The following is a 72,089-nucleotide window of genomic DNA, read 5'->3' as shown; positions in this document are numbered from 1 at the left end:
TTTATAACAAAATGACAAAATCAGGCGAAAAGACTCTAAATCGTAATGAAGAAAATAATTTACGGGCATTAGAACAAACAATACCTCAGAAGTTAGTGCATTGATATTCTGTATCATTGTCATCTGATCAGATGGAATATTCACAGCTAAAACTTCAAGTTCTAATTGCCCATTTTCAGGTAGCAACAATGAACTGGACATATCAGTTCCAGCATGAGAAACAGTATCATGCATCTCCCGGTTGGAGTTGTCTACAGTAGTATCTGCATTTTTCACATAAATGAGAGAAATTAGTTTAGCACCCAGCAGATAACCAAAAATTAAATAAAAATAAAATAAGAAAACACCTTAGAATTAAACCAACTCTTAAAGAAAAGATCATAAACAATATCCACTATTCACTCATTGAACTGCTTATTTCTACATTTCATCATCTCCAAACTTGAAGGAGCTGAAATATGTTCACTCACTATTCATAAACATTATAACTCAGATCAATCTCATATCCACACACTCAAACACCAAATCAGAAGGGGAAACAAGATACTTGGAGAAATAAAAATTGGACCATTCCTGGATTATAATGTTGACTAAAATTCACAGATAGACATTCTACCCATTGAAGGTCATGAGAGATTAAACTACACGTATATACCAATCCTAACATTCTCAGAATTTAAAGTAACACAATCATTCAGGATGAAGAAGAAAGAGGAGGTCAAAGTGGGCCAGGGTCCAACCAATGTTTAAAAATGCAGCTTCAGATAACTGCACAATAAACTTCAATTTCAGCCCTCTCAATGTATTAGATTAGGCCCTAAATTTTCATAAATCATTTGCAGGCTACTACGATGCCTGCCTCTTCCCAAACCCCAGATATTTGCTTATTCAGTAGCACCATCAGCTCATGAGTGAACTTAACTGATGTCTATGCTATGCTTCTTGACCAATATTTCATCAGTTACTAAACTACCTAAAGCTTCTATTATTACATCAAATATAGTCTAACCCCTCTGCAAATAGTAAGGGCATTATTGTTTTCCTTAAAACAGAGAATCAAACCCCACAGAAGAAAAACTTTTGTAATTCCAAAATATATTTTTGTTCTTTGAGAGTCCTCTACACATGATAATGAATTCATTTATTTGTTGAATGAAGAAAACCTAGCCAATCATTCTGACAGATTTGTGATCATAAGTAAATACCAGTAAACTAAAAAAGGAATTCTATATTGTCAAATACAGATAATAAAATCAATTCATTTCTGTCTGATGATCATATTAAAGTTACCCTGGGCACCAAGGGAAATTTTAATATCCACAGTTGTAGAATATGCACAAGCCTGGTCTCAAACATAAAGAATTAAATGCATTAACACAATAATAGAGGATCCATACTTCAAACATCTTTGCTATATGTCAAACTAATCCTAGCTTTTAAGAAGTCAAATCACTTAAAACTGAACATCCCAATCCAATTCCATGGAACCAAACTTAAAGTTTTCTAAATCTGCAACAGAGGTTATGGTTCTAAATTTCATTAGAGTAAATCCATTCTACTTTTGTGGTGCAACAAAAATGAAAAGAAGATTTAGCTAGCACATCAAATGTTAAAGTCTAGAGGACTGGATGCAAAGTATATCATGCAGGGCACTAACTCCTTAGCAACCAAAATGATCTTGTTAACTTGATTTTTCCTATACAAGCAGACTTGTTGATTAAATCCAACGTCAATATTTACAGAATAGAAATAAGAAAACTAAGCAATGATTACCTAGATCTTCAGTGGAAGTTGACATATCTTTCCTACTGGTAGAATTCTTATTAAGATCAATAGATTTCCCACTACCAGAAGCTTTCCGAAGCTTAGATTGCAACAGCTTCTTCTCTGTGTAATACAAATTAAAATGAGAAGATAAGCATATAATTCAATGTAGACATTAAGTATCATATTGACTCAATATTAGCATCCTCACCTTCTTGAAGAGCATCAATAGTTGACTGCAAATCCTGACGCTCTTTCTCCAGGCTAGACATTTTCCTTCTGCAAGATTCAATTGAAATAAAATGACCTGTTGTTATAAGATAACTTACTCTATATTCTGGAAATATAGTATTCTCAAGGATGACATCAGATATATTGCAAATTAAAGAAAGATGACAACAAAAGCACCCCAAATAATTAATGCAAAACAAGGAGAAAAAAACAGAGTTATACTCCAGTGTAGAACTTCAGGATGACCAATCCTAAAAATTTCCACTAGGCAAGTTTAAATGACCTATCAATTACATATATCTTCTATATGTAATGTTATTCATGTTTTCCCTCTCATTTTTTTTTTTTTTTTTTTTTTTAAATTTGTTACAGGAAGCATGAAAGTGTCAATAAGAATGCACAATCAGCAAAGCAGGTCTCTAAACATATCAGTACCAAACAGCTCCTCAAAATGCTAGGCATCTTGGTAACTTAAAACCTTTACTTTTCATTTACAACATCTTAAGCAGCTCTTTAAAATGCAACTAGTTTAAGAAAGAATAAGATAAGTCATAAAAAAGAACACCAAAAACATATTAATATTAAAAACAAAGAAAAAATCAACTTTTTTCATCACAATAGGTTCCATTGTTAAGGCAAATGAAAAAGTCTAAGTCTCCAAATACCAGGTGCAAGAACATGAGCTGCCATTTAAAGCAAACATGTAGAAGCTCTGGACAGGATCCAGATTACCTATCTCAAACCTTATCATGGAATACCAACACCAATAATGGACCAACTCAAAATACTGTGATAAAATTCCCAAAATTTCAAATAAATTAGAGTTAATAGCATTAACCCCCTTAGGTTTGTTTAATAACAAAAATCTCATGGGGTTTATGAAATAACAGATATCCCACTACTGTTAAATTTTAGGTGTTAAAATAAACAACAGGAGTTATTCAGTAAATATTAGTTAACTTTTATAATGGTATAGGTTCTAACATACCACTAATTGTTCACTAACATTATAGGGATTTTTGTTATTCCAGAAGCCTCAGGGGCAATTTGTTATTTCAGAAACCTCGGGAGAATTTTTATTATTACATCATACCTCAGGGGTCAATGTCTTTAACTCAATAAATTATCATAACCTAATTCATACACATATTAGTTATAGTACAGAATTATGCATTAGAGTAATGTTACAGCCACCGACGGTAGTGCACCGAATTATGTGGTAAAATCTTGACCGTTGATTAATATTAAGTTAAAATTAATCAACGGTCAGGATTTTGCCACGTCATTCGGTGCACTATTGTCGGTGGCTGTATTATTTTCCTTATGCGTTATGACCATCAAAGTTGAAGAACCATTCTATAATTTTCATGCTACTCATAGTATAACAATAATTAGAATTACTAACAAATCCAGACACAGCATCAGAACAAACTGCATGCACAAGGCACAGCTTCTGAACACAAATACAATGTAGGACCAATAATAAGTCCATAGATGCATGAGCTGTACATTACCACATCTTCATATTCGATCACATAAAAATTAAAGCATACTTGTATGAAGAGATTTCAGATTGAGAGTTCTCCAATTGCCTCTCCAGCTTTAGCTCACTCGACCGAAGTCTGAGTGCCTGAAAAGATTATACAAAGAACTGATATTTTAAGGGAAAACAAAATATATCCAATGCCAAAGACCACACAGGTCAACTGTGGATATAATTAAGAACATTAAAAAAAAATATATATATATATATATCTTATTGTTAGTAAAGCTTCAAGTATCAACAAAATTTATGACCTTTTCTTCCAAACCAATTACTTCAGAAGCCAATATCTTGGCACGTTCTTCAGATGCATTACATTCTAGTCGAGCAATTGCATATTCATTTTTGACAGACTCAAGTTCTACCTGCAAAGATGAGATAAAATTTGGTAAGAGAAAAAAAAAATCAAAGAGATGAAATATAGTAACAACATTGAGAAATTCCACCACCAGAAAGCATAGGGAACTAATTAGAACTACCACAACTATCACATATGACACACTTTGTAGAAAATCCATAACATAGCAACATACCCATATATCATTTTTTAGTAGAAAATATCAAACATGGCCCCAGCCAAAATGATATTCCTTCAATTCCTCCAAAGCTTCAAAACAGCACATAGGAGATCATGAAAGGCAAACCATTGTTTAAGCTAATACTTTCACCAGTGTACCAAAATTGGTCCAAGAAAACCTAACTTTCCTATCGTTTATAATACCAAAAATCTTCAGTCTGCACACACATTAATCCATCCTCAACTCTCCAAAAACACCAAAGTGATAGAATAGCAGGACTGCTATACGAAATAGTCATATAATTTCCAGATCTTGATTTTCATTGAATGATTAACCAGAAAAGTAGGGACGAACCAATTAACATAACCATAAGCCTATCCATATCTAATGAAAAATTTGGTACGAGATTAATTAAATGACTATATAATTACTAATCCAGATCCAAGCCCCAATTACTAAATATATTGCTGCATATTGATTTCTTTCATTTAGTATGATCAACACCACCATGAGTGAAAAATTTGATAAAATTTAATTCAAAGCTCAAGAAAAGAATGTCAATCTCAGAAATTTTAAACATTGGAGAAAGCATCTTTTGTTCCTTATGTAGCAAGGGTAAGTACCCATTTAAAAGATATCCCACATACTAAAGACCTTTTGCTTGTGATTTGCAAGACACTTCACATTAATGATTAGTATATATGTTAAACTTTATATACGCACAAATATACACAACTACTCATATAAGTTTAAATTTTTCAGAGTTACATGCATGGCCTCTCGTGTCAGTGCCAGAACACAACTACCATGTCCCTGATGATAAATCATAGCTTCTCATAAATTTCAACTAGCCCCTATCGGACAAACAACTACCTGAAAGCCCAGTCAAATCCCCTACTGACCCAACACATTATGTGTGTTTAGAACTGTTCTACCTGAAATACTTGCTGGAATAAATTCTTTGAACCAAAGAAAAATCACGGAGGAATGAAATTAAACAGGGATGGGACAGAGATGGGAATGAAATTGATACACCTCCTATTCACAAAGTTTATAAGTATAAAAGGGGGAAATAAACTGAAGGGCAGCGGGGTGTAAAAGACGTTATGGGCAGGGGTGTAAAGAGTGTGAAAGGGAATTGGTTAAGGGAGATAGTTAGAGGAATATACACGTGTCTAGCTGAGATGAAATGTATATAACTAAAGAATGTGAGAGAGTGTGGGTATTGAGTGAATTCTGGAAATTGGTTGGGACGTCCCTAGCTCCTCAAAGTGCTAGGATCCATATTCTATCACTTTATTGCATCTCTGTTTACTGCTATTCCATTGTTATTCTGAATTCATATATGAAATATACCATTTTGGTTCCATTAAATTCTGTCTTATCTCTATATTGTGCACTGTTCCCGTGTGTGGTTGTGTGGAGTCTGATTCAATAGGAAGGGTTTCCATCAGAATTAAATAAGGAATCCCATCCCCACAGCCAATTATATTTCAGCATAATTTTTTATGATTTCAATGAAAATTTATAATTTTCGGTAGTCACCTAATATAATTCTCATATATAGGAAAATAAAATTGTTATTTGCACCATATCAAAACATGAAACTATAAATCTTAGCACGGAATGATTAAATTATATATGATCCATCATATTCAACAATATTATTACTAAGTACTGTGTATTTTTTATTAATATATTAAAAATGGGGCAAGGTTGGGGGTCGAGGATTGAAATACCAACCTTGTCTGTTTATAACCAGGTACAAAATAATCCTGGTCCCCCTTCTTCCCCTCTTGATTAATGATTATTACCTCCCAACCCCACTATATTTGGGGCAGCTCCCTGCAGGTACCAGGGTCCCCAAAAAATTTTGGCATCCCTGATGTTGCTGTCAAACATTGGGGTGAGTTCTATACAATTTGCGTGCTTTTGTATATGCTAGAGCTTAAATGATATTGTTAGGCCTTTATCTATCAATTTAAGCTTTAGACAAAATGATAACTTAACAGGGAAGATGAAGATGCAAAGTTAGAAGACATAAATATCAATACTTTTAGAATATATTTGCAATCCCATCATAAAATGAATTTTCAGCCCATGGAATTCATATAGTAACCAGTAACACAGCAATCAATATACAGACTGGTTTGCACACTCAGTATTCATTATAATTATACGGCACATAGTACACACAGAAAATGTACAAATATATAAGTACATAATATAATGGGAAATTAAGCCTATGGATAAAGCTGCACAAAAACCATGCCTCATAGACATCAAGTTAATAACAATAAATACTAACCAGTTGGGCCTTGATCTCTTCCTGCAACTTCTCCATGTCTGATTTAAGTTGGTTGACAACGCTTCTCTGGTTATAAAACATGCAAGTAATCAAATAAATAGATAATATCAATAGACTAAGAATACAGATGAGATACCATCAAGTAAGATCACCGGGCTATCAGAAATTTCATAAAGCTGTAATGAACAAACACCAGTGCTGTGAACCCTAGGGTACAAACAGGAAATTTAATCCATAGACATTTTAATTTGATAATTAAAAGTAAATTCTCCTTCCCTTGAACTTGGACACCTATTTTATCCTCTGTTCATGAGACAACACACTATAACCCTATTGCCGATTAAATAATCCAATACTAATTATGCATAATAATGTAAAAGAACATTTAAGAAACAAACACCATCAAATAACATTAGTATTAAGAGTAACATTAAAAACTGCTATAAGTCCAGTTGAGTCTAAATGGTCTGGAATCATTTTCCAGCAACATGAACGAAACTGGCAAAGTATTATAGAAATGCATAATAAAATAACCCACAGTAATCGCACCGCCTTAAAAACACACTGGAAGACAAACTGTGAACAACATAGCCATTAGTATCATAGTTTAAAAGCCAACCTGTTGATTATAAGTATCAGTCAGCGATGAATTTTCAGCAGCCAAGGATTCTGCTAAAGCTCGTGAAGCCTCAAGAGATCGTTGCAATGAAAACTTTTCTTGTGTCAAATCTTCTATATGCTGCAGGCAAGAAAGATAATAAATATTTCTGAGACAACAAACTCATGGAACAAATTTATCAAAGCATTTGTGTGCCAATAAAGGAAAAGTCCAAGGACCGATGCTACCCTTTGCCTAAAATACAAGAGTTGTTTCAGAATTCATCAAAAACCTCCCTTAAATATTTAAATTCATATCAAACCTCTCCTGCAAATTTGTCAAAATTCAACAAAGAAATAATCCACAACAAGCTGCCTGTATTTAAGCCTCATGGGAGTTAGCAAAATTTTTCACTAAACAAAGGATTCCTGACAGATACAATAGGAAAACTGTTCCACCACGCATAAATAAATGAAAATCAAGGAGGAAATATAAGTAACCACTCTTTGATCATCAATGTATCTAAAGCAGGAAGGCAGACTTTGAGACTATTAGGCTTAAGGAAGCACATTAACCAGCTGACAAAGATTACCTTCTATTTTTGCCGTCTTTTTAAAGAAACTAATTTCTTCAAGTCCATGAATACTGACAAGTATGAATTGCTATATACTTCCAATTTAAAAAACTGTTGAATTTCAAAATAACAGTAGAAGAATTAATTTTCATGGTTCCGTGGTTAACACCAAAAACATTAACTGGTACAAAACAAAGGTTGTCAAACACACATTAATAGAGTAACACCCAACTATTTTCCCTTTACGAAAAATAACACATTCTTTTTTTTTTTGTAAAAAACATAGACAAAGTGCCACCTTATGCAAGCCAGACATTTTCTATAAATCTATTAACTGACAAAATTCAAAAAATATATAGGCTTAGTTTGGTTCACATTTGGGAATACTACTATTAGTATTCCCAATAAAGTTAAACAGTAAAATTGCAAAAACTTACAATATTATTCAACTTTTTTTAAACCCCTTAAATTTGTTAATTTAATTAAATGTCCCTAAATATTTTTTTAGAAATTGCGAAAAAACCCCAACAACCTATATTTACCAGATTCCGGCCACCCCCGCCGGAAAATAGCCGGAATTTGGTATAATGGCGCAATACCGGCTGAATCTGGCTGGTAGTGCGCCGATCTAGCCTTTTCCGGCCAGATCTTTGGCCGTAGTCAGTCGTCAATGACGGCCAACACATGGTCGTCGTTGACCATCAACGACGGCCGTATCTTTGGCCATCGTTGACGAGCAAATACGGCTAGATCTGGCCGTCAATGGCCAGATCTAGCCGTAGATTTGGCCTTTGCCGATCAAATCCACCGTGGATCTGGCCGGAAAAGGCCATATCGGCGCACGACCGGCAAGATCCAGCCGGTCATGCGCCGATACGACAACTCTGGTCACCCTCCGACGGTGGTGGCCGGCTGTCCATATTTAATGGGTGGGTTGGGGGTGTTTTTGTTAACTTTTAATGTTTTATTATAGGGGTGTTTAGTAAATAAACAAACATAGGGGGGTGTTTAGTAAATAAACAAATATAGGGGGTATTTTTATTTATTTTCAAATCCTACATCGTAATACCTGCCCAATTCAACTTTTTTTAACTTTTTTCCAAAAACTTTTCTAAAACGTGTTAAAAAAGTGAACCAAACGGAGCCCTCTTCAATGTTCCCACACTTTTTTTTTTTTTTTTTTTTTTTTTTTTGGATAAGTTCAATGTTCCACACATTTAATGCACAGGATATTTTATAGGATATTACAAACATTCAAGCTACTTGAAAACATGTCACTCCAGGAAGCATAAATAACAATAGAAATTTGAATTTTTCTTTCAGAGGCTAAATAAGATAATATAAGAATAAAGAACAACAACAAACCAGTGAAAGCACTACATGCACCAGGTGTGGGTACCTGCTCCAGTGCAGCAAAATCTTCATTCTGTTTGGATGAATAGAATACATCTCTCATTGCCATGTTGCTTTCATTATTATGCAGCCTCAACATGTCTGCTCCATTACTAGCAGAAACTGAAGAATTGCTTAGATAATCAAATTCACCTGACACATTAGGGACAATTGATTTTGAAAAAGGTCCAATAGTTTCAGTCTCCATTGAGAGCTTCTGGACAACAGATGATCCCAGAACATCTGAGTTGTTTAATGGTGAACTATTAGACATAAATGACTGCTTTTCTGGTTCAGATCGTTGAAAAGGTGCCCCTGATGAAAATCTTGAAACATTAAGAGAATCAAGGAAAGATGGACGAGATCTTGTAGAAGTAAATTCATTTGCGCCTGAATACATGGGTACATGATTGGAGAAACTTCTGATATCAGAACTGAAACTTGAAGATTCAGATGTTCTAAATGGCACACCGTGCCCAATAGGCAAACCACTGGTAGAGGTACTGAGCTTTCCTTCTTCCATATCAAAGATCGAAGGATTATTTAACTGTGAACCGCCATGCAACTTTTTACCAACTTCAAGGGCAGACCCTCTCAGGCTGTTGGAAGGTTGAGTAGAGTCTACCATTAACCCAAATGTATGCAAAAGAAGTCAGTTGCTTCCCCAAAGAAAGTACTAAAGAATGTTTTACAGAATTAAAAAGAAACATGTGAAATTTGCTAGTTTTAATCACTAAAGACATGTTCAAAAATTACAACATACCTTCAAAAGAAGAGTGGAATGTGCGGCCATTACCAAGTGTGGTGACATTATTCTGAGGGATCATGTTAGTGGCAAAATCATGAGAAAAACCAGGATTGATAGCTGAAGAGATCTTCAAAGGACTGTAATTTTCTTTTAATTGCATTTCTTCCATTCCTAGAAAACTAGATCTAATAGAACCGCTACCATGATCTAGACTTGCTTGAGAGCGCAGGTCAAAAATTTGGTTATTATTAACACCTATTGATTCTGCAGAATCTGAAGAAGCATCTATCTTAATTTTTTGATTGTTTGAATACATCTGTGCTAGATCTCCAGAAGAAGATTTAAAATCATTGGCTGAAAAAGGAAAATGGGCATGTGTATCATTCAAAGATCCCCGTTGACTTTGCAAGGCTACTTCAATTGCTTTTTTGTCGTTGTTATTCATTATAGAAGTAGGTTCAGTAATAGCTTTATCAGGTCCATCAGATGTACCAGCTCCATTGGAATCTGTGACTCGCACACTATCAGCTTCTAAGTGATGTCCGTCTTGTAGGCTAATATCAGAAGCAAGAGGTTGGCCAACAGACAGAGTCTTCTTGGCTCGTTCCGCTGCCTTTTTCTTACGGAACTCCTCTAGCTGCAGGAGGAAAGAAAAGAATATGTCAACTTCAAAAGATAATTAAATACAGAAAATTGCAATAGAAGAAACACCTCTTGACGGCATGCAAAGATGGAGAAACATAAGTAATAAAGTACTTCAACATAAGCTTCTGAAAGGAAATGAAAATTCTCTTTGACTAGAGAACTAGGAAAAGCTCATATAGAGAATAATCAGCACCAAAATGACGAAAAATGAACCTACTACTACATACTTAATTGGTAAGACATTGGAGTATCAGACGAAGTTCGTTTATAATTACTTTGCACCTTTAGCTTTTCCAGTGATTGTTTCTCATAACAGTATCTAGCAATCAAAGCCTAGTCTGACTAAAAAACCTTTTGATTGGATACACGATAGTATGATCACAACAGTAACAATTACTCAAAATTATACCAATAACAATAAAATTCCATAAACCATATTAAATCTTACAAAACTATCTTAATTATAAGGCTAATAATGCTCGACGAAACAATACAAAACCTAATTACGATGATTTTATCATATGCAGCATAAAGAATCAAAGCTGCACCAATACCACATACTACATGATAATCCCAAAAACGCACGATTCAAGACAATGTGAAGCCAAAATCTAGTAGATTTCCATATTTCGTGCAAAAGTGATGGTACAACAACTAACAAAATCAATAGCCTCCTCGTTTAACATCATCACAACTTCAAAACAACAAAAACAAAATAAAAAATAAAACGTACCTTCCGCTTTCCGGCTTCCAAATGCTCTTGTTTACGCGATGTCGGCAACACCTGAGCCGACGCCATTTGATCCGAAAGAACGATTTAACGGCTCAAAAATATCATAAGAAGGAATCGAACAAAATTTTAAAAAATATAATGAAATAAAACCCTAGAAATTACAACAGAATTCAGATCAAGATGAGATTTGAAATTAAAAGAAATGGAAGAAAAAAAAAACGGCTCGGGGAGAAAAAAAAAACGGCTCGGGGAGAAAAAAAAAATTTAGACAAAGGTGGTAAGGGCCCCCGATCTAATCGGGGAGAGAAAAGAGAGATTTTGTGCGTGAGAATAAATAAATATTTAAAAAATATATAACTATTTATTTGGATTTGTAATTGCTGTTGTTGTGTCAGATCTCCGTTCTTGTCCGTCCCTTTTGTTTCTCCCCCAATTTGAAATTTCAATTTTTACGTATTTATTAGTTGGTTTAATTTTATTTTTTTTGGTTTGATATAAATTGGTGGTAGGAATTGTTGCCTGTTGCTGTTGGTGTTACAATTTGACGCATGTGGGAACACAACAGAAGCCCACGTTTGCTGAATCCAAAAGCAACCCAACATCTTTCCTTTTCTCAATTGGATCATCAACACTCTATTTCATGCATTTAATTATACAAAGTTATAATAAATAAATAAATAAACTTTAACGTTAATTAATTAGAATTTTTAAATTAAATTACTATCGCCAAAAAAAATAAAAAATAAAAAATAAACAGAAAATGTTACTATCGCCAAAAAAAGGTGACTGTTGTATATTTCCTTAAAACTGATTGTGTAATCACTAATCAGTAAAGATGTGAATACAATAATTGTAAATATTTAAGGTAAGTTTCATTAATTTGATTTTTTTTTTTTTTCTTATTATAGTATGAACATCTCACCAACTTTTCTTTTTGAGTCGAATTCAATCTAATGTACATTACATTAACGGTGTAAAAGAATTTAAAATATGAGACACGTAATTGTAAAAGTAATATAAATTTATTATATAGGTTGTTGTGTCTCAATCATTCTTTTTAATTTATTTGTAGATTAATTCTTAAGTTAATAACAAAAAAAGAAGTTTATAAATTTATTTGAAAAGTAAATATAAAAAAATCATTTTCTAGTGTTCAAGAGTAGGTTAGGCTGACTTTAAAAGTCAAAAGTTTCAATATAAGTATAAAAAATAATACTACACGTACAAAAAAATCTTATAAAGATTTTTATATAAAGCGATGTGGTAGAAATTAAATAGAAAAGTTAATATGATAAGTTTGATTTTTTATATTTACTGTTCCATTCATTTTTTATATCATTATTTTGTATTTAACATTATCAAATTCTAATTTTTTTTTTTTTATAATAATACTCTAATAATTAACCTTAATTCTAAATTTAATTTTCATAATAATTATTTAATTTAAAAAAAAACTAGAAAATTTGATAAATTAGCTAGCACAGCATCATTGATGTTGTATTCAACAACATTATTGGGTAGATTTTACGGTGATGAGAAATATGAGAAATATTGCAATTACAGATAAATCTTATAAATATTTCTGTATAAAGTAATGTGACAAAAAATGAATAAAAGAGTATATTTGTGCAGTAATAAGTAATTAAAATGAAAGCTAAAACAATCTCAAATTAGAACTTAGCGTAATTACATGAAGAAAAAAAAAAAGGTTCTATCCTCTACAATTATTACCCTAAAACTCTAAGGTCTCATATCTTACAAAGCAACCGGAAAGATAGAACTAGAATCTTTGACAATTATTTTCAAAGTTTATCAATATGTTATTTTTGGAGAAATTAGTAGTGTCTAAAATTTATATTTACCTGAGTTTATATATATATAGATTGTGTGTAGTTTTAGTTTTCCTATTATTAGGTTTAGGGTGGGTTTGGGGTTGCTTAACTTCTCCCATAATAAATTACTTGTTTCTTAAGCAATTGTAAAAACTGTGTTTGGCAAACAATTTCAAAAGTGATTATAGAACAATATACTTCTTCCATAATCTATTTTATTGAAGGATCTCAAAGTAGGGATTTCTAGCTTTTAGAATTCAAAATCAGCTTTTAAAAAGAGTCAATTACCAAAGCTTCAAGATTAAACATAGATTCTAATTTTACTAAATATAAATTCTAATTTTATATGAAAAAATTTTAAAATTAGATTATTAAAAATAAAAAATATTTAAAACGCAAAATACTAAACTGGCCACGGAGTAGTCGACCAGATTCTGGCCAGAAATTTTGTTTCACAAGTGCAGTTACACCATTAGCATATTGCGATTGTCGATTTGTGATCTACGCAATGGAGCTGGAGGGTTGTTTGACAAATGCGTCCGTTTGAGACAACAATCTGGGAAAGTTTCGTCAAAACTTTTCGGCTTGCTTGTGATGAACACTGCCTAATTTTGGAAGACCGCCACTTGGAAGAAAACATTTTCCAGTGATGGTGACCGGCCACTTGCCGATAGCTGTTTTAATTTTTTGTTTAAAAAAATTAAACTTTATATATTTAATTACATGATAGAAACTTACTTAAAACTGTCCATTTTTTGTCTTTTTGTTTTAGTCAATTTCATTTCTCAAAATCAAAAGTGATTAAAATTATGAAAAACAAACACCTAGTAGATTATATTATTTTTAAAAGTAGATCTATAAGTGATTACGAGACAAGTTACAACAATCTAAAAATATAAGGACAAATATTCAGAAAGGGGTGAATAGAAATTATAAAAATAATTTGCGGAATAAAAACTATCGACAACACCAATGAATAACAATGAGTTTAAATAATAATGACAATAAATAACTCAACCAACAATGAATGAATGTAATGAATAAACAATGTTAGAGCATAAATGCGAGAGAGAGCAAATATGGTGATAATGATGTTCGAGTAAATATGCAAGAAATAATAATAAGTTGAAAGAGAAGAAATGCTCATAGATTTATAGTGGTTTGGAGCTCTATCACACGCCTCCGATATTCACTTCTTCAAGATAACCTGTTGAAGATCTACTAGAATCGGATTACGCCAAGCAAATCCACTAGAATTGGATTGCACCAAATACATTAGTTTGACATGATTTCACATTTTTTACAATAGTTTAACAAAAATTTCGCATCTACATACAGGATTTTGGCCACAAGATGTTTGAATAAAAACACGTGAAAGACTGCTTCTTAAATTAGGGTTAAACACACAATCAATTATACATGGTAACCTAATACAACCAACGTGGTAAGATAACACAATCTTTGTGATATGGTAACAAAATATACAAGTATACAACCAAATCTCAATAGTAAGTATGGTTATTACTGATTGCGAATCATTTAATCATATGGACAAAACAAGTATCAAAGTTTGATCAATAACAGATTGTATTACTCCATAAAGTCCAAACTACAGGGGATGTTTCAAAATCATACTAAATGTCAAAGGAGGTTTGTCAGCAAATTAAACCAAAAAAGTCAATAAAGATACCTAATGAATTTCAATACAATTTTACTTTGCCTTTATGAATTTAAAAAATGAAAAAGATCGATTTTTTTAACTGCAATAAAACTCAGGAATTAAACTCGTGAGAGTGGATAGAGCAAACTAGCCAGCCAGCTAATATGAACAGCTTGTATGCAATAAAGAAATAAACAATGGCTATTCGAGTCACCAGACTCCAAGAAAAAGAAATGACTAGAATTTCCCCTCCTACTTTATTGACTTGAAGCTTTAAATACAAGTAGAAGTAAAACAAAATCCTACTAACCAGCCACGTGCTCCTAATAGTTGTTAAAAAAGAGAGGAAATAATAGCTAAAGAAGGGAATAGAAGCTACTCTAACTAGTCCGTAAAGAACAGTTCATACTAAAGAAAAAATCCTTATTGACTTCCAGATAATCTCCAGCTCACCAATATTGGCTTAGAAAACCTATTTGCTAATTGCCATTTAATTGGTTTGCATCAAGTTTCTCTCTTGAATTTAATATAAACCAACAGTTTCTGAGGGTCAGGAACATTTTCTTTGATGACAGTAACTTCCTTGAAGTTGTTAAACACTGCATATACGAGGGAGAGTGGGTGGTTCCAGCAATTTTATACCAATAACTTCTTGAATGGTCTCAAACCATGAGGCAGCCAGCCATGCGCAATGTCTACAAGATTGATAGCATCCCCACCAAAGAACATCTTATCTCCAAGGCCTTGTTCTTCCAAGACTTTTAGCACTTCCAAGAACTCTTTTCTGCCTTGTCTTGCTCTTCTCCAGTAGTTTGGAAAAGTGAGTGGAAAGTAGAAGCCTAAATCCATGTCCCCAAAATTTATTAAAGAAGTTTTCAAGCACAACTGGATGTAAGCATTCAAAAGAAGAAAGATTCGTGGGTTAATTTAATTACCTTTTCGACACCATATTTAATCCAAAAGCGAGTTATGGCTTTCTCATAAGCATCAGTTGGCAGCAATGGATTCTGAGGCCATATTTCTTCAATATATTCAAGGATGACAAGTGACTCGGCGATTGGTTTTCCACCATGAACAAAGACTGGGATTTTCTTGTAAACAAAGAGCAATTCACTCTTGTTTGGAAAGTTTTTTCTATGTACTCGTATCAACACCTTTCAGTTTCAGTGCCCATATCACTCTGTGGCTAATGGGCTTCCCCAAAATCCATGTAGCTTCGCTTCTTTCATTGTGAAATGAAGATTTCAGGTCTGTACGGTCAATATATATTTGGTTAACAACAAAGCTACGGACGCCGAAAAATTTACACTGAAAATTTGTACCGGTCTATGTGTACCAGGCACCTAATTTTTTTATCAATTTTTTTCTAGTGAACGGCCGTCCATTAATTTGGACGGGGTCCATATATCAGGACGAGCGTCTCCATTTAAAGGCGCCCGTCCATAAGTAAATAATAATAATTTTTTTTATAAAAATTAGGGACGACCGTTCATCGTTATGGATAGCCGTCCTTCATTTTGGACGGCACCGCAAATAAGGGACGCCTGTCCTTAACCAAAATATGAAAATAAAAAAAAAAATTTGGGGACGGCCGTCCATAATTACGTTGGAGGGCGTTCATTCCCATACTTTTAAAAAAAAAAACACCTTCTTCACTCTTCTTCTTTCTTCGCCAAGCCAAAAACCACAGTAACATCTCTCACAATATAGCTATTGATCTCCATGGATTCTAACCCAACAATGCTTAGGATAGCAACTCTAATATCAGAAATTTAAAAGGAGGAGGCGCAGCAGGGTCAAACTCACCACCATCTTCTTCTTCTCTAACTCCATTGATTTTCTCCTCCCTTAAGATCATTCTGAACCCAACCTGCTTGCATTGAACACAGTATGCTGAATTCTTTGACTGCAAGGTGGAGTTTGAGGACTTTACCAGAGTCGGGGAGACTGCACATCTTAGAGAGAGGTAAAATCAGAAAGCATTATAGCCCATCTTCCCTCACCAAGACATTCTTGGCTTAAGGTCTCTATCAATAATCCCAAGCATGTGCAAAAACCCAAAGCAAGAAGAACTTCTGCCATATAAAACCTGAGGAGTGAAAGAGCATATAAGTAAAAATAATTAATATTTAGCCTGGTATTCTCTGCATCAATTTTATGAAACTACAGTCTCATCTTAAAAAAGACATTTTTGCATTGTTCATGCATATTAATCTTCTACAAGCACGGCCCAAAATTTTAAGAGATTTAATATCCTACCAAAATCAGTGATATTTTTACCAGAGTCGGGGAGACTGCATATTTAGAGGAGGACGCATATCGGGTGGAAGATCTATATGATAGTAATGATGGGAGAACAATGTGATTGATAAGCAGGTGCATGGGTCTGTTCGGTTGCATGGTGAGAATTTCGTTCGGAAGGGAGAAAACGGAATATGTTGTTGCTCAACTCATCCAGGGATGGTAATATTCCAAAGCTACAGAAGGTAGCAGGGTGGTAGCAGGTGGTCGGCCTGGTTGGCCACAGTGGCTGGAGAGGCGATCAGGGGATGGGTTCCACGACGTGCAGATTCTTTTGAGAAGCCGGACAAAGTAAGCTTCTTCTTCTTTGATCCATTAATAGCTTCTTCTTCTTGTTTTTTTTTTTTTTTTTTTTTAAAAGTATGGACGGGAATGGACGCCCGTCCAAACGTTCTTTTTTTTTTTTTTTTAAAAAAAGTATGGACGGGCGTCCATTCCGAAAGGACGCTCGTCCAAACGTAAGGGACGGCCGTCCAAAATTTATGGATGGCCGTCCCCAAATTTTTTTATTTTCATATTTGGTTAAGGGCGGGAGTCCCTTATTGCGGGGCTCGACCAAAATAAGGATGGCCGTCCATAACGGATGAAAGGCCCTCCCTAATTTTTTTTTAAAAATTTATTCCATTATTATGGACGGGCGTCCTTTAAATGGGGACACCATCCCTGGTATATGGACCCTCGTCCATATAATATGGACGGGAGTCCATGTGAGTGAACGACCGTGCAAATTTGATAGACGACGTTCACTAGAAAAAAATTGATAAAAAAATCAAGCGCCTAGTACACAGTAGGCGGTACACATTTTCGGTGTAAATTTTCTGTGGTCAGTGCTTGTGTTGTTGGTTAATGGGGCCATTGTGCTTGGGCAATAAGTTAAAGAGTTTGAAAAGATAATTGTAAAGACCATTTTAATATGTTTCTTTTAAGCTAATTAGCTTTGTTAGCCCTATATTTCCAGTTTTTCATTTTATCGATCGCACACGCTTTATCAATTTTTGATCTAGCTCTAGTCATACACACAACTGCCTCAAGCATGACAGTCAAATGGTCAAGAAGAGTGCTCATTTTAAGAGAACTATAGTGGCCATGGGTGTAACTGCAAGAACATATATATATATCTATGTTTTGGGAAATAATTTTTAAACGTTTAGAAGCATGTGACATTGGATGAGAATATAAAAAACTATGGGCCGTACTTTTTAACTAATTTTGCATGAATTTGTTTCTTTTGGGCCAAGCAAATTTGCAATTATTCAACTTGTTCATATCATTAGATCCCAGACCTTTAATTGATTAATCTAAGGCTAAAAATTGATTAAGAATATGTGTAAAGTTGAAGGGCTACAAATCCTCCTCCATATCATAATCTATATGTTTGTCTTTATGTGTTGTCACCATGTGACTCAACACTACGTTATTCAAGTTCTAATATCCCCTAATCCCATCAGAAAAGTCAATTACGCAACAATATTTCATTTTGCTTTTTTTTTTTTTTTTTTCCTTATGACTATGAGTGTCCAGCAAGCTTATGTGTATCTCAATTAATCTTCCAGAACTCTGGAACTACCGGTCGGGTAAGAACTCTAATGATTATCTCTATTAGCAACTTAGAAATAAGTCAAACTTAAAACCTTTTGAGTAATATACCCAAGAGTCCCTATCGAATCACTCGACCATCCTATTAGCAACAATATTCATTATGCTTTTAAGTTCATTGCATTTAGACAACAATGTAGGACAGCAGACCAATGCAATATTTAAATTAGGTTACATAGCAGCTTTATCAAAAGAGGAAAATAAATTATCCATTACAACATCAAATGTTTTTAGAGGAAAAAAAGAAGTCAAAAGCACCCTTCAAATACCTTCAGGGTGCGTTTGTTTCGGGGGCATAAAAGATAACACCAATAATCTATCTTATTTTCTGAAAATTACTACGTTTGGATGTCGGGTAATGAAAAATTACGATAAACTTTCAATACCAATAGTGGTTACTGTAGGTAAGAAAAAGGGTAATTCAATTACCATATGGGGTGTGTTATTTTTCCATTACCATGGTAATCAACTGTTCATACCAATTTTACCCTTAATTAATAAACAATTTGGACACAAATGCGCTCATATGTCTACTAAATAACAATTAGCTCAAATGTGCGAAGTGACTTTTTTAATCTCATATATTATTTTTTAGACATAAATACCCTCACTATTTACATGGATAATACCCAAAATACCCCTAGCCACCTAAGATAATTGCTGGCAGTCGGCCACCACTGGCAATCGTCGGAATAGCACACGATCAGTCGGATCACGCCAATTGTGCCCTTATCTAGCTGTTTCCAACTAGATCAAAGGCCAGAAATGACCAGATGGATTTGACCTGAAAAGACTAGATCCATGGCTATAAATGACCACAGATCTAGCCGTTTTTGGCCAAACCCATAACCATTAATGGCCATAGATATGGCTGTTAATGGCCAGAATGGATCTGGCTTTTCGGCCAGGTCCATGGCCATCTAGCCGTTTTTGGCCTTTGATCCGGTCGTTTTCAACCTTTGATCTGGTTGGAAACGGCTAGATCGGTGAACAATCAACTAGATTCGATCGATCATGTGTTGTTCTAACAATTGTCGATGGCGGCCGGCGGAGGTGGCTGGCAACCGGCAGTCATCTTGGGTGGTTGAGTGTATTTTGTTAAATTTTAAACTTTTGTTGTTGGGGTGTTTTAGCTAAATTCTCAAATATAGGGAGTTAAAAAATGTTCTAAGATAGCGTTTGGTTCAGGGTGATATAAGATTAATCCTAAAATCTTTGTTTAATTTTCAAGATTCCCTCATTTGGTTTTCAAATAATAAAATATTACGTAATCTTTTATTGCAAATAGTGTTTACTGTTGGTAATATTGGGGGTAATCAGATTACCTTCCCAAGGGGTGTTATTATAAGATTACCGAGGTAATCTTAATTTTGACCCTGTTTTGCCCTTAATAATTTATCATTTTGGACATATTTGCCCTCATATGTCTACCAAATAACAATTACCCAGACCCCCTACATTTGAGAATTTAGCTAAAACACCCCTGCCACAAAAAAGTTTAAAAGTTAACAAAATACCCCCAACAATCAAAGACCACCGCTGACTGCTAGCCACCACCGCTGGTCGCCGACGAAATTCGTCATATCGACACAAAACCGGTAGGATCTTGTCGGTCGTGTGCCAATAAGGACGTTTCCGACCATGGATTTGTGATCCATGGCCGGAAATGACCAGATGTGCCCGTTTCACGGCCACATCTTTGGCCATGAAATGACCATATTAACGACCAGATCTAGTAGTGAAACGACCATATTCACAGCCAGATCTAGCCGGATTAGGCCTTATCGGCGTACGACAAGCCAGATCTAGCCAGATTAGGCCTTCTCGGCGTACGACCAGCCAGATCCGACTGGTTGTACGCCATTACAGCGGCTTCCGGTGGTGGTGGTGCCTGCCGGCGGTGGCTTGGGGTAAGTGGGGGGTGATTTTGTTATAAATTAAAGTTGTATATGGTTGGGGTGTTTTAGTAAAATTTCAAATATAGGGGGGTTAAAAGAAATTTAAAAAATAATAGAATAAAATAATAATAAAAATAATATTATATTATTATTTAAAAATGAGGGCAATTTAGTAATCTATATAACATACCCACTCATTTATCCTCCTAACCAAACATATTATTATAACATACCCCTCAAGTTATTCCAACCCACCAAACATATTTCTCTAAAGATTCCCTAGTAATTTATCTTTCCAGTAATACAACATTTCTCAATAATATAACATTCCCTGAACCAAACGCATCCTAAATAATAACAGGTCAATATAATTTGGTTAACAACAAAGCTACGGACGCCGAAAATTTTACACTGAAAATTTGTACCGGTCTATGTGTACCAGGCACCTAATTTTTTTATCAATTTTTTTCTAGTCGCCGTCCATTAAATTTGGACGGGGTCCATATATCAGGGACAGCGTCTCCATTTAAGGACGCCCGTCCATAAGTAAAATATAAATATTTTTTTATAAAAATTAGGGACGACCGTTCATCCGTTATGGATAGCCTTCCCTTCATTTTGGACGGCACCCGCAAATAAGGGACGCCTGTCCTTAACCAATATGAAATAAAAAAAAAAATTTGGGGACGGCCGTCCATAATTACGTTTGGACGCGTTCATTCCCATACTTTTAAAAAAAAAAACACCTTCTTCACTCTTCTTCTTCTTCTTCGCCAAGCCAAAAACCACAGTAACATCTCTCACAATATAGCTCATTGATCTCCATGGATCTTAACCCAACAATGCTTAGGAATAGCAACTCTAATATCAGATAATTTAAAAGAGAGGCGCAGCAGGGTCAAACTCACCACCATCTTCTTCTTCTCTAACTCCATTGATTTTCTCCTCCCTTAAGATCATTTCTGACCCAACCTGCTTGCATTGAACACCGTATGCTGAATTCTTTGACGGCAAGGGGGAGTTTGGAGGACTTTACCAGAGTCGGGAGACTGCACATCTTAGAGAGAGGTCAAAATCAGAAAGCATTATATGCCCATCTTCCCTCACCAAGACTTCTCTGCTTAAGGTCTCTATCAATATCCAAGCATGTGCAAATACTCCAAAGCAAGAAACTTCTGCCATATAAACCTGAGGATGAAAGAGCTATAGTAAAAAATTAATATTTAGCCTGGTTATTCTCTGCACAATTTTTATGAACTACAGTCTCATCTTAAAAAAGACATTTTTTGCATTGTTCATGCATATAATCTTCTACAAGCCACGGCCCAAAATTTTTAAGAGATTTAATATCCTACCAAATCAGTGATATTTTTACCAGAGTCGGGAGACTGCATATTCTAGAGAGAGGACGCATATCGGGTGAAAGATCTAATGATAGTAATGATGGGAGAACAATGTTGATTGATAAGAGGTGCATGGTTCTGTTCGGTTGCATGGTGAGAATTTCGTTCGAAGAGGGAGAAGCGAATATGTTTGTTGCTCAACATCATCCAGGGATGGGTAATATTCCCAAGCTACAGAAGGTGAGCAGGTGGTAGCAGGTGGTCGGCCTGTTGGCCACAGTGGCTGGAGAGGCGATCAGGGGATGGGTTCCACGACGTGCAGATCTTTTTGAGAAGCCGACAAAGTAAGCTTCTTCTTCTTTGATCCATTAATAGCTTCTTCTTCTTGTTTTTTTTTTTTTTTTTTTTAAAGTATGGACGGGAATGGACGCCCGTCCAAACGTTCTTTTTTTTTTTTTAAAAAAAAAGTATGGACGGCGCGTCCATTCCGAAGGACGCTCGTCCAAACGTAAGGGACGGCCGTCCAAAATTTATGGATGGCCGTCCCCAAATTTTTTTTATTTCATATTTTGGTTAAGGGCGGGAGTCCCTTATTTGCGGCGCTCGACCAAATAAAGGATGGCCGTCCATAACGGATGAAAGGCCCTCCCTAATTTTTTTTTTAAAAAATTTATTCCATTTTACTTATGGACGGGCCTTTAAATGGGGACACCATCCCTGGTATATGGACCCTCTCCATATAATATGGACGGGAGTCCATGTGAGTGAACGACCGTGCAAATTTGATAGACACCGTTCACTAGAAAAAAATTGATAAAAAATCAAGCGCCTATTACACGTAGGCCGTACACATTTTGTGTAAATTTTCTGTGTCCGTAGCTTTGTTGTTTGGTTAATGGGGCCATTGTGCTTGGGCAATAAGTTAAAGAGTTTGAAAAGATAATTGTAAAACCATTTTAATATGTTTTCTTTTAAGCTAATTAGCTTTGTAGCCCTATATTTCCAGTTTTTCATTTTATCGATCGCACACGCTTTAGCAATTTTTGATCTAGCTCTAGTCATACACACAACTGCCTCAAGCATGACAGTCAAATGGTCAAGAAGAGTGCTCATTTTAAGAAACTATAGTGGCCATGGGTGTAACTGCAAGAACATATATATATCTATGTTTTGGGAATAATTTTTAACGTTTAGACATGACTTGGATGAGAATATAAAAATTATAGGCCCTACTTTTTAACTATTTCCATGAATTTGTTTCTTTTGCCCAAGCAATTTGCAATTATTCAACTTGTTCTTCATTAGATCCCAGACCTTTAATTGATTAATCTAAGGCTAAAAATTGATTAAGAATATGTGTAAAGTTGAAGGGCTACTAATCCTCGTCTCATAAATCTATATCTTTCATGATAGAAACTTACTTAAAAACTGTCCATTTTTTGTCTTTTTGTTTTAGTCATATTTCATTTCTCAAAATCAAAAGTGATTTAAAATTATGAAAAACAAACACCTAGTAGATTATATTATTTTTAAAAGTAGATCTATAAGTGATTACGAGACAAGTTACAACAATCTAAAATCATATAGGACAAATATTCCCAGAAAGGGGTGAATAGAAATTTATAAAAATAATTTGCGGAATAAAAACTATCGACAACACCAATGAATAACAATGAGTTTAAATAATAAATGACAATAAATAAACTCAACCAACAATGAATGACAATGTTAATGAATAAACAATGTTAGAGCAATAAATGCGAGAGAGAGCAAATATGGTGATAATGATGTTCGAGTAAATATGCAAGAAATAATAAATAAGTTGAAAGAGAAGAAATGCTCATAGATTTATAGTGGTTTGGAGCTCTATCCACAAGCCTCCGATATTCACTTCTTCAAGATAACCTGCTTGAAGATCTACTAGAATCGGATTACGCCAAGCAAATCCACTAGAATTGGATTGCACCAAATACATTAGTTTGACATGATTTCACATTTTTTACAATAGTTTAACAAAAATTTCGCATCTACATTTACAGGATTTTGGCCACAAGATGTTTGAATAAAAACACGTGAAAGACTGCTTCTTAAATTAGGGTTAAACACACAATATCAATTATACATGGTAACCTAATATACTAACCAACGTGGTAAGATAACACAATCTTTGTGATATGGTAACAAAATATACAAGTATACAACCAACATCTCAATAGTAACTGTATGGTTATTACTGATTGCGAATCATTTAATCATATGGACAAAACAAGTATCAAAGTTTGAATCAATAACAGATTGTATTACTCCATAAAGTCCAAACTACAGGGGATGTTTCAAAAATCATACTAAATGTCAAAGGAGTTTTGTCAGCAAATTAAACCAAAAAAGTCAATAAAGATACCTAATGAATTTCAATACAATTTTACTTTGCCTTTATTGAATTTAAAAAATGAAAAAGATCGATTTTTTTAACTGCAATAAAACTCAGGAATTAAACTCGTGAGAGTGGATAGAGCAAACTAGCCAGCCAGCTAATATGAACAGCTTGTATGCAATAAAAGAAATAAAACAATGGCTAATTCGAGTCACCCAGACTCCAAGAAAAAGAAATGACTAGAATTTTCCCCTCCTACTTTATTGACTTGATAAGCTTTAAATACAAGTAGAAGTAAAACAAAATCCTACTAACCAGCCACGTGCTCCTAATAGTTGTTAAAAAAGAGAGGAAATAATAGCTAAAAGAAGGGAAATAGAAGCTACTCTAACTAGTCCCGTAAAGAACAGTTCATACTAAAGAAACAATCCTTATTGACTTCCAGCTAATCTCTAGCTCATCCATATATTGCCTTAGAACACCTATTTGCTAATTGTTATTTAATTGGTTTGCATCAAGTTTCTCTCTTGAATTTTTAATATAAACCAACAGTTTCTGAGGGTCAGGAACATTTTCTTTGATGACAGTAACTTCCTTGAAGTTGTTAAACCATGCATATAACCGAGGGAGAGTGGTTGGTTCCAGCAATTTTATACCAATAACTTCTTGAATGGTCTCAAACCAATGAGGCAGCCAGCCATGCGCAATGTCTACAAGATTGATAGCATCCCCACCAAAGAACATCTTATCTCCAAGGCCTTGTTCTTCCAAGACTTTTAGCACTTCCAAGAACTCTTTTCCTGCCTTGTCTTGCTCTTCTCCAGTAGTTTGGAAAAGTGAGTGGAAAGTAGAAGCCTAAATCCATGTCCCCAAAATTCATTAAAGAAGTTTTCAAGCACAACTTGGATGTAAGCAATCAAAAGAAGAAAGATTCGTGGGTTAATTTAATTACCTTTTCGACACCATATTTAACCCAAAAGCGAGCTATGGCTTTCTCATAAGCATCAGTTGGCAGCAATGGATTCTGAGGCCATATTTCTTCAATATATTCAAGGATGACAAGTGACTCGGCGATTGGTTTTCCACCATGAACAAAGACTGGGATTTTCTTGTAAACAAAGAGCAATTCACTCTTGTTTGGAAAGTTTTCTTCTATGTACTCGTATTCAACACCTTTCAGTTTCAGTGCCCATATCACTCTGTGGCTAAATGGGCTTCCCCAAAATCCATGTAGCTTCGCTTCTTTCATTGTGAAATGAAGATTCAGTCTTACGGTCAATATATATTTGGTTAACAACAAAGCTACGGACGCCGAAAAATTTACACTGAAAATTTGTACCGGTCTATGTGTACCAGGCACCTAATTTTTTTATCAATTTTTTTCTAGTGAACGGCCGTCCATTAAATTTGGACGGGGTCCATATATCAGGACGAGCGTCTCCATTTAAAGGCGCCCGTCCATAAGTAAATAATAATAATTTTTTTTATAAAAATTAGGGACGACCGTTCATCGTTATGGATAGCCGTCCTTCATTTTGGACGGCACCGCAAATAAGGGACGCCTGTCCTTAACCAAAATATGAAAATAAAAAAAAAAATTTGGGGACGGCCGTCCATAATTACGTTTGGAGGGCGTTCATTCCCATACTTTTAAAAAAAAAAACACCTTCTTCACTCTTCTTCTCTTCTTCGCCAAGCCAAAAACCACAGTAACATCTCTCACAATATAGCTATTGATCTCCATGGATTCTAACCCAACAATGCTTAGGATAGCAACTCTAATATCAGATAATTTAAAAGGAGGAGGCGCAGCAGGGTCAAACTCACCACCATCTTCTTCTTCTCTAACTCCATTGATTTTCTCCTCCCTTAAGATCATTCTGAACCCAACCTGCTTGCATTGAACACAGTATGCTGAATTCTTTGACTGCAAGGTGGAGTTTGAGGACTTTACCAGAGTCGGGGAGACTGCACATCTTAGAGAGAGGTAAAATCAGAAAGCATTATAGCCCATCTTCCCTCACCAAGACATTCTCTGGCTTAAGGTCTCTATCAATAATCCCAAGCATGTGCAAAACTCCAAAGCAAGAAGAACTTCTGCCATATAAAACCTGAGGAGTGAAAGAGCATATAAGTAAAAATAATTAATATTTAGCCTGGTATTCTCTGCATCAATTTTATGAAACTACAGTCTTCATCTTAAAAAAGACATTTTTGCATTGTTCATGCATATTAATCTTCTACAAGCACGGCCCAAAATTTTAAGAGATTTAATATCCTACCAAAATCAGTGATATTTTTACCAGAGTCGGGGAGACTGCATATTTAGAGGAGGACGCATATCGGGTGGAAAGATCTATATGATAGTAATGAGGGAGAACAATGTTGATTGATAAGCAGGTGCATGGGTCTGTTCGGTTGCATGGTGAGAATTTCGTTCGAAGGGAGAAAACGGAATATGTTGTTGCTCAAACTCATCCAGGGATGGGTAATATTCCAAAGCTAAGAAGGTAGAGGTGGTGGTAGCAGGTGGTCGGCCTGGTTGGCCACAGTGGCTGGAGAGGCGATCAGGGGATGGGTTCCACGACGTGCAGATTCTTTTGAGAAGCCGGACAAAGTAAGCTTCTTCTTCTTTGATCCATTAATAGCTTCTTCTTCTTGTTTTTTTTTTTTTTTTTTTAAAAGTATGGACGGGAATGGACGCCCGTCCAAACGTTCTTTTTTTTTTTTTTTTAAAAAAAGTATGGAGGGCGTCCATTCCGAAAGGACGCTCGTCCAAACGTAAGGGACGGCCGTCCAAAATTTATGGATGGCCGTCCCCAAATTTTTTTATTTTCATATTTTGGTTAAGGGCGGGAGTCCCTTATTGCTGGGGCTCGACCAAAATAAGGATGGCCGTCCATAACGGATGAAAGGCCCTCCCTAATTTTTTTTTAAAAAATTTATTCCATTACTTATGGACGGCGCCTTTAAATGGGGACACCATCCCTGGTATATGGACCCTCGTCCATATAATATGGACGGGAGTCCATGTGAGTGAACGACCGGTGCAAATTTGATAGACGACGTTCACTAGAAAAAAATTGATAAAAAAATCAAGCGCCTAGTACAGTAGGCGGTACACATTTTCGGTGTAAATTTTCTGTGTCCGTAGCTTGTTGTTGGTTAATGGGGCCATTGTGCTTGGGCAATAAGTTAAAGAGTTTGAAAAGATAATTGTAAAGACCATTTTAATATGTTCTTTTAAGCTAATTAGCTGTTAGCCCTATATTTCCAGTTTTCATTTTATCGATCGCACACGCTTTAGCAATTTTTGATCTAGCTCTAGTCATACACACAACTGCCTAAGCATGACAGTCAAATGGTCAAGAGTGCTCATTTTAAGAGAACTATAGTGGCCAGGGTGTAACTGCAAGAACATATATATATATCTATGTTTTGGGAAATAATTTTTTAAACGTTTAGAGCATGACATTGGATGAGAATATAAAAAAATTATAGGCCCTACTTTTAACTAAATTTCCATGAATTTGTTTCTTTGGCCAAGCAAATTGCAATTATTCAACTTGTTCATATCATTAGATCCCAGACCTTTAATTGATAATCTAAGGCTAAAAATTGATTAAGAATATGTGTAAAGTTGAAGGGCTATAATCCTCGTCCATATCATAATCTATATCTTTGTCTTTATGGTTGTCACCATGTGACTCAACACTACGTTATTCAAGTTCTAATATCCCCTAATCCCATCAGAAAAGTCATTACGCAACAATATTTCATTTTGTTTTTTTTTTTTTTTTTTTTTTTTTCCCTTATTACTATGAGTGTTTGGCAAGCTTATTTGTATCTCAACTAATCTCCTGAAACCGGAACTATCGGTCAGATAAGAACTTTAATGATTACCTCTATTAGAACCTAGGAAGAACTCGAACTCAAGAACTTTGAGTAATATACCCAAAGTCCCTTTGAACTACTCGACACCCTATTAGCAACAATATTCATTCTGCTTTTAAGCATCTGTAAAGGAGAAAATTCATGCATTTAGACAACAATGTAGGAGTGCAGACAAATGCAATATTTAAATGGTTACATAGCAGCTTTATCAAAAGAGGAAAATAAATATCCATTAACATCAAAATGTTTTTAGAGGAAAAAAGAAGTCAAAAGCACCCTTCAAATACCTTCAGGGTGCGTTGTTTCGGGGGCATAAAGATAACACCAATAATCTATCTATTTTCTGAAAATTACTACGTTGGATGTCGGGTAATGAAAAATTACGATAAACTTTCAATACCAATAGTGGTTACTGTAGGTAAGAAAAGGGTAATTCAATTACCATATGGGGTGGTGTTATTTTTCCTTACCCATGGTAATCAACTGTTCATACAATTTTACCCTTAATTAATAAACAATTTGGACACAAATGCGCTCATATGTTACTAAATAACAATTAGCTCAAATGTGCGAAGTGACTTTTTATCTCATATATTATTTTTTAGACATAAATACCCTCACTATTACATGGTAATACCCAAAATACCCCTAGCCACCTAGATAATTGCTGGCAGTCGCCACACACTGGCAATCGTCGGAATAGCACACGATCAGTCGGATCACGCCAATTGTGCCCTTATCTAGCTGTTTCCAACTAGATCAAAGGCCAGAAAATGACCAGATGGTTTTGACCTGAAAAGACTAGATCCATGGCTATAAATGACCACAGATCTAGCCGTTTTTGGCCAAACCCATAACCATTAATGGCCATAGATATGGTTTAATGGCAGAATGGATCTGGCTTTTCGGCCAGGTCCATGGCCATCTACCGTTTTTGGCCTTGATCCGGTCGTTTTCAACCTTTGATCTGGTGGAAACGGCTAGATCGGTGAACAATCAACTAGATTCGATCGATCATGTGTTTGTCTAACAATTGTCGATGGCGGCCGGCGGAGGTGGCTGGCAACGGCAGTCATCTTGGTGGTTGAGTGTATTTGTGTAAATTTTAACTTTTGTTGTTGGGGTGTTTTAGCTAAATTCTCAAATATAGGGGAGTTAAAAAATGTTCTAAGATAGCGTTTGGTTCAGGGTGATATAAGATTAATCCTAAAATCTTTGTTTAATTTTCAAGATTCCCTCATTTGGTTTCAATATAAAATATTACGTAATCTTTTATTGCAAATAGTGTTTACTGTTGGTAATATTGGGGGTAATCAGATTACCTTCCCAAGGGTGTTATTATAAGATTACCGAGGTAACTTAATTTTGACCCTGTTTGCCCTTAATAATTTATCATTTTGGACATATTTGCCCTCATATGTCTACCAAATAACAATTACCCGACCCCCTACATTTGAGAATTAGCTAAACAACCCCTGCCACAAAAAAGTTTAAAAGTACAAAATACCCCCACAATCAAAGACCACCGCTGACTGCTAGCCACCACCGCTGGTCGCCGACGAAATTCGTTCATCGACAACAAAACGTAGGATCTTGTCGGTCGTGTGCCAATAGGACGTTTCCGACCATGGATTTGTGATCCATGGCCGGAAATGACCAGATGTGCCCGTTTCACGGCCACATCTTGGCCATGAAATGACCATATTAACGACCAGATCTGTAGTGAACGACCATATTCACAGCCAGATCTGCAGGATTAGGCCTTATCGGCGTACGACAAGCCAGATCTAGCCAGATTAGGCCTTTGGCGTACGACCAGCCAGATCCGACTGGTTGTACGCATTACAGCGGCTTCGGTGGTGGTGGTGCCTGCGCGGCGGTGGCTTGGGGTAAGTGGGGGGTGATTTTGTTATAAATTAAATGTGTATATGGTGGGGTGTTAGTTAAAATTTCAAATATAGGGGGTTAAAGAAATTTAAAAAATAAGAATAAAATATATAAAAATAATATTATATTATTATTTAAAAATGAGGGCAATTAGTAATCTATATAACATACCCACTCATTTATATCCTAACCAAACATATTATTATAACATACCCCTCAAGTATTCCAACCCACCAAACATATTTCTCTAAAGATCCTAGTAATTTATCTTTCCGTAATACAACATTTCTCAATAATAACATTCCCTGAACCAACGCATCCTAAATAATAACAAAATATTAACAAGGAAGGGCAATTCAGTAAAAATCCCTCAATATATTTTATTCCTTTCAATCAAATATATTAATTATTTATACTTATCAATCTAACCAAACATATAGTATAACATTCCTCCATTATCATCGAGGTAAGCTTCTTAGTGGTAATCCATCTTATATTTTCAGTGATAAAGAATTCTCTAAAACAAACGCACCCTCAACGAATTAGAAGTTAGCATGGTTCATTATGATAAATGGTGATTATCACTGTCTTGCCTATTTTTAGATTTGAATAAAAGAGGACATTTGTATAGACATCCTACAAGAGAAGTTTTTGACGACTTTGAGAAGATTTATCCTAAATTTGAAGAAAAAAACCCAACAAAACTAAAAAAGTCCATAATATTATAATGAATTTCAAATAGTTTACTATGCCTTTATTTAAATAAAGAAAGAAAAAGATCTATCATGATAGTGGATAGAGCAAACCAGACAGCCAGCATCTTGGTAAAATCAAAGCCATCACACCAAACCAAAATTACAAGATAGAAAGTATTACAATTTTGAATAATTAATTTTCAGAACTCTGCAACTTATTAATTATAACCTGCATCAATCGGTTTTTTCTGCGACAAGCTTCTCCCTATGTTCTTGATATGAGCCAAGAGTTTCTCAGGGTCAGGAGATTTTCTTTGATGACAGGAACTTCCTTGAAATTGTTAACCCATGCAAACAACCGAGGGAAAGTGGTGGTTGATTCCAGCAATTTTATACCAATCATTCTTGAATGGTCTCAACCAATGAGGCAACAGCCATATGCAATGTCAACTAGATTGATAGTATCCCCCGAAGAATTTCTTGTCTCCAAGGCCTTGCTCTTCCAATACTTTTAGCACTTCAATACCTCTTTTGCTGCCTTCTCTTGCTCTTCTCCACTGCTTCGGAAAACTGAGAAAAAAATAGGACCCTGGACCCAATCCCGAAAAATTGTTCAGTTTTAGGGTAATTAACACCCTGATCGGTATTACTGATATCAACAATTAGAGCAAATGAAAATCGTATTCTTCAACAACCGGACAACTGAATGCAAAAAATATAAGAAAACGATTTGGGGGTTTAATTACCTTGGCTGCTCATATTGAATCCAAAAGCGAGCTATGCTCTTCTAAGCATGAGTTGGCAGCAATGGATTCTGAGGCCACGTTTCTTCAATATATTCAGGATGACAAGCGACTCAGCGATTGGTTTTCCACCATGAACAAGGACTGGATTTTCTTGTGAACAGGTTGTACTCAAGAGCAACTCACTCTTGTTGAAAGATTTTCTTCTAGTATTCGTATTCAACACCCTTCAGTTTCAGTGCCCATGTCACTCTGCTACTATATGAGCTTGGCCAAAACCCATGTAACTTCAATTCTTCCTAGTTTTTAGATCAAAGATACAACAAGTATGCAGAGGTCTGATCGATGTCAGTGCAAGGTCAATATCTGTTGATTTAATTACTGGGTCATTGTTCTAGGAGAAATAAGTTGCAGAGTAGAGTTTTCGAAGGGTAGAGAAAGATTATTCTTTGCTCTGTTCTTGCTTGTTCTAATTATTTGTATTGTCCTTGGGTTATTGGCAATTATGAAAAGTACTGGCACCATTTAGCGCTTAAATTTCCATGAATAAATGAAGTCAAATATGGTGTGCGAATTGGCGAAATATTCAACAGTGAAGGCGGTTTGTATACGTTTATAGCTTTGTTTTTCGTCATTTGGACGATAGAGTTGACTGAGAAACTATAAGTTTTTATATGATCCGCCCTGATCCCAATAGTTGGAAAAGTCCAATAACGAAATTTTACATTCATAAACAATTTTAAAAATTCCATAAAATTTTATTGGGATGGCCGGATCCATAAACGACAACTTTTTAAAATTCAACTCGAAAAAGATAATAAATATATATAATGTTAAATTATTCATAAAAATAACACAAAATAAGTCTCAAAATGTATAAAATAAATAAAAGAAATATAAACTTAACCATACATTAAATGTAACTCGCGACGATACTCATATTTTGAAGGTCATTTATAATTGATTCTATACTAAATTTCTCCAAAATCATTAAAATAATACTAAATACTGATATCATTATGTTGTGAAATATAAATTAATTAAACTTTAAATTTAATATAGATTCACGCAAATTTTAAGAATTAAAGACAATCCAATTATCTAAAATCAATGCAAATTTCAAATCAAGACTTATTCTACATAATAAAACATTAGGATCAAATTATAAACATAAAACTTAACAATTAATAAGTAAATAATGTGAACATGATAATATTATAATAATATATAGTATAAATCACTAACTTATTAATAATATTTCAATCTCTTCCACAGGAAATATAAAAACACAGATATTATTATAATTTTTTTTCTATTTTTAATTACAAGTGGTATTAGAACTATTATATGATATATCATTGGTTTACTAATTAAAAGTTTATATTCAATTTTTTTTTTCTTCTATTAGCAAAATATGTGAATAAATTATCTTCTCAAAAATCATTTTCATCTTAAATTCAATTAATTTTCTTCCATCAGAAATATTTAAAAGAGAGATAGGTTTGTTTGTATTTTATAAAGAGTTATCAAGACTAGATATGACATAACATATCATCATGCATATTTACAATAAATTAAAATGAATCATGAGATAACCATTGCCAATGCAAATAGTGTTGAATTTCTAATCATTTTTAACGGGATGTGTTAATGTGTTAATGACATATTTTGCAAAAGAAGGTAAGGAAAATAATCACAAAATTTGTAGTATTTAAAAACTCACTATAGTAATCATATGGTAATTAACAACTGTTTTACTACTTCTATATTAAAAAAAAATACAAAAAAATAGAAAAATAAAAAAAGAAAGAAGTAAATCAGGGCCATGGCCAGCAGCTGGCCAAGCCCAGTCATTTTTTTTTAGTGTTATACTAATTATTTTGTATTTCTTAGTTTTGGTTTTTTTATTTTATATTATTTCTAGTTTTGGTTTTCTATTTTTTTTTAAATTTTTTAAAATAATGGTTTCTTAAATTTTCTTAATTGTTTTTTAAATTTTACTGAGTTTATTTTTTATTTTTAAAACACATTTTCTATAAATATTTGTCATGGTTATTTATGTTCTTTACTTTTTCTCCATTAAATTAAGCGTAATTAATAGAGGTTTATCCATTTTTTTTAACTATTATAAACTTGTGTACATAGTTCGTTCCAAAACATGTCCTCTAGGAGATGATAGTGAAATTAGGCTATATATTTTACAGTGCTGTATGAGGAGAAAGAAAAAAATTATCCATTATATTTTAAAAATTTTCAAAGCAAAAAAAAAAAAAAATCAAAAGCACCCTAAATATTCTTCCACTTCGAATGAAAATGGAAATAGAAAATATAAATTAAACTTTTTGTCACTTTATAAATAATTTTAAGCAATTGAAAATAGTATGTTCCATTGTGAAAATGGTGACTATCTCCATCTTGCCTCATTTTGGACTTGAATACACAGGACATTGTATAATGCGATCTCAATGAGGGAATTTTTTGACAATTTTAAGAAGATTTACTCCAAATGGAAAAAAAATCCTTCTAAAATCAAAGCGCCATCCCACCTCAAATCATAAGAATATAATAATGTTGCAATATCTTGAACAATTTTCAGAACTCTGCAACTTATATCTATGAACCTGCAACACCTATATGCTAATTGCTAATTCAAGTGTTGTTCTGCAATAATGAGCTTCTTTCCTTGAGTTTTTTCACGTCAGGAAGATTTTCTTTGATGACAGGAATTTCCTTGAATTGTAAACCCATGCATGCATGCAGCGGAGGGAAAGTGGTCGGTTTCCAGCAATTTTATGCCAATCACTTCTTGAATGGTCTCAAACCAATGAGGTAGCCAGCCTTTTGCAAGTGAAACTAGATTGATAGAATCCCCACCAAAGAACTTCTGTCTCCAAGGCCTTGCTCTTCCAACACTTTTAGCATTTCCAGTAATTTTTTGCTCTCTCTCTTGCTCTTCTCCACTGGTTCGGAAAAGTGGGAGGAAAATTGGAACCTAGATCCAATCCCAAAAAATTGTTTAGTTTTAGGGATTGTTAGAATTCTAGAGAGAAAGGCAAAGAATTCAAGAGCGAAATGTAAAGAATGAAATTGTATTTCAAGTGTGTATTCCAATGTACAAGAGCTTTCTATATGTACATTACAATACAAGCTAAAATCATTAGCATGATTTATGCTAATGACTAAAATCAAGCTTTGCTTGATTCAGCCATTGATCAAGCTTTGCTTGATTTTGGCTAACACCCCCCTCAAGCTCAAGGTGGCAACGTAGATTCTAGATTGAGATTGGAAACTACTCCGTGAATCGTCTTGGGTGATGAGCTTTTGTGAAGACATCGAAAAATTGATCGATGGAGCGGATAAATAACAAGTCAAAGTGCCTTGTGCGATGTGGTGCGAAAGAAGTGACAATCAATCTTAATGTGTTTATTGTGTTCATGGAGATGTCATTATGAGCGATCTGTATGACACTAGATTGTCACAATGAATAGGAATGAGAGGAATGAGCAACACCCATATCTTCTAGGAGCCATTAGAGCAAATTGTATACCCAAGATGTCAAGGTATGTTCCTAACTCAAAATAATTCTTTAGATGTTAATTTTATGTTAAAAAACATAAATCTAACTAAGGGCAAAATAGTCGATTCATTTGGAACGGTATGAATCAATCATCCATAGATAGGTATTAGGGGCAAAATGGTCATTTGCCTAGGATAAGCATTGAAAAAGTCAAGGATGAGTAGGCTTATTGCATTTAATGGCATTAATTAAGTAATAATTATGTCTAGTGAAATGACCAAAATGCCCTTACATGAAGAATTAAGGACTTATGAGTTATACAATTAAAATAATTGGGCCAATAGCATAATTTTGGAAAACAAATGAATATTTCCTATAAATGAGATGAAATTTTCAAGCCAAGGGAGAGAGCATTTCTTAAATTCTTCCATTTTCTCTCAAATCTTTCATGAAACAAGCTTTCTTCTCTAAGTTTTAAAGGAGTTTTGCTTATTTTTTCAAGGAGAGCAAGATAGGAGCTTTGGATCTTCAATTTGAAGGGTTTAAGGTAAGGATTAAAAACTTTACTTTTGATGTGATTTGAAGATTTTGAGTAGATGTTGAGGTATAATGTTATATATGTAGGATAAGGTGTAAAAGAAGACAAAGGCAAAGGATTTGTTGGGGAATTCTTTAAAAAGGAAGAAGAACCTCCCATGACTTTAGGGTTTAGCTAGGGTTTGTAGATTTTTATGAAACCTAAATTAAGGCTTTAAGGCATAGAATAGTTGATGGCAAGTGTAGTTGAACTCATTTATCTACTTATTGCCTTGATTCATTATACATGAAGTTATTGCTATTTTGTTTTTATGAGGTTGTTATGTTGATTAAAGAAAATGAAGTGTGGATGCTGATTGTGGCAAAACTTGTAGTATTGGAGTCACATGGTGTTGAATGGTGTATTAGAAGTGTGAGTGTGTTGGTTGCATTAGCTTACAATGTTAAACAATAATGGATGATTATGGAGAGTGAGATTTTACACTTTATTTGAGATGTTAAAGACTATTAAGGAGAGGTTTATTTGATCCATAAGTTGACCTATGGGAATTGTCAATAGGATTGATGGGCATAGTTAATATGAAAATTCGGATTTAGTAAGCTTAGGGTTTTGTAAACCTGTTCAGTATTTTGACCATAACTTGAGTTATAAAATTGAAATGAGATGATTCTTGAAGCATTAGAAAGCTAAGAAATCTACTATAAATTTATGTTTGCAGGAGACAATTCGTTTGATAAATGGATGGAAAATGGCCTAAAGTTAAACGGTATTAAAGTTTAAGATTTACATGATCAATTCTTATAATATGAATTGATTATTATGTATTATTGTAATTATGCCATGTACTAAGGTTACCATTACTTAGATGATCTTTGAAAAGATACATGGTCATGATGTCAATGCATGATTAATGTTATGAAGGCAGGAAGATGCAATGTAATACATGTTTTAAGATGATGTATGTGAGCAAGAGGTAATGTAAATGGATGATAATCCATAGAGAATTAAAAGTATTAAGCTCACCAAAATATATATTTACATGCCATAAGATGTTAGAGATGATATAGACATGATGGGAAACGCGTAAGCAATCCTTAATATACCGGTGAGGAAGATGAATATATGCTTTAAATGTTAAAAGAGCGAAGCATGCTCCGAGATAGAGCTCTAGATGAATTTGAGGCTAGATGATATGAAGTGCTTAAGACGCTAAGAAAAGTCCGATTGGCTACACGTTAAAGCTTCATATGCATTTAGTTGCACTACATGAGTTATGAGTTATTACATATGAGATGAATTATACTCATGTTAGATGTATTAGATGTTAATCATGACAGTAATATGCGTGTACTATCTTTACATACTTAATTGTACGTGTATGCATTGATGTTTATATAGCCATGGGATAAAATGATGAAAGATATATGAAATAGAAAGGAAATAATAAAAATAAAAGGGGAAGTATCCCTAGATGTAAAAGATAAGTGATGTGTTAACAAATATGTTTAAATAAAGGTCAAATAGCACATTTAGAATGAAACGGATCATTCCTTACTGAGCGACTAACGCTCACCCTTTTATTGTTGATTGCTTTGCAGGTAGATCTGAAGCGAAGGATGCTAGAGACAGCGGGGCTACACGTGAGGGGAAATGATTTATTGTCATCTCGATGTTTTTATCTTGATGTAAATAATGTAAATGATAAATATTTGTGAAACACTTTTTGGAATCTTCCACCCTATAAATACGTTTCGATTGTGTATTTCTTAAAGTTTTGAAATTATATGTTTGGATCCTGCATGATATTTTATATGCATGTTTCGGATATTATTATTATTATCCTTGCACAAGTTTTTTTTTTTTTCTAAATATAACTCGTTCTCCAAACATGTATCCCCAGGATTCTCATTGAGGGATATTCAGAGGATACCTGATTGGAGGGGGTTTTACATTAGTTCAATAATGGTATCAGCTAAGGCACAACTTTTGTGCTTGATTGAGTTGTAAGAGATAAGTGAGTCACCAAGGAAGAAACAATACCCAGTGGTGGAACGTTGATCAGTAGGATCCCCTGCCCAGTCAGCATTAGAATAAACATGCAACTATTGTGAGGAGTGAGTAGAAAAGAAAATACCCATAAAAGGAGTGCCTTTGATGTATCACAAAATCCGCAAGACAATAGTATAATGGGTGGAGCGTGGAGCAGACATGAATTGGCTAACAATATGAACAACATAAGCGATGTCAGGTCGAGTGACAATGTGATAAATCAAATTGCCCACTAACTATTTGTATAAGGTTGGATCTAAAAGGGGTATACCATCCATGGGAGTAGAAGCAACCTTCGTGTCAGTAACTCTAGCACGAGAGAGCAAGTTAGATGCATACTTTGCTTGGGAAGGAGAATAACCATCAAGAGTGGAAGAGACTTCGAGTCCCAAAATAAAGTAAGGGAACCAGATCTTTCATCTCAAAGTGCTAACTAAGGGAGTTTTTAAGCTTGGTAATGCTTGATACATCGTCGCCAGTGATAATCATATCATCCACATAGAGCAAAAGAAGAATAAGGCCATGATCAGTCTTCCAAATAAATAAGGTTGAATCATGGGGACTTGAAGAAATTTCGAAGGAGTTTATAGTTGCACTGAACTTTGAATACCAGGCCCGAGGCGATTGTTTGAGCCCATATAAGCCCCAACACAATCTATGCACTTTGTTAGGCGGATGATCATAATCAGGTGGTGGTTGCATATAGACTTTTTCCTCAAGCTCACCATTCAGAAAAGCATTTTTTATATCCATTTGAAATAAATGCCATTTTCGAACTGTAGCAATTGTCAATAAACTTTGAACTGAAGTGACACGTGCAACAGGAGAAAAAATCTCTTCATAATCGATTCCATACTCTTGAGTAAAACCCCTTGCCATTAGACGTGCTTTATAACGTTTCAGAGACCCATCTGAAAGAGTTTTGATCTTATAGACCCATTTACAACCCACAAGTGTTTTATTTGGCAAAAGATCTACCAACTCCCATGTCCTCGTCTTTTCTTGAGCTTTGATCTCTTCGTCCATTGCTTGCCGCCAAAAAGGGTTAGAATAAGCTTCACAATAAGTATAAGGCTCATGCAAGGAGACTATAGTTGAGAAACAATGAAAATCAATAAGGTGGGAAGAAGGTTCTCTTAACGAGTAGAGCACTGAAGAGCCAGAGTATCTGACTCATCGAGGAGATCAAAATGTGCCACAAGTGTCGAATCCTCCGAAGATACAAAATTGTTGGGAGTAGGCGTAGGAGGAATGACATGGTCAAGCTCAGAAGAGGAACCTGTATTAGATGGAAATAATTCTGCAAAAGAGTGAGTAATAGGGGAAAAAGATGAAATATGAAATTTTGACAAAGAAGAGAACATTATATCTTCCTAGAATACTACATGACGAGAGACACATAAGTGTTGGGAGATGGGATCCCAACATCGATACCCCTTATGTTCTAGATCATATCCCAAGAAGCAACACAAACGGGCACGTGGTTCAAGTTTGGAACGCTCATAGGGCTACAAAAGAATGAAACAAGCACACTAAAACACTTTTAAGGGACTGTAGTTGGAAGAAAAACCAAGAAGACGCTCATAGGGAGTTTGATTATCTATAATAGGAGAAGGCATGAGATTGATGATAAGGACGACGGTGAGGGCGACCTCTCCCCAAAATAATTCGAGACAAGAAAATGATATAAGCATGGCTCGAGCGGAATCCAAGATATGTCAGTGTTTGCATTCCGCACGACCATTCTATTGAGCGGTTCTAGGACAAGATTGCTGAATGATGGTTCCATTGCCAAGAAGAAATTCATTTAGGGTAGAATCACAATATTCCATGGCATTATAGTACGAAGCATTTTTATTTTCTTGGAATATTGTGTCAGTACCATGGCCGCAAAGTTTTTATATGTTTGATAGACTTCAAACCTGTTTTTTAAGAGATATATCCAAGTAAAATGAGAAAAATCATCTATAAAAATTATAAAGTACTGTGAACCTCCCATAGTATGAATCAGTGTGGGACCCCAAACATCAATGTGAATTAAATCAAAGGGTGTGTAAGAAACTGAGTCACTATTATTAAAAGGCAAAGTAGGTTGTTTAGACAAAGGACATGAGACCCAATGAAATGTTTCAAGTTTATTAGAACCTAGGCGACCATTGAAAACAAGTGAACGTAATTTAGTCAGGGAAACATGACATAAACAAAGATGCCATAAGTGAGAAGTGGATAAGGTAGATGCAGTTGACAAGGAAAGAGATACTTTAGAAAGTGAAATATAGAGGGAGGTGAGCTCAAACAAGCGTCCCATCTTGTGCCCTGTCCCAAGAATTTGACCTGTCTGAGAATCCTACACATGACAACCATGAGAAGAAAAGGTAATGTCAAGACCAAGTCCACATAGTTGATTGACAGAAACAAGATTATATATGAGTTTGGGATGAGAAAAGTATTGGTTAGAGACCTAGTTGGAGTAGAGATGGTTCCTATATGACTAACATGCATATGAGAACCATCTATAGTATGAATGACAAGTGTATTTGAATTTAGAGATGTATCAGATAAGACAGATGAATCAGGCATCATATAATTATGACATGCAAAATCAATAAACCATGGAATAATACTTGAAGTGATGGATAAGGCAGTGCAAAAAACATGAAGAATGAGACAAAACCTGTTTAAGGAGAGACCCTATATCATGAAGGGTAGGTTGGGATGGAAGTGGGGATGTCTTAGTGGCAACAACAACAACGTGTGATGAAGATTTGGATTTTCCAAGTTGGGGACAACGAGACTTGGTGTGACCCTTCTTTTTGCAGTAATTACACAAAATGCTTGGGCAATAAAGAATGAGATGTCCATTTTGGTGGTAGTATTTGCAAACAAGTGAATCAGATTACTTGGTCAGACGAGCTTGAGATTGCTTGTTAGGAATAGTGGCAAGAACTGCATCTGATTTTTTTATACCTTAGGTGTGAAACCGAGTCTCATCAGACTGAAGTTCAGAGAGAGTTGTGTCCAAAAGCATACAATGGAGGAGCATGGATCAAACAGACTCATACTATGGGGTGAGAGCCATCAAAAACTAGATCAAACGCATATGATCACGATGTTTTTCATATTGAGTGGCATCCGTAGTGCATGTCCATCTAAGATCAAATTGAGCTAGCTAATCCCGCATAATTTGCATCTAAGCATGGAAATCTGTGATAGACTGAGTGGGCTCTTACTTCATGTATTGTAGAGACTACCAGAGTTGATACTGATGAGAGAGTCTTTTGGTAGTAAATCGAGTGGCACGCATATCCCAGACTTTTGCAATTTCATAGCAGCCATATTGGAGATGAATAGATGGAATAGAAGAATTTTGGAACCATGTAATAATCTGGTAATTGTTGCTATACCAATCATCAAGTCTCTGACTAAACTTGTCATCTTCTTCAGTGTCTCCTTTAACCGATGTTTTAATATCGCCAGTCACATAACACCAAAGTTTTCATCCTTTTAGAAAAGGTCGTATTCCTTTGTTAGAGTAGATGCCCTAGAGCCAATCAATTATTATAGAATTGACTCTTTGTAATAATGTTTATTAATCAATAAAAAGCATTTTATTCTATATCGCGTAAATCATTATTATTGCAATATGTATTGATATATGTCCTTAGAATGGTAGAACCGTGACGAGGGTATCAAGTGTTCAAATCTTGATAGTGAGAACCCTATGAGCACATATGGTGGCCATTCTAGAAACGTCCGTAGCCCCAATATTATTCTGAAGTAAGGGCATAGATAATACGGTAAGGCTATCATAGTGTTGAACGACCCTGTCGAAAAACAATGACTGATCTCACTTGTCAAGGTTGTTTGGTGACAACCTGGTGCAACACATGGGTGCTTGCTGTAGGCGATTACACCACAGCAAGTTCACTGGACTGACCCACCAGAGGATTCCATATGGATAGTAACCCTAGTGTCTATGGAACAAATCCTCTAACGAATGGTGGTGCATGTGATCCTTAGACTTGAGATCACCGGAGCGCCTTGTGCACCGATTGGTGTAGTTTGACACTAGCCTAACGCAGTTCTTTTCAGAGCTGTCAATACGGTGGTGATTGGCTGCATCAAGGAGTGTATCAAGACTATGGTGGATTGACAGAGGATTTATCACTCCCGGGTACGGGAGAAAGTTATCTCACGGCGCAATTCAGTATATGGCAATGACACTAAAACTGTGGCCACAGTGGGATTGAGTTGTTGCTCTATCCAGTTTATAATACGGGTCATTGGTCCAGAAACTGAATAAATAATATCGAGAGTAACCGAAGGTTGACACTATTTCTATGCCTTCGTCTCGTCGAGATAACGTATGATGAAAGGATCGAATTGCACGGTAACCATATCGTTGACAGGTAGCTACTTTGCTGAATCCGAATCTATCGGGTGGCCATGATGCCTTGCTAGGGGCCAATCTTGGTCTGTGTATTAGTGAGACGATTAATTGGTGTTAATCGCAATACTATACACTGCCGATATGATGAGGAGCCTAAGGGTCACACACATAGAAGACAATTTAAGATGCAAGAAGAAAGAAGGGCGTTTTCGTCTTTTAAGGCGAAAGGGTATTTTGGTAATTTCACAGTGCAATTAAATTTGCTGAGGTCGTAGCCTTTATTTAATTTGTTAGAAAAATTAAATAAGTGAAATTACGTTTAAATGTGTGTTCGCACATATTTAAATATATTATCATTATTGTTAAATGTTAATATATATTTAAATATATATTAATTAATTTTAATTGAGATAATGATGGAAAATAAAATAAATCAAATTGGGAGTGTTTGGCAACATGGGGCGTTTGGGTTGGAGCCCAAGCCTATTCCGTATGGGATTAGGGCAACTTGATTATTTTACTATAAAAAAGAAAAGTGTGTGTTAATTAATAAAGAGAATTGATTTTTCCTTGAAAAATAAAACACACAGCCCCCATTTGACACTCCCACGCCAGAAACCTTTCTTTGGCCTAAGTCAATTCAATTTGATTTCTTTTCTTCTTAATCTTGAAGCAAAAAAGGATCTAGCAAATACCTCTTTGGTTCTTTTGAGATTGTCTTCGTGTGGACTACGTGGGTTCGATTCTACACTTGGATCGGTAGCAAAACGTTCAAAGACAATCGTGGTGGAACCTCCAAACGTGCGTATGGTTTCTAAACACAGATCATTAATTTCTGCAGATTCTTGCTTTAATATGAATTGTAAAATTATACCCTTGATCTTGGCTCATGTAAACGATCCTGTTATATTATATTTTTCGTTTCCGCTGCGTATACAGGACCGTTTACTAACATCCTTGACTCCATGAGGTATAAGAATTGGTGCCATCTAAAATCCCAGAAATTGGACGTTGGATCTCCATTTTTTCCATTGGAAGACAAGAATTCTGATGTTGGAATAAGGAAAAATCGCTGATGTAGGAGCAAAGTCAGTGCTGATGTGGCAAGTCAATGATGACGTGTGATAAGAGCTTGAAAATACGTGTTTTGTTAGTGATTCAATTGGATTATTTGTGGGAAAATTTGTTTAAATTGCAAAATTTGAGTTAATTACTTCATAAATACCTTTTATGGGATCACAGGTGTATTTTGAGTATTTTCAAGTTGTAATTAATTTTTGAATGAAGAAGGATGATGTCGATGGAATTGGTGACAAGTAGGAACAAATGGTGCAAGAATCGGAATTGAAATGAGGAAGTTATGATGCGTTGAAGATGAGACTTAACACTTGGAAATTCTTCAAGATGAGCATGCTTTAATGTTTTGATCATAACTTGAACTGTAGAAATCAGAATTTAATGATTCTTATGTCGTTTGAAAGCTTATTTAGAGGAATACAAATGTCATGTTGATGACTTTGCCAAATTCTGAAGATATCAGACTTGTGGGACAGAAAGAACTATCGTCGCAGCGACCATTTATGTTGCTGTAGTGATGGAATGCGAGCCAGATGGGCTATTTTATTTTCCTAGTCTGAATCTAACTTGTCTAAGGCATTTAATTCTTTCCTAATTAACCTCCAAACCCTAACACTATAAATAAGGGTCTTTAATTAGTTTTTAGGGAGAAGAAGGGAGAGAGAGCGACTACTCTTTGGAGATCAGAATTCTGAGAGTTTTGGTTCACAAATTAGAGAAGTTTTTCTATTTTCTTTCTTGTTCTCATGTTTGTTAATACAATGGTTGTGTTTAGTACTGAAAGTATGAACTAAATTCTTTTCCAAGACTAAGATGTAGCCCAATTTTATGAATATGCATAGAATTATTTGCTGTTAATTTTTATTAAATTTTGTTCTAAGTTTTATTATTGCACTTAATGCTTTCAGTTCTTAAGGGCCCAAGAGTTGAATGATTTTATGGGTTAGGTTGAGATTGAGAGATGAAACCTAAATAGTCTAATGTAATAAAACCATAGATTGAGTGAATGCTAGAGATAGGTTACTGCGATCTATGAGGCTCTGGTAAATTTCATAAAACTAGCTTCTAAATCAACTTTAGAGATATTTTGGGTTGTTGATTAAGGGTTAATCTGTAATTGTTCGAGAGAAAATTATCAAAATATCAGGGAATTTGGCCTTTAGAATAAGCTTAATTAGGTTAGCAATAATTGTCAATGCCTAGGATTAAATTTGTGTGAAATTTGTGCCCTAGGTTTAGTCATATTGATCTTTTTTATCAAAGTATTAATAAAATTCTGTTTTGTTTTGTTTTTAGTTTGTTTTATTTTTCATTAACTGATTCTTAAAATTTTGTTTTATCAAATAGTAATAAGATAGATTAGTTTGGTACTTGGTAAAAAGTTCTCTTGGGATTCGACACTCGTTTACTCGAGCTTTATTACTTGTGCGATTTCATACACTTGCGAATAGCCTATCAAGTTTTTGGTGTCGTTGCCAGGGAACTATTTTTCTACCAATATCAATAAGAACTATTTATTTGCTAATTTGATTTGTTTTATTTTTGTTTCTAAGAATTAATTTTTATTTTATTTCGTTGTGTTTATTTCTTTTATTTAGATCCCAGAGAGTGTATGTTCTAAAGGTGGTGGTGATCTCAATCCCTTCGATTCTAAGATTGAGAGAATGACTAAACAGTTGAGGAAAGAAAAGAGGCAAACCAACTTATAAAAATCAGTGGCTGACAGGGGAATTATAAATAACAATATGGAAGATTAACAGAATCAGAATGGGGATATCCCAAGGGGCAATGCAACTAGTGGAATTGTAGTTTTTCAAAGAGCATTGAATAACTACTCTAGTCCTACTATTGAAGGATTCTATTCTAGCATCAAGAGACCACCAGTTCAAGCGAATAATTTTGAGATCAAGCCAGTAATTATTTAAATGATTCAACATTCGGTCCAATTCACAAGGTTGCCTAGTAATGATCTCAACTTGCATATCACCAATTTTATGGAGTTATGTGACACATTCAAACATAATGGGGTATCCGATGATGCAATTAGGCTAAGGTTTTTCCCATTCTCTCTTCGGGATAAAGCTAAAGTTTGGTTGATTTCTCTGCCATCTGGGAGCATCATAACATGGAACAAGTTAGTTCAAGCATTCCTCACTAAATATTTTCCACCTATCAAGTCTGCAAAGCTGAGAAGTGAGATTACCAATTTCTTCCAACAAGATATGGAATCATTGTATGAAGCATGGGAAAGATATAAGGATCTCTTATGAACGTGTCCTCACCATGGTTTGCCAATCTGGTCACAAGTGCAAACGTTTTACCAAGGATTGCTGCCAAATATACAAGCCATAATAGATACTGCCAGTGGAAGAGCGTTGAATAATAAAACATGAAGGAAGCTTACAATTTGATTGAGGTGATGGCGAGCAATAATGACATGAGGACTTCGAAGAGAAATTCAACAAAGAAAGCAGTGGGAGTGCACGAAGTTGATGGCTACACCGCATTGGCTGTTCAGCTTTCAGCCATCCAAAAGCAATTGGGAGTTGCTCTAAAGGTAAATGCTATTGAATCTTCTTCTCTAACTTGTGAAGTTTGTGCATGGTATCATATGTCAAGAGATTGTAAAGTAGGGAATCCATTTGCTCCACCTCAACAATCAAAGTATGTCAACAAATTTCAAAGAGAGCAAGGGAATCCATACTCTAACACATATACTTTAGCATGGCACAATCATCCAAACTTCTCATGGAGTAACCACAAGAACATAAACAACCTCCTGGCTTTCAAGCTCAAGAGCCGAAATCTAACTTGGAGAATGTGCTTAGCAAGTTCATTGAAGAGACAAGCAAGAGGTTTGAAAAGAATGAAATCCTTGTCCAAAATCAGTCAGCCTCCATTAGAAACCTTGAGACTTAAATAGGACAAATCCATAACATATTAGCGGGAATAGTTTAAGGAGTTTTGCCAAGCGATACAGAGAAGAGCCCTGAGGAGTGGAAAAACCTTGGAGAATTCAAAGGATGAAAAACGGATGCAAGAAAGAGAGAAAAACTTGGAAGAAGAAAAGAAGGACGATCGCTGTGACTAGGAAAATTATCACCACGACAACCATGAAAAGAAGGAATATTGTCGCGCGAGAAATGTGGTCACCGTAACTACTGTGAAATTTTTGAAGAAAGAGGCTTTGTTGATAACGATCATCACGACGACCATGAAATTGTTCTCAAAACTTTAGAAGATAATACTTATCGCCACGACAAGGAAATTAGTCACTATAACGATCGTGAATCTGACTAGAATGCATCTTGAAGTCATCAAGCCAAAGAGAAAAAAGAATCCACCCTTTTGTACCCACACCGATTGAAGAATCAGAAGCTTGACAAGCAATTTGGTAAGTTTATTGACATGTTTTGAAGCTTGCATATTAATATTCCTTTTATTGATATGTTAGAGTAGATGCCCAAATATGCCAAGTTTCTGAAGGAGATTCTCATGCATAAAAGAAGATTTGAGGAACATGAGAAAGTAATGCTAACGGAGGAGTGTAGTGTACTGATTCAAAAGAAACTATCACTGAAACTATGAGATCTAGGGAGTTTTACTATCCCTTGTATTATTGGTAGTTGTTGTTTTGACAAGGTTTTGTGTGATCTAGGGGCAAACATTAATTTAATGTCGTTTTCTATTTACAGGAAACTTGGATTGGGAGAAGTTAAGCCAACCACTGTGTCTCTCCAATTGGTAGATCGATCAATAACATATCATGAGGGTAGTTGAAGATGTCTTAATTAAGGCAGACAAACTGATTTTCCTGGTAGACTTTATAGTATTAGACATGGAAGAAGATCAGAAAATGCCTTTAATCCTAGGACGACCTTTTCTAGCAACGGGTACAGCATTGATAGATGCTCATCAAGGGAAACTAATCTTAAGGGTAGAAGATGATTAGATGAGTAAGTAGAGTTTAATGTTTTTGATGCTATGATGCGCCCATCCGACTTAGACATCTGCTTTGAGATTAGTGTCCTTGATAACATAGTGAATAAAAAATTAGAAGAAAACTACCCTAGTTCACACCTAGAAAATTGTTTAGTCAACTCTATGACTATAGAGGCCAAAATTGAAAATGAGAGGGTGAACGGTCCACGCTTGAAGCCTTATGAAAATGGTGGAATTGAAGATGAGCGGGTTGCAATTCTCCTTAACAATCCAGATTGAAGATAAAGAAAAGTCAAGTTTTTGACTCTAATTAAGCGCTTCTTGGGAGGCAACCCAAGCTCTTTACTTTGATTTTGATTTTTTAATTTGAATTTGTGTTGGTTTGTACTTGAGTCATTCTTATTTTTTGCATTTTTTTTACTAGTGATGTTGTGTGAGTTTCCCTAAATTCATGAATTTTAACTAGTGGTGTATGTTGCCAATAAGGTACACTGAAAGTCTCATTGTTTTGTAGGAATTTGATTTCAAAGATGGAATGAAATGAGAAAGGTGGTTAAACTTTCACGCTTATTCTCACTTCACTATTGCAAAAGGGGGTAACTTTTCTTTTTCTCTTTTTCCTTTCGTTTACATTTGTACATTGGGGACAATGTAGATTTTAGGAAAAATTCCGAAATTATGGATTTATGAGAAAGTTTTATTTATTTATTTTTATTTTTGTGTTTTGTTTTGAATTTTGGTTCTATTCTTGGATTAATTTATATGTCTATGATAGGAATGTAATTGCAGTAACATGTAACAAGTAGAGGACATTAATTGTTGTCTTTAATTATGGATGATTGTGAATGTTAATGACATTTAGTTTGAGGCCCTAGTGGTTTGTGAATTGAAAGTGGTTAAATTTACATACTTAGAGAAGTTTTATTTGTGAATTTTTCATGGATATTTTTGAGATCTCAACAAACTCCAGAACTTATTTGACAACCACTTGAGGCGAAATCCTAGAGTTCACATCATTTAGGAAATGATTTAGGCTGTTTTTGGACCGATTGAGCCTTTCAAGCTAACCCTTTTTATTATCATCGCTAGTTAACGCTTTGAGCCTTTTTGAACACAATTTAGCCTTGTGTTTCTTTCTTTGAACTTAATTTTTACCCTACCCTGATTATGAGCCTAAAATACAATCCTACCCGTTTTATCTTTAAGAGATTTAATTGCAATTCAAGCTTATTATGAGTATTGGTGGAGAGGTGTAGTTTTGCCACCACCCAAGTTTATGCAAAGAAATAGGTTGGGGTTTGTGGAGTGCTTGTAAGATCAAGGTGGGTGTGTGTGTTTTTTGTACTTTCTTTTTATTCTAAAAAAACGAAAAATTGAAAAAAAAAAATCTGAAAAAAAAAAGAAGAAAAGAAAAGTGGGCATTGAAAAGCATTATGAAAATGAGAAAATTATGCAAATGGGTTTATTTTAGTTTCGAAAAGAAAGAGCTTGATAAAGGTTGGGAAGCTGTTGAGTGAAAATGGGAAGTGTTTTTGTATGATAGTAATAAGAATGAATGAAGATTAAGTCTCTTAATTTGATTTTTGTTGAATTCCCTTTCCATTCTTTCATGAACCCATACCCTTGCCTAATGTTACAACCTTTACAAAGACCTATTAATACAAGGTAGTGTGAATTTCTACATTAGTGGAGAGTAGTTTGAAAAGTTAGCCTATGGAGTTTGATTCCATGATACATAAATGAGTCATAAACCGAATACTGAGATATTTTTTTTTTTTCCATGAATGTTACGCATAAAACCATCCGGGTTTGTAGACTAATGGTTTGAGGTTGTATGGATGTTTTAGGGTCGATTACGAAAATGAAATTGATGTTTGCATTGTATGTGGTTTAGACGATTTTTAATTATTCTATTTGTTTTGTGTATATGCGATTTTTGAGACAACTTTATGAATTGATTCAAAAAAATTTGTTTGTTTTTGTTCTTTTTATGTTTATTTTTATATTTTGGAATTTAGGTTAAGTTTAGTATGGATGTTTATGGGTATCATTGCTGGAAACCCTTATGAGACTACAATTCGTCCAACTAGGGCCGCCTAGGGGTTTAAAGGCTTGTTGCATACACTAAATGCAATCGTGTCAATCTACGAAAGTGATTAGGATAGTTTAGATATAGGTTTTAATTGTTTGTTTTATTTTCAAGCTTAAAGATATGTTTTATCGCTTAGTTTGCTAGGGACTAACAAGAAGCCAGTTGAGGGTTGTGATAAGAGCTTGAAGATACGTGTTTTGTTAGTGATTCAATTGGATTATTTGTGGGAAAATTTGTTTTAATTGCAAAATTTGAGTTAATTACTTCACAAATACATTTTATGGGATCACGGATGTATTTTGAGTATTTTCAGGTTGTAATTAATGTTTGAATGAAGAAGGCTGATGTTGATTCAGGTTGTAATTAATGTTTGAATGAAGAAGGCTGATGTTGATGAAATTTTTGATGAGTAGAAACAAACGGTGCAAGAATCGGAATTAAAATGAGGAAGTTATGATGCGTTGAAGATAAGACTTAAAACTTGGAAAATTCTTCAAGATGAGCATGCTTCAATATTTTGATCATAACTTGAGCTGTAGAAATCAGAATTTGATAATTCTTGTGGCGTCGGAAATCTTATTCAGAGGGCTACAAATTTTGTGTTGATGAATTTTCCAAATTCTGAAGATATCAGACTCGTGGGACAGAAAGACCAATCACCATGGCACTGATGATGAGGCAAAAGCCCTGCTGAAGCGGCGTTGCTGACTTGGCAAGAAATTGTTAATGTATTAATGATGACGTGGCAAAGGAGCGAATGACACAGTAGGGTCAATGCTCATGTGGCAATATTGACAAGGCAAGGTGTGTGTGGAAGCGTGGCAAGGGCAGAGGACTGTAATGGCAAAGGCGGTCCTAGATGGAGTAGAACAGTAACCCAAGATAGTAGTAAGTGCTATGCTGATATGATTTAATATGCACCAAGAAAATTCCTAGGAAATTAGAGGGGTCACAAACGGTCCCACTTAAAACCCAACATCCTTAGCCTATTATTGTCTTTGTGACAAAATTTTCCTAGACACATGCATATAACCATAGAAATAGCAACTCACTATCCTAGCTGAGGGAGCCACTCCAGCAAGCTCCACCTAGAATTCTTGTTTCCCTGCTTTGGAAAAAAAGTTGTTCCTCTTGAAATCAACCAAACCAACCAAAAGTAAGGAAGTCCACTTAAGAACCAGAGTTAGAAGAATTTTTGAGTTTTTGTTCTGTCTGCCCGCCATAGTTTTTCTTGTGGAGGAAGAGAGGAAGTTTCCATATTAGTGGACTGCAAGTTCAGGCAATTTACATGTGAAACAAATTACTATTTGTTATTTGTATATATGGTATGTATCACTGTGGTTTTACAAAATTTTACTTTGGTTTAACCTAAGCCTTTGGATTGTGAGGTCAACTCTATTTAATTTTCTAGAATGGTGAAATTTTTTGGAACTGAGTAATTGTAATTGTAAATATTAGGAATGTGTTAATTAGTACACGTACGCACCTCACTGTTTTCTCGAGCCTTTACGTACGCGATCTTCATCTTTCTTTGTTTTTGGTTCATGGCTTCTTAATTGACCAGTGCAAAATGATCCACTCCAAAGTCATCCACCGCTAAAAGACACTTCAATTATATTGAATAGGTCAAATTTAGACTAAGCAAGGATCCTTCGTGGCTTTATGGTATAACAGCGACAACTAATCTCTGAGAAAAGGTTACCATCTTACAGTATTTTTCATTTGCTGACTTCAAATGATTTTTGTTTTGTTACCCTATTCTTTGATTTCTACATTTGAGAGGATTGGGCGGCTAATAATCTGGCCACCCAAATGCAGCTAGGCTGCAACCCTGCCACGAATTGTAATCTGGCCAATCGGTCAGTCGCCAACTATGGGTCATTGGGTTGTTTGAAACAATTTTTTTTTTTTTGGTAGGTTTTCTACTTTTTGCTTTTTACTTTTAATGATAAGGTTTTGACTTTTGAGAGATTAGAGATTTTAATTAGGTTCAGGGCTTTTTTTTTTTTTTTTTTTTTAAACAACATGAATGCGTTTTAGCAATCAACTTTTAACGCTTGAATTTGAAAATTGGGAGTGACATTGATTGTTTAATTTCGATTTTCGAAATAAAGAGGAATACTTCTTTTCACTATTTTTAGGGGTCATCTTTTTTGGTAATTCAACCCTTTAATAATTAATCTGGCCATGTGAATAACTTAATTAGCTTGAAGTACTTTATATTACTTGACTAGAAGATGATTTATCCGTATCCACGCGGAGGTCTAATTCATACTAAGACTATCAAATATAGTTTAAAGTTTGCATGTATAAGATTCTTAAACTCCAATTAGAAATCCTCAGTATGATCATTAAAAAATAACCTACAGTAGTCCAGAATTAAAGAGCCTATACCCAACCAAATTAAAGAAACTATAAATTTTCAAGTAAACTCAAACCATGTACCTGCCTGACTTGAATCTTTGATAACCTCCATTTTCATATATATGGTTTAATACAAAACCACCCACTTGTGGCTGGATGGATTGAGGGGTGCAGGGTTGAAATAGTCTTAAGTTCAAGTTGTACCAAGAGGTGGTTAATTACCATAGAAAAAAAAAATTTGTATTGAGTAAATTAATTGACAGCTACAAAAGTTTTAAACATCTACAACAAATGTTTTTGATCTCCCATCTACTTCGGCTGTGTGATTGCTTTCGTAGAAGGTTGACATAATTAGCAAATAGTAGCACATATTGATAAAACTAACAACTGTTAACCTCTTGTAGTACTCATCCAGGCGACTGCTGTTCAAAATTCTAGTGAACAAGCTTCTATTAGTATAAACACTGAATATACTTAGGAAACTTCCAATTCCCATAGCCAACTTATTAACTGCCCATACATGGTCTTTCATGATGCATCAGGGAACTGATAAATCGAGAAGTCGTCGAGTCCATCTACAGCAAGTCCTTCCATAAGACCTGGCAGGCAAAACTGTGGAGCAAGCCAGAAGATGTTCAATAGTACAGTTGCATATGGGTCATCCTGTAATCCTTCAGCATTAACTATATCTAATCTTTGAGCCTCAATTTGACGTGCAACATCACAACAAAAAATTGATACCACCATTCCAGCCCAAATTCTCACTAACTGAGCAGGTTCTTGTTTTGCTTTTGGTATCCATCTTGAAAGTAATAAATTAAACAGATAGGCGACTGTTTGACATGATACAGATCTAAGTAGAAATAATCCAAGCAAAAAACTTGAAATATTCATGCTTTCGCCTTGCTCGGAAAAAAAGATATTTCCTGTTGAAACTACCAAACCAAACGCAAGGAAGGTTGTCCGCATAGGAACAATTTTTAAAAGAAGTTTTAATCTGTTGGACTCAAGATTGATAGAATTAGAGTAAATCAGATTCCTAGGTTTCTAATTTAGCAAGAGCACAAACAATCAATTATGAGTAATCAAAAGAGCATAAAGAGAAAACAAAGAAAGTAAAGAACACACACACAATTATAGTGGTTCGGTAATCAATTGATTACCTACATCCACTCTTCAGGGCAGTAGAGAAATATTCATTATGGAGAAAGAAAACCTTACAAAGTTTATAGCTCTCTCTTTACATGAAGATCCATAGGAAAACCCCTCTGTAATACACCCGAAATAACCCAGATGTTCCTCACCTCTCATACATTAAAAAACCCAAAACATCAACAACCATTTATACACAAAGAAAGGAATAAATGAATAACAAACTAGACTCACCATCACTGTTTGATTCCATCCAGCAATCTTTAAAGCTCCAACTCAACCATTTTTTGTAACAACCTTTCTCTCTATGTAACCAAGAGGGAATAATCGCGAAAGAACAAAAAATGGGCATAAGCAATTAGGTTTAACAAGAATCCCAATTGGGAAATCCTAGAAATGTCCTTGCCTTTCTCAAAAAAATGGCCTTTGACGAAACATATTAGAGATTGACCTTCCACATAGGCACAAAACAGGTGCCACATCACCACAAATCTCCACCTTGACATATGCTTTTGCCATCTCTCACTGCCCTAGAACATAACTTCAACTCTGTTCAATATGCAGTAGGCTCTTGAAGAGCCTTAGCTTGTCCAAAGTGACAACTTTGGTAAACATGTCTGCTGGGTTCTCCTTTCCTGGAATTTTCTCCACCTTAATGACTTTATCTTCTACCATATTCCTGATGAAATGCAGCCTCACATCAATGTGTTTTGATCTTTCATGAAAGACTTGGTTCTTACATAAAAAGATAGCACTTTGGCTATCACTCTTGATTGGAACTTGTTGCTAATTGAATCCCATTTCACCAAGCATTCCCTTGAGCCAGATTGATTCTTTTGCTGCCTTGGTAATTGCAAGATATTCTGCTTTAATAGTTGATAAAGTCACAATAACCTACAAATTTGCTTTCCAACAGACCAAGTGATCCCACAAAGAGAAAACAAACCAGTCATAGATTTCCTATTGTCTAAATTCCCTGCATAGTCTACATCAGCACACCCTACAATGAAATTAATTTGATTTTGTCCTCTACTATAAACAATACCAATTGAAATTGACCCCCTAACATGCCTAAGTATCCATTTCACAACTTCCCAGTGACTCTTTCTAGGATTACTCATAAACTTGCTCACATAACTAACTGCAATGCCAAATCAAGTCTTGTACAGACCATTAGATACATCAAACATATTGCATTTGCATAAGGAACACTAGCCATTTCTCTTTCCTCTTCTTCAGATTCTAGACACTATTCTACACTCAATTTAATATGTTAACCCATGGGAGTTTTGACAGGTTTAAAGTCAAACATTTTAAACTTCATTAATATCTTTTCAGCATACTCCTTTTGAGATAACATCAACCTTCCTGTTTTCCTATCGCTTTCAATATTCATCCCTAAGATCTTTTTAGCTTGTCCCAAATACTTCATATCAAACTGCCTATTCATTTCACTTTTAAATCTAGCAATTTTAGAGGAATCTCTTCAAGCTAAAAAATATCATCAACATACAAGGCTAAATAAAGATAACAATCACCATACAAGCACTTGAAGTAAAAACAGCCATAAAAACTACTTCTAACAAATCCACCATTCATTATAAAGCTGTCAATCTTCCTATACCATTGCCTAGGGGATTGTTTTAAGCCATATACAGATTTCTTCAAAAGACATACTTGGTTTTTAGACCCATTTTCAAACATTTCAGGTTGCTTCATCAAGATCTTCTTTTCTAAATCACCATTTAAGAAGATTGTCTTGACATCTAATTGCTCTAATTCTAATTCAAACTAAGCCACCAAAGACAAAAGCACTCTAATAGTTGTATGTCTCACAACTGGTGAAAATATTTCATTATAATCAACTTCCTCAACCTGTGTGAAACCATTTGCTATGAATCTAGCTTTAAACCTATGTGCTTCTACCCCTGGTATTCCCTCTTTTCTTTTGAAAACCCATTTGCACTTAACAACCCTACTACCCTCAGGCTTATTTATAAGAATCCAAGTCTTATTCTTCATTAAAGAATCATACTCTTCTTGCATGGCTAGTTTCCACTGCCTAGAATCTTCACTATCCATAGCTTCCCAAACTGTTCTAGGCTCATCTTCTACTTCTTTAGCAACTTGAAGAGCAAATGCTACCATATCAACATGTGAGTATCTCTTAGGTAGTCTAATTTGCCTATTTTCTCTATCTCTAGCTAGCTGATAGTTTTATAGTTCATTATCCTCATTATGGGCTTGTTTATCATCACTATCTTCTAAACCAGGTTCCTCTTCCTGTGGTTGAGAAATTCCTTATTGATAATCTGACTATAGACTGTCATGATTAACAAAAAGAGCTTCACCACCTAAGTCCAGATTAATCACCTCTATCTTCCTTTTGATTTCACTCCCTTTCTCACTTAACCCACCTAGTTCTTCCTCATTAAACTTAACATCCCTACTAACTATACACCTTTTCTTTGCAATATCCCAACATTTATACCCTTTAAGCCTATTAGGATAACCAAGAAAAATACACCTAATAGCCCTTGGTTGTAATTTGTCTGATTTTTCATGTATAAACACAATACAACCAAAAACTCTTAGGTGGCTGTAATTCGCAGGATATCCAGACCATTTCTCTATTAGTGTTTTGAAATCAATGGCTGAGGAGGGTATTCTATTGATTAGATAAACTGTTGTGTGGCTGCCTCTGCCTATAATTTAGTGGGGAGTTTGGCACAGGATAATAGACTTCTCACCTTCTCTAAGATAGTCCTATTCATTCTTTCAGCTAGACCATTTTGTTGAGGTGTATACCTCACTGTCCTATGCCTCATAATTCCACTATCTCTACACAATTTATCAAACTCTTCATTAACAAATTCCAACCCATTATCTATTCTTAGTTTTCTAATCTTCTTCCCAGTTTGATTCTCAATCAAGATCTTCCATTCTTTGAATTTACTAAAGGCTTCCCCTTTATTCTTAAAAAAATATATCCAAACCTTTCTAGAAAAGTCATCTATAATGCCAATGAAGAATCTATAAGCCCCCAAAAAAGGATATTTAGTTGGTCCTCATACATTAGAATGAATGTACTCAAGAACAGACGTATAACAGTGCTTCCCAATATTAAACCTAATTTTGCTCATTTACCCATAAACACAGTGATCATAGAAGGTCAGTCTCTCAATTTTGTCTCCTTCTAACACCTTTTGCTTACTTAGCTCAACTAAGCCCTTCTCACTAACATGCCCCAGCCTCCTATGCTATAAAGAAGTCTTATTTGGTCTTTGTGACGACACACCTACTGTTCCAGTGATGGCTAAACCATTTAGAACATATAACCCATTTTTCCTTTCTCCTTTCATTACTACTAGGGACCTTTTTGTGACCTTAAGGACTCCACCTTGAGCCTTATAACTAAATCCATTAGAATCTAGACTTCCTAAGGAAATTAGATTCCTTTTTAACTCAGGTATAAATCTGACCTCTATGAATAACTTAGAACTGCCATCATGTAAGCTTAACCTAAATCTCCAATGCCTAAGACATTACACACAACATTATTACCCATAAGAACTTTCCTAGATTCTAATTTCATAAAGTTTATCAGAAAACTCCTATTTGGAGTCATGTGAAAAGTACACCCAGAATCTAAAATCCATTCAAAATCAGTTTCCCCATCAGAAGTAACCAAAACATTAGAACTTTCATATCCATCAAAGGCTACATCTACATTTCCATTAGCCTCTTTTTCTCTTAGTTTCTTTTCCCTATCTGGACAGTCTCTTTTGAAATGTCATTCTTTATGACAGTAGAAACACTTCCTCACAAACTTGGATTTTGACCTAGACCTACCCCTTGAGTGACCTTTCTTAAACACTTTCTTTTCAGATTTGCCCTTTGCATTAAGCCCTTCACCCTCTAAATTACCCTGTTTCCTAAACTCAACATCCTTGGCAGTAATAGCTACTACCATTTCATCTAGTTTAAGGGTCTGTCTACCATACTTAAGGGTATCAACAAAATTAGAATACATCTTGGGTAATGAGTTAATGAGTATAACAACTTGACCCTCATCCTCAACCTTGACACTTAGACCTTCTAAATCCTACAACAATTTCATGAAATCATTCATGTTTTCTCCTAGTGACTTATTTTCATCGATTTTAAAACCAAAAAACTTATGTTTTAAAACTAGCCTATTTGGAGAAGACTTGGACAGATACAAAGAGTCTAGTTTTTCCCAAACCCCTACTGGTATGGTCATTTTCTTCACTTCTCTCAAAACTTTGTCCCCCGACCTAGAATTAACGTGCTATGAGCTTTATTTAGAAGGTCTTTCTTCTCTTTCTCACTCAAAGACTCTGGTGAGCTATCCTCACCCTCTAGGGTAGCTGACAACCCATCCTTAACTAGAACAATCCTCATCTTCATCTTCCATAACCCATAATCATTATCTCCTATGAACTTCTCTACTTCAAACTTAGACATATCTAGGCTTATAAACCTCACAACTATTAAGAGATTAAAAACCCCAAAAGTTCAAGACCTAGAAAACCCTAAATCGCAAAACCCATAACCAACAATTTAAAGTAAACCCTAGACAATGCCAAAAATGATCAATCCCCAACACCTAGACTTAATCTGGCTCTGATACCACTTGTTGGACTCAAGATTAATCGAATTAGAGTAAATCAGATTCCTAGGTTTCTAATTTAGCAAGAGCACAAACAATCAATTATGAGTAATCAAAAGAGCATAAAGAGAAAATAGAGAAAGTAAAGAACACACACAAAATTATAATGGTTCGGTAATTAATTGATTACCTACATCCACTCTTCAGAGCAGTAGAGAAATATTCATTATGGAGAAAGAAAACCTTATATATGGAGAAAGAAGACCTTATAGAGTTTACAACTCTCTCTTTACATGAAGATCCCTAAAAAAACCCCTCTGTAATACACCTGAAATAACCCAGATGTTTCTCATCTCTCATACATTGAAAAGCCAAAACATCAACAACCATTTATACACAAAGAAAGTGATACGTTTACAAGTCCTAAAACACTTGTAAACATGAGTGGACCCGGAATTGCAAGTCCTAAAACACTTGCTAATTCGATTGAATTGAAGAATTTCACTCTAATTTCCAACACACTTGGTTTGTGGAATGTGGAAAGCAATAGAGGCTATTCGGCCCAAACAAGTTCCAAGGAGGGAGAGAGTCCAAAACATTTTGAACCAAGCCACTCCAAGCCCAACCACAACAAGGGAAGCTCAAGCCCACAAAGAAAGAAGCCCAAGTGTTGAAAAAGTTCAATCCAGCCCAACTTTCATTCCAAAGGGGAAGATCCACATGATACCTTATTGGATCCATTTACATGATTCTCAAGGCCCAAATTCTTACACCCTTATTAGTAGACTTAATTGAAATCATTGATTAGTTTTGATCTAATGAAAGTAAGCTTAGATAACTAATGGGGTGGTTAAAGACATAGATCCTAGAATTAGGGAATTATGTCTCTTTTGCATTAAATAGACATGACCTTGCGTTTTGAATGAATGGCTTGTAATATTTAGCTAAGTTTATTTCATTTTCTTATATTTTTCAATTACTTGTTTATCCTTGTATTTGCCTATATAAGGGCAACTATTCCATTGCAACATTTAGTCTTGAAATATATGAAAATTGGTTTATCCATTTAAGAGAACTTTTGTGTTTTTTGATTGTGCATTCTTTATCCAAGTCTTGGCAAGGGGATTTGGTGGTGAATCAATTTAAGTTGGTGGAGTAATCCTTTAGGCTTGAAGTGTTTCTACTTGTCTTGGTCCGGATTTGCAAGTAAGTGTGATTTTGTTTATGTTTTTAGTTTGACCGAATTTCTACTTTGTTTTGGGGTATGTTTTGTTGTTGAATTGGTTGGATATGGATCATTGTTTTAGGGTTGAATTTGTGTAGTTTGGCCGGAAATTGAGTTGGAGTTGCCGGATTTGGAAGTGTTTTTGGCTTGAGTTGTTTTCTGTCTCATTTGCATGTCATTGAACCTTTTTCTCTTTCCTCAAACACTACTACCCTAACCAACTCCCTTACATCTTGTTACCTTCTAACCAAGTAGGGGTGAGCACGGGTAACGGATAGAACAAGAACTGAGACCGAAACCGAAACCTACTTGAAACCGGCACTGTTCAGGTAGGTTCTAGTTCCATTTTATTGGAACCGACATTGTACGGTTCCGGTTCTTATGTGTGGAGAACCGAAACCTGTAAAAAGAACCTGAAACAGGTACCTGGTTTGGAACCTGCTTGGAACCTGTAGCGGGTACCCGGTTTAGAATCTGTTTTGAACCAATTTTTGGAACCTGTTTTGGAACCTGGGCTGTAATGAAATATTTGTGAATAATGGGGGGTTTCTATTATTTTACATATAAAAAATTTAAATGTAACAAGTTAAATTTTTAGAATAACCTAATTAAATAAATATACAATTATACTTATTACATATAAACTCATCAATTAAAAACTTTAATATATTTAATAATTTATTAAGTTTTGATTAATTAAGTGTATAATTGGAATTATGATCCATAAAAAGTATTTTAATGTTATTAAGAATTATTTTTGAATAAAATAGTATATTTGATTGAATAATATGGTATTTAATTATTTACTTCAATTATTCAATTTCTAAGTATATCTATAGTAAATTAGCAATTAATTAATTTATATGATAAATTGATAAACATTAATAAATTTTTACTAGTTAATATTCATACTTATCATTATACATTCATTATAGTTAAATAATTACTTAATTAATTATAATTTTATAACATACTTAATTGATTTATGTATATTAATTTATATTATCATTATTACTACTACTTAATTAGTTGACTTATAACATTTAGTATTACTTAATTAATATTAAAATTAATTAATTATAGCATTAATATAGATTATATATATTTTAATCAATTAAAACATTTCATTATAAACTTAGTACAATATTTAATTAAATGATTAAAAATTTAATTAATTATATATTACAATAAAGATTTATAGTATGATTACTTAATTTACTATAACATTACATTATATCACATAATTAATTATAACATTACATATTAAATGATTACTTATTGATTATGACATTATTATATAATATTAGTAATTACTTTTACTACATAAACATTAGCATAATATTTAATTAAATGATTAGAATTTTTTAATTATAACATTACATTATAAATTTATAATACGATTACTTAATTAATTGTAACATTACATTATAATTAAATGATTACTTAATTAATTATAATATTCTATTATAAACAAATATATTATAATATTATTAAAGATTATAGTATATTACTTAATTCATTATAACATTTCATTATAGTATGATTACATATTAATTATAACATTACATAATTAGATGATTATTTAATTGATTATGACATTATATTATACCATTAATTATACCATTACATTATAAACAAATGATTACTTAATTAAATGATTAGAAATTTAATTAATTAAGCATTACATTATAGTTAAATATTATTTTATTAAATTATAACATTATTACATTACATTATATTATCACTTAATTAATTATAGTATTACATAGTTAAATGATTACTTAATAGTTATAAATTTATAGTATTATATATAAAACATTAGTAATTTACTTATTTACATTATTTTAATATTAAAAATTTAATTAATTATAACATTACATTACAGATTTATAGTATATTACTTAATCTATAATATCCATTATAAACATTAGTATATTAATTAAATGATTAGAAATTTATTAATTACAACATTAAATTATAATTTATAGTATAGTTACTAATAATTATAACATTATATATAATATAATCACATAATAATTATAACATTATATAATTTAATGATTACTTAATTGATTATAACATTAGTCATTTACTACTAAACATTAGCACAATACTTAATTAAATGATTAGAAATTTAATTAATTATACATATTAACATTAATTATAAACAAATGATTATTTAATTAAATTATTACGTAATTAATTATAGCATTACATGGTTAAATGATTACTAATTAGTTATAAATTTATAACATTACATTATAAATATTAACAATTTACTACATTATTACATATCTTAATTAAATGATTAATTTAATTAATTATAACCTTACATTATAGATTTATAGTATGATTACTTAATCAATTATAACATTCGATTAAAACATTAGTACATATTAAATGATTAGAAATTTAATTAATTACAATATTAAATTATAGATTTATAGTATAATTACTAATTCATTATAACATTACATTATGTATGATCATAATAATTAATTATATATTACATATTAAATAATTATTTAATTGATTATACATTATATTATAATATTAGTAATTTACACAATCTTAATTAAATGATTAGAAATTATTAATTTAATATTACATTATAGTTAAATAGTATATTACTTATTAATTAATTATAACATTACAATTTAGATTGTAGTATGATCATTCTTATAATTAAACATTACATAATTAAATGATTACTTAATTAATTATGACATTAATTATAACATTAAACATTAGTAATTAATAAATGATTAGAAATTTAATTGATTATAACATTACATATTAGTAATAATTACTTAATTAATTATAATATTACATTATAGTATGATTACTATATTATGTATAACTTACACAGTTAAATGATTACTTAGTTAATTATAATATAACAATACATTATAAACATTATTATTTACTACATTAGTCATTAGTACATTACTTAATTAAATGGTTAAAAAATCTAATTAATTGTAATATTACATCATAATTTATATTATGCTTACTTAATTAATTATAACATTACTTATAAAACATTAGTACAATATTTATTAAATAATTAGAAATTTAATTAATTATACATTATATTATAAATATATAGTATGATTACTTAATTAATTATAACATTATATTAAATAATTCCTAATTAATTACAACATACTATATTACATTATACATTATAATTTATAACATTAATTACTACATTAGTATTTAGTAGTGGAGAATCAAGAAGTTGGTGACAGTTTCTAACTTTCTATATTGTTGTTTGTTTGAATGTTTTGGTGAAGTTATTTGATGTGAATTGTGATGAATATGTTTGTGTTTTGGTTTTGATTGAGGAATTTTATGTGAATTGTGATGAATTGATTGAATCAAATGTTCCTAGAGATTAGAGGATTTATAGTTCAATTGGACACAAATGAATGAGTAATCAAAATTATTAGGGGTGTATTTGTAGACTTTTAGGAATTTTTTGTCATTTTTAAACTAATAGGGGGGTAATTATTTTTACAAGGTACCCGGGAAAGGAACCGAAACCTGTATTTTAGGTTCCGGTTCCTTAAATTTAAGAACCTGCACTGTGCGGTTCCGATTCCTGTTCTTTTGTTTGGGAACCTGCACTGTGCGGTTCCGATTCCTTCGAAAAATGTAGGGTACCCGGAACCGCTCACAGGGGCTGCAAACGACCGAACAGTTCGCGAACGTTCGTTGTTCGTTCGATTACTGTAACGATATGTTCGAATATTGTTCGCGAACAGTTCGATATTCGTTCGATAATAGTTCGATCGAGTTCGAACAGGGGTTGTTCGTTCGATTATGTTCGCGAATTATACATTTGACTAATCCATCTGTTCGCGAACAATCGTTCAATCGTTCGTTCGTTTATGTTCGAAAAATATGTTATGTATTATTATATTTAAAATTTTTTTTTTCATTTTTATATTATGTTTGATTTAGTTTGATGAATTTTTTAAATCAATATAAAATTTATGATACTTTTGTTTTTGTTATATATATAATATGTTTGGATTTTTTTCAAATGTCATCAATAATTAAATATATCAAGTATATAGCATTTTAATTAAAAAGTAATAAATTTGTTTTTCTTATATATATAATATGTTTGGATTTTTTTTTCCAAATGTCATCAATAATTAAATATATAAGTATATAACATTTTAATTAAAAAGTAATAAATTATTATGATACATAACATGACAAATTTAATAACATAATAGATTGTATAATCAAGTGATATATAATATAGTAAATCCAATAACATAATAACTTCATATTTTTCTAAATGTAATCAATAATTAAATATTATAAGATAACATTTCAATTAATAAATAATAAATATAGTATGGTAAATTGATAAACATAACATATTGTATAATTAAGTGATGTACAACATAACAAATTTAATAATATAATAGCTTAATTAAACCTAAATTAATCACACATTTATATTGATCATATATTACAATAAACTCTCATACCACTATGAATTTATAGGCATTGATACAAAATATATATATAGACAGTAATGATAATATAACAAATTAATCACACATATGTATTGATCATATATTACAATAGACTTTTATTTCACTATAAATTTATGGGTATTGATACAAAATATATATGTAAACATTTAAAACATTTATGATAATTTATGTAATGATAATAAATATATGATAACCTATAAATATTTATAGGTTTTATTATTTATGATGGTTAGTTATTTTAATTTACTAAGTTTTTATTGATTTATTTAAAATATAAATATAGATAGAGAGTTGGTTTATTTTCAAATGTTGAATTAAATGGGTATGAATTATAAATTGTTGCATATTTGTTTTTTAGAGCATGAATTGGAAAGTTGGTGTATATTTTTTATTCGAACAGGTATTCGAACGAGTTATTCGAACAGGTGTTTACAAGTTATCGAACGAGTTATTCGAACAGGTATTTACAAATTATCGAACGAGTTATTCGAACAGGTATTTACGAGTTATTCGAACGAACACGAACGAGTTACGAACGAACACGAACGAGCTTTTTGTTAATCGAACGAACACGAACACACATTCTATGTTCGTTCGAACATGAACACGAACACAAACAATCGAATGTGCTTATCAAACGATTTTCGAACGGGCTTGTTCGTTCATGTTCGGTTCGATTGTAGGCCTACCGCTCACCCCTATAACCAAGTCCTTTGCCACCTCACCCAATCCTAATCAATTCCCTCCAAATTCAACTAAACCCATTCCTTCCAAACCAAACCAACTATAAACCTTAACCAAACCCTAAACACTTGGGGTGTTCAGTTCGGGGTACCTTGCATTTTTTGAAGGAATCGAAACTGGAACCGAAATCGACGGTTCCTTGAAATTTGGTACTGAAACCAGAACTAACGGTTCCAGTTGTTAGGTACCCAGAACCGAAACCTGTAACAACGGTTCTGGTTCTGGTTCTGGGTACCTTGTAAAATTCATGACCCCCTAAAAGTTATTAAAATGGCAAAAAAAAAAAAAAAAAAAAAAAAAACCATTAAAAACTTACAAATACCCCCCACCTGGCACTTAGTAACAAAAATAAAATTACAAATTATAAATTCAAAATTACAAACTTCATTAATTTGTAAAGATAGATTCTCAAAAGTCAAACCAACTTACTTTAAATGTTATGAAATATAAATATAAATGTATTCACATTATTTTTCTACAAAAGTTTTTATTAACCCCCATACTCTTTAATTTAATTTTATATTAATCTCGGTTCTCGGTTCCGGTTCCGGTTCCTAACTATAGGAACCGGAACCTACCGTTGATGGTCAGTTCCGGGTAGGAACCGAAACCAAACCTCGAGTACCCGTCGGTTCCAGTTCCAATCAGTTCTTTTGAACACCTTTACTAAACACACTTAATTAGTTTAATCCTTACTAATCATAAACACTATTCATAAATTACTATTCATCTCAACCAAAATCACCAAAACTTATACACTTGACCTTTCCCTCCCAAATTTCACTTTTCCCTTATTAAAAAAAAATTATTGTTCATTCGAGGTTACTGTTCACAGAACCAAAATTCACCCAAAGTTCATGGCAAACAAAACCCCAACCTCCCCACCTTCACCTCCACGCCTATAGAAGTTTTCTAACTTAAAGTTACAAGGTGAAATTGATGAGGTTAAACAACAAATGAATACAATGATGGCCATGATGGTTAACATGTCTAAGGACATAGCCAATTTATCCCAACCCAAACCTGTCCATGTAGAAACCCCACACCAACCTCATCGAGAAAGACGACCACACTACCACCAAAGGACCACCATGGAAACACCACCACAAGTGAAAGAGATAGAAGATAGTAGTGTTTCCTCTAGTGAAACCGAGGCACCTAGGAGGAGAAGAAGAAACTTTGATGATGATAGGGACATTAAGATAGACTTACCTGAAGTTAATGGAAGTCTTGATCCAAATGACTTCATTGATTAGTTGCATGAGATTGAATGGGTATTTGAATTCAAAAACTACAATGATGAGAAGAGATGCAAAATGGCCATATTGAAGTTCAAGGAGTATGCCTCCTTGTGGTGGGAAAATACAAAGAAGAATAGAGAAAGGGAAGAAAAGACTAGGATTAGGTCATGGGAGAAGTTGAAGAGACTGTTGAAGAAAAGGTTCTTGCCTAACAATCACAAGTAAGACCTTTATCTCAAGCTCCATAATTTGAAGCAAGGAGATAGAAAAGTTGAAGAGTATATTTGGGAGTTTGAAGGGTTGATGTTGAGAAGTGATATTCCTGAAGCGAAAGAGAATACAATTGCAAGGTTCATTGGCGGTTTGAGTAAATACATTGCATACAAGATTGAGTTGCAAACTTACCATTCTTTTAAGGATGTTTGCAAGCTGTCCACAAAGATTGAGAAGCAATTGAAGAGTATGAAGTCCTTGGCCCCCAAGAAGCTCTTTAAAGAGAATAATTACCAAAAGGGTTCACCTTTCTACACCAAACCATATGTGACACCTACGGCTTATGATAAGAACAAAGCCAATGAAGCACAAAAGGAGAAAACAAGTTTTGTGAAGCATGATAGTCCATAGCTAGACTTGAAGAACAAGAAGTGTTTCAAGTGTCAAGGTTATGGACACTTCCAAGCCAACTGCCCAAACTAAAGTGTTATGACCCTTAGAGAGATTAATGAGATTGATGATGCATGTCAAAGAGATTTTAGTAAAGAAGAGAAAGTAGATGAAAGTGAGAATGAGGTTACTGAGGAAGCCGATAGTGGAGAGATGCTTATGCTCAAGAGGTTACTGCATACTCAAGTAAACCCTCAAGAGAACCAAAGGGAGAACTTGTTTCATACAAGATGCACCATCAAGGGGAAACAAACCAAGAGAGGAAACAACCTGAATTTCACCTGAAATTTCATCATCTCTTGGATGAATTTGCGGATGTTTTTCCTCAAAAGTTACCAAGGGGTTTGCCACCACTTAGGGGGATAGAGCACCACATTGATTTGGATCCCGATGCCCCTCTTCCTAATAGGCCATCATATCGATGTAATCCCAAAGAGTCAAGAGAGCTTCAAACACAAGTTGAAGAGTTGATTTCCATGGGATTTGTGAGAGAGAGCATGAGTCCTTGTTCAGTTCTAGCCTTGCTTGTGCTCAAGAAGGATGGTACTTACCAAATGTGTATTGATAGTCGAGCCATCAACCGAATAACTATCAAATATAGATATCCCATACCTCGATTGGATGACATGTTAGAGGAGCTTCATGTTGCAACCATCTTCTCAAAGATTGATCTAAGAAGTGGCTACCATCAGATTAGAATGAGAGAAAGAGATGAGTGGAAAACGACATTCAAGACCAATGGAGGATTGTATGAATGGATGGTATGCCCTTTAGCCTTTCCAATGCACCAAGCACTTTTATGAGGTTAATGAATGAGGTACTCAAGCCTTTTATTGGAAAATTTGTGGTTGTGTATTTTGATGACATATTAATATATAGTACATGTGAAGATAGCCATGTAGAACACCTTAGCTTAGTGCTTGAATTGTTGAGGCAGAAAAAGTTGTATGCTAAGCTTGAAAAATGTGAATTATTTATGAAGCAATTGGTGTTCTTAGGTTATGTGGTTTTGGGAGAAGGCATTAAGGTAGATCAATCTAAGGTAGAATCCATTCATAGTTGGCCTAAACCTAGTTCAATTACAGAAGTTAGTAGTTTTCATGGTTTAGTCTCTTTCTATCGAAGATTTGTACCTAATTTTAGTTCTATCATGACTCCCATAACTGAATGTTTGAAGAAGGGATCTTTTGAGTGGACTAAGGCAGCAAATGAGGCCTTTGACTTGATTAAGAAGAAGTTATGTGAAGCTCCCATCCTTGCCTTGTCGGATTTCAACCAAGTATTTGAAGTAGAGTGTGATGCAAGTGGTGTTGGCATTGGGGCAGTTTTGAATAAATCCAAAAGGCAAATAACATACTTTAGTGAGAAGCTTAGTTATTCAAGGAGAAAATATAACATATATGATAAGGAGTTTTATGCTATAGTGAGGGCACTTGACCATTGGGGTCACTACCTTCAGCCAAGACAATTTGTCCTCTATTCGGACCACTAAACTTTGAGGTTCATCAATGGGAAGCACAAACTCAATACAAGACATGCCGAATGGGTTGAGTTCATCCAATCTTTCTCATTTGTGCTGAATTACAAGCAAGGAGCACACAATGTTGTAGCTGATGCACTCTCTAGAAGGTATGTCTTACTTTCTTTGCTTGATTCTAGAGTTTTAGGGTTTGAATTAATGAAGTTGTGTTATGAGGTAGATTTCGAGATGAAAACATGCATAACTGAATGTGGGAAACCTCGTTTTGAGGATTATATTATGCATGATGGGTATTTGTTCAAGGGTAGAAAATTATGTGTCCCTAAGGGTAGTTTTAGAGAATTAATTATGAGGGAAACACATAGTGGTGGGTTGACAGGTCACTTTGGGGTTACTAAGACTTTAGAAACCATCAACGAATATTTCTATTGACCTAAGATGTTAGGGGATGTTCAAGCTCTCATTAGGAGGTGTGTATCATGTCAAAGAGCTAAAAGTCAATTCAAAGTTGGCCCATACTTACCCTTACCCATAGCTGAGCACCCTTGGGAAGACCTTAGCATGGATTTTGTGCTTGCATTGCTTAGGACTCAAAAGGGAAAGGATTCCATCATGGTAGTGGTTGATAGGTTCTTAAAAATGGCCCATTTCATACCATGTCATACCACACATGATGCCTCCAAAGTTGCTGAATTATTCTTTAGAGAAGTGGTGAGACTTCATGGCATTCCGAGAACGATTGTCTCGGATAGGGACACAATTTTTGAGTCATTTTGGAGAATTTTATGGGGTAAATTAGGGACAAAATTGATGTTTAGTACCTCACATCACCCTCAAACCGATGGCCAAACCGAAGTGGTGAATAAGGTGTTGGGCAATGTCCAAAGGAGTTTGGTGAGTAAGCATTTAAAGGACTGGGATTTGCAATTGGCACATGCTGAATTTACCTACAGTATGAGTCTTAGTTTTATTACGGGTCACACTCCATTTGAGGTGTTATATAGAGTAAACCCACTTATCCCTTTTGATCTCACTTCCCTACCCCTTGATTTTGAGCCAAGTGTGGATGCTAATGAGAAATTGAAGAAAATGAAGAAACTCCATGAAACCATGAGAACTCAAATTGAAAAATCAAATGAAAAGATCAAGAATAAGGCAAATAAGCATAGAAAGCCTAAGCTTTTCCAATTGGGGGATTTAGTGTAGATTCACTTGAGAAATGAGAGGTTTCCAAGTAAGAGAAAGAGTAAATTAGCTCCTAGGGCAGATGGACCTTTTGAGATTGTTGAGAGGGTAAATGATAATGCTTATAAAGTGGAGTTGCCTAGTGAGTATGGGGGAGTCTCGACCACCTTCAATGTGGGGGATCTAAGCCCATACTTGGAGGATGATCTGGATTTAAGGGCAAATCCTTCTTAACCTAGGGAGGATGATACGTTTACAAGTCCTAAAACACTTGTAAACATGAGTGGACAAGGAATTGCAAGTCCTAAAACACTTGCTAACTTGGTTGAATTGAAGAATTCAACTCCAAGTCCTAAAACACTTGGTTTGTGGAATGTGGAAAGCAATAGAGGCTATTTGGCCCAAGCAAGTTCTAAGGAGGGAGAGAGTCCAAACATTTCGGTCCAAGCCATTCCAAGCCCAAGCACAACAAGGGAAGCTCAAGCCCACAAAGAAAGAAGTCCAAGTGTTGAAAAAGTTCAATCCGGCCCAAGTTTCATTCTAAAGGGGAAGATCCACATGATCCCTTATTGGATCCATTTACATGATTCTCAAAACCCAAATTCTTACACCCTTATTAGTAGACTTAATTAAGATCATTGATTAGTTTTGATCTAATGAAAGTAAGCTTAGATAACTAATGGGGTGGTTAAAGACATAGATCCTAGAATTAGGGAATTATGTTTCTTTTGCATTAAATAGGCATGGCCTTGCTTTTTGAATGAATGACTTATTATAATTAGATAAGTTTATTTCATTTTCTTGTATTCGTCAATTACTTGTTTATCCTTGTATTTGTCTATATAAGGGCAACTATTCCATTGTAACATTTAGTGTTGATATATATGAAAATTGGTTTATCCATTTGAGAGAACTTTTGTTTTTTTTGATTGTGCATTCTTTATCCAAGTCCTGGCAAGGGGATTTGGTGGTGAATCAATTCAAGTTGGTGGAGTAATCCTTTAGGCTTGAAGTGTTTCTATTTGTCTTGGTCCGAATTTGCAAGTAAGTGTGATTTTGTTTATGTTTTTAGTTTGGCCGAATTTTTACTTGGTTTTGGGGTATGTTTTGTTGCTGAATTGGTTGGATATGGATTAGAAAGGAATAAAAGAATAAGAAACTAGACTCACCATCACCGTTTGATTCCATCCAGCGATCTTCAAAGCTCCAACTCAACCATTTTTGTAACAACCTTTCTCTCTCTGTAACCAAGAGGGAATAACCGCAAAAGAACAAAAATGGGCAAAACCAATTAGGTCTAACAAGACTCCCAATTGAGAAATCCCAGAAATGTCCTTGGCTTCCTAAAAAAAATGGCATTTGACCAAACACATTAGAGATTGACCTTCCACATAGGCACAAAACAGGTGCCACATCACCACATAATCCTTGGACTTGTGTCACGGTGCAAAGCCTGCCTGCCTTTTCTTGTTCTTCTTGACTAAAAGTGGACTCTATAATGGCAGCTTTGTCTACCCATCTGCGAATTCAGAGGACAAATAGTAAACAATGTTTAATTTTTAATTCTTCAAGTACATAATATAGTTGAGATAAAAGAAAGAGAAGAAAATGATACTATAATTAATTCTTGCTAATCGTGTCTATGACTATGTTATATATAACACTTTACAGCGAACATATAACATATAATGATGATAGATGATATACCGCAGGGATTTGATTTGAGGCGACAAACATAATTGATTTCCATCATTAATGATGCAGCCAATATTACCAAAGAACTGATTCTTCGAAGTAGGATACTGGAGGTGCCTTTTCAATAAGGATGCCTTGACAACGCGGAATCTAGTAAAACGACTGCCATCATTAACTATTACTCTAATACAGTAAGAATGAACACCGACCAAGAACATGATGAAAGCGCCTCCCATTCATGATTCAGAGATTATAAGAATTATTTTCCACGTATAGAAATATGTTAATGGTAATGCAGCTGTTGCACTACAACAGCAAGTAACAATCTTCCACACTCATCCGAGCTTTATCTCTTTTTTTTGGAATTCATGATAGCTTCTTACTTGATCAGCGAAAAATTCTCCTAATAGTGTACTCGCTCCAGCTTCCCCCACTGCTAATAAGACCACTGCAATAATGTTAAGTAGATCGGACTTCGATTCTGGAAATAATTCCCGCTATACAAGATTTAGCAGAACCAATCCCTGCAAAAAAAAAAAAAAAAAAAATAAATAAATAAATTTGTGGGTTCGTCCTTGTATTTGTGTTGGGCGTACGATTAGACACGGAAACTAATACAACATATACTTACACTGATGTAGAAAGCTATAGAAGAAATGATGATTTTGACAGGACCGAGAAAGGCGTATGAAATGTAAATCATAACAATTGCCAGAGATAGTCCCTCCCGAATACTCAGGAAAGATGCAGCTTTCCTGAGACTGTACTCGCTTGATTGGGTGAAATATATATGTTGTCAATAGATCCAGAACAGCGGTGTATACGAACTGAGAGCTGAATCATAAGCCTAGAAATAAATTACAAAAGCCATTAACAGAGGATGTCTAATCAGCCCTAGTGAAAATGTATAGTTCTGTCAAATCTATTCATAGAATATGTAAATAGATAAATAAACAATTATACAAGGAAAAAAATGTACTAAATCTCCTCCAGGTTTAGTAAAAAGTCTCCGAGCCATAGAATCTTACATTTGCAATTCATATATGAAAAAAAATACGTTGATTGTAACATTATTATGTAATCATGAACAAGATGATCAACAACAATTATTGGATTTGTTTACTTTAAAATAAAGTGTACGCTGAAGAATTGGCTACTGAATGTTACCTGAGGTATACAAGAAGCCCTTGCAAAAATAGATGTAATAGCTTACCCAGTCTATGAACTTAAAGAAGATGTTAGAAAATATTATAATGCTGTACGAGCTGTTGAGCTTCAAAACCGCCCAACTACTTGGGATCATTTTGATTAGTTGCCAAGGTAGGAATAGAGATAATAAAACCATCTTCAGCTTTTTAGCTTTCTTATATATATATAAGCAAGATTGAGTAAAATATATTCATGTTTTAGTTATTATTTATATGAGTTTAAGAAGAGGAAAGTTATTGTTCTTTTCCTAAAAAAGATTGATGTATGCATCAAAGTGTCGGAGAAAATTTCTTGGAAAGTGAAGGAAATTAAAGTAAGTACGTGGACACAATTTCTAACTGAGATGAGCCAAGTTTTGGATGAATATAAGAATTAATATATGTTGATGCTTGATTTTGACACTAACGATTTTGTACGTATAAAATACTATGAAGTTACACGTGCGCAGATAATAGAGAATGAATGAAATACTGTGATGACAGTAGCATGCAAATACGTAAAGTAAAGATAACAAGAGAGTTTTTATAGTGGTTCAGATGCTTAAAAGTGACTCCTACATCCACTGTGGTTGTTTATATAAATGTTTTTTTTTTTTTTTCTGATTGTTATACAAGCTTACAAGGGTCGCAATCTACGATCTGCGATTACAAGTGTTTGTGTTCTAAGAGAATGTCAAGACAGTCTCTTTCTAATAATGTGTTTGCTATTTGCTTTATGTAATTTGTGTGTGTCTAACCTCTATTTTATGAGGGAGAGCTGCCTATTTATACTTGTTTTGTTCAAGGTAATGATTATTTTTTTGCAAGTGGTCTGACGTCGTGAAGATTCTTCCTGCCTTCCCATTTTTTAAGAACTCTCATGTATATCCTTAAATTAAATGGGACTTAGACATGTGTGCGAACCAAAATTCACTCAAGCATAAATCCTTGAGGTGATTTGGGTCTTGACATTTGTCTTTAGATACGTGTCAAGTTCTGGATAGTGGAGACGTATGTTGAATCATGATTGGTGGAAATGACGTTAGCATATGTCAGCCCTTATTTTTAGGCATAACAATATATAATCAGATTGCGACAATGAAACGTCTTAGAAAGGCATA

The 72,089-nt window shown here is 34.2% G+C and overlaps 3 protein-coding genes, 1 non-coding gene and 1 pseudogene across 4 annotated transcripts in view; all 5 read right to left on the bottom strand.

The window, feature by feature from the left end:
* Positions 1–11,530, bottom strand: part of LOC116120981 (protein BLISTER-like) — an 18,310-nt gene extending 6,780 nt beyond the window's left edge. Inside the window, exons 1-10 of the mRNA XM_031406951.1 lie at positions 11,055–11,530; positions 9,692–10,313; positions 8,936–9,549; positions 6,984–7,103; positions 6,365–6,430; positions 3,793–3,903; positions 3,549–3,625; positions 1,976–2,043; positions 1,774–1,887; positions 85–263 (exon numbers count right to left, since the gene is read on the bottom strand). Of these exons, the coding sequence (XP_031262811.1) occupies positions 85–263; positions 1,774–1,887; positions 1,976–2,043; positions 3,549–3,625; positions 3,793–3,903; positions 6,365–6,430; positions 6,984–7,103; positions 8,936–9,549; positions 9,692–10,313; positions 11,055–11,120 (2,037 nt within the window). The 5' untranslated portion in view covers positions 11,121–11,530. The remainder of the gene's footprint in view (positions 1–84; positions 264–1,773; positions 1,888–1,975; positions 2,044–3,548; positions 3,626–3,792; positions 3,904–6,364; positions 6,431–6,983; positions 7,104–8,935; positions 9,550–9,691; positions 10,314–11,054) is intronic.
* Positions 11,531–15,050: 3,520 nt separating this feature from the next.
* Positions 15,051–15,775, bottom strand: LOC116120980 (annotated as a pseudogene).
* An 8,639-nt stretch (positions 15,776–24,414) lies between these two features.
* LOC116120992 (glutathione transferase GST 23-like) lies at positions 24,415–25,307 on the bottom strand. Its single transcript, XM_031406960.1, has 2 exons — positions 25,011–25,307; positions 24,415–24,913 (listed from the first exon to the last, which is right to left on the bottom strand). Exons 1-2 carry the CDS (start codon positions 25,305–25,307, stop codon positions 24,548–24,550), a joined length of 663 nt encoding a protein of 220 aa, XP_031262820.1. The 3' UTR covers positions 24,415–24,547.
* Positions 25,308–45,031: 19,724 nt separating this feature from the next.
* Positions 45,032–45,138, bottom strand: LOC116121004. The gene has a single exon (XR_004126630.1). It is a non-coding gene; the product is annotated as a small nucleolar RNA R71 (small nucleolar RNA).
* A 9,051-nt stretch (positions 45,139–54,189) lies between these two features.
* LOC116120979 (uncharacterized mitochondrial protein AtMg00820-like) lies at positions 54,190–54,546 on the bottom strand. The gene has a single exon (XM_031406950.1). The coding sequence runs from the start codon at positions 54,544–54,546 to the stop codon at positions 54,190–54,192; it is 357 nt and encodes a 118-aa protein (XP_031262810.1).
* Positions 54,547–72,089: the final 17,543 nt, after the last annotated feature.

The sequence above is a fragment of the Pistacia vera genome, unplaced genomic scaffold (assembly GCF_008641045.1).
Source record: "Pistacia vera cultivar Batoury unplaced genomic scaffold, PisVer_v2 Contig954, whole genome shotgun sequence".
Taxonomy (NCBI): Eukaryota; Viridiplantae; Streptophyta; class Magnoliopsida; order Sapindales; family Anacardiaceae; genus Pistacia; species Pistacia vera.
Note: the sequence above shows the minus strand (reverse complement) of the source record. Positions and strands in the feature narration are given on the sequence as shown.

Excerpts from the sequence above, each read along its gene's own strand:
- LOC116120992 (XM_031406960.1), bottom strand. The coding sequence starts at position 25,307 with ATGAAAGAAGCGAAGCTACATGGATTTTGGGGAAGCCCATTTAGCCAC. Across the intron at positions 24,914-25,010 it reads TTAAATATGGTGTCGAAAAG|GCTTCTACTTTCCACTCACT; the intron begins GTAATTAAATTA and ends ACATGGATTTAG.
- LOC116120979 (XM_031406950.1), bottom strand. The coding sequence starts at position 54,546 with ATGGTAGCATTTGCTCTTCAAGTTGCTAAAGAAGTAGAAGATGAGCCT.